At 41.2% G+C, this 72089-nt stretch overlaps 1 protein-coding gene across 2 annotated transcripts; it reads left to right on the top strand.

The window, feature by feature from the left end:
• Nucleotides 1–24175: 24175 nt before the first annotated feature.
• Nucleotides 24176–68823, top strand: plppr2a (phospholipid phosphatase related 2a). 2 transcript variants are annotated; one of them, XM_046039346.1, is made up of 7 exons: nt 24176–24310; nt 44943–45131; nt 61248–61368; nt 61933–62183; nt 63100–63276; nt 64100–64227; nt 65218–68823. In XM_046039346.1, exons 2-7 carry the CDS (start codon nt 44952–44954, stop codon nt 65324–65326), a joined length of 966 nt encoding a protein of 321 aa, XP_045895302.1. In that variant the 5' UTR covers nt 24176–24310; nt 44943–44951; the 3' UTR covers nt 65327–68823. The 2 variants fall into 2 exon arrangements, with proteins under 2 accessions (XP_045895302.1, XP_045895292.1); XM_046039336.1 differs by lacking the exon at nt 24176–24310 and having other exon boundaries at nt 44928–45131.
• The last annotated feature ends 3266 nt before the right edge of the window (nt 68824–72089 follow it).

The following is a 72089-nucleotide window of genomic DNA, read 5'->3' as shown; positions in this document are numbered from 1 at the left end:
GAGGCTTGATGCTGGTTTCATATAGACAAAAGTTAATATTTAGTCCACTTATTTGATGACCAGTTACTCATATTACATCATCATCAAGTTGCACTGCAGAGCGAGCAGAGCAGCTCCCCCTACTTTACTCTGTGATTAAGTCATAGAGCATTCCCTATGCAAACAATGTCAAGGTCAAAATGTTATTTATTTATTTATTTGCTATCTAGCATTGATATGTCAATGTTATGTTCACAGCGTGTTTCCAACAAGTAACTAAAAAAACAACAGGTAAAAAAAAACAAAAAAACTATGCAGACTAAGATGTTCCTATAAGCAAGTTTCTGTAGGTTTTCAGTCAATAAATTGTGACCTGAAACCAGATGAAATTATGGTTCTCTGAACATCATGGCTTTCCAAGACATCAGATATAGGAGGTTATGATGACAATGTTATGAATGTTAAATGTTTTGATGAATGAGGATTTATTTTGGAAAAATATTTCCTATGTGTAATACAAATATCAAATGAAATAAACTATAAGATTCGCCCTTTATGCCCAGTGATTATTAAAAGATCCACAGGAATTTGTCTTGGTGATTTATACAGTTTCACTGTACATGAGAAATATTTTACTAGCAGAGGCACATCATCTTCACGCTCCCACATCTGACTTTAGTCAAGGGCGAAAATGCACCAGAACTGTCTCTGCATAACTTAATCTTAAAGTGGGAAACAAGGCAACCAAATCATCAGGAAAAAAATGTCTTTAGCTCCTTCAGAAACAAAGTTCATGGCTAGTGAAACCATACCCTGCGCCAAACCTGTTTCCATGTTGTTACTGTACTTCAATGCTGAAACAGAATATAAAATCTCATCTAAATTTCCACAATTTCAGTGCCCATACATGGCCCATGTTTTCTAGTAAAGTATTATTATGCCTGCCACACAAACTAAAAAAATACTCTTGAAATATGATAAGCTCTCAAAATGTGTAGTCTTTCCTCTTTTGCATTGTTAGAAATGTGATCCTAGTGTTAGCTGGCAACAAAAGGATGGGGAAACTATTTTGGGCAATAGTAAAGATATTTTTGGCCTCTGCTGTTGCGCTCTCTTTAAATAGCCCTCTGTGTCCGTGTTTCTCAGATTGCTTCATTTTTCTTCTTCCTTTATATTTCCACTTCCAGTCTATCTTGCTTCCTGTTTTAAAATGAGCCTTAACTCCACTCATTAAGCAAAGTGCTCAGTCACACAGGCTCTTAACCTCGAGAAACCTGGGATCCATTTAAGAAAATCATCTCACTCAAAGGCCCTGAGCTCATTAAAACTTACAAATAGCTGGCAACTGTCCTGTGACCCATTTTTTTTGGATCCAGACTTGCTTTAAACAATGATCTAGAGAGTCACAAGGTGTTGCAGAGGGGTTACCCAGCTAAAGTTTGAATTAGGTTAATTAAATGTAGGAAGGAAGAACAAACTATAATAATCCAATCACTTTCAAATGGAAATGATCTCCAAGGCCATTATGTTTTTTTTATGAAAACACTTGGTGGTCGAGGGAGCTCAAGAGTAAATGAAGAGAAGGCGTGTCCAAGGATAACCAAGGGTTAAGAAGAAAATGGCTGGAGTGCACACATTTTTAAGAAGGGGGCTTTGTGTGAACTCATGGATATGTGACAGGCATTTTTCAAAGGACTCCTTTCTCAGTATTGCACATATCTGTACTGAAGGAGCAGCTAGTTACCTGACGCAGTCAGAAAATCCCTTCATTGTACACTGTTGTTTATGTTGTGCTTGTTCACCAGTTGTTTGATAAATTGCAAACAAACAAATTTGGAGAAAATGTGAATTGATATTTTATTATCAATTCTTATCATTTTGGCTCTGGTGATTTTCCTTTGGCACTGGCTAAAACTTATTCGGGGGCACCGAAATGTTGCAAATGTATGCAGGAAAAGCACTGATTAATAATACGTGGTGCACTAAACAAATCTTCCTCTATCTAATAGGAACCCCATTCCTATTCAGAGTATTTAGGGCTGGGCACTAAAACAAAAATAAATTATTGCAATATAATTTTCCTCAATATAATCATAACAAATCTTCAATAAATGTTCAATTTAATTCATTTGGATCACAAATAAATCAGCACTTAATTTTTCTATTAAGATATTTATTTTGTTGAGGAAAAATGACTATACTTATTTGAGTCATGCATATTTGTTGAAAAAATATTTGATCATATATCATTATAATTGTTTTAACTTTTCTACCTCAGATTTGTGAAGTGATCCACTGTTTGATGTTTGTCATGTTCTGACCATAAAGAATTGTTTAAAACTGCAATACACTGTCTGGTTTGTTAAACTTTCATTCAGGAGCAATGATCAGCCTTGAAACTTGAAAGGAAATAATGATTAAATTTTGATAGATATACAATTTTTGGCCATATCGTATATATTTTATTGGCCCAGCCCTAATTCATAGTCACTGAGAAGATTGTCAATAAGCAGTTAATTGATTACTGTACTATTAATTATATTCATGTCAATCAATTCAAATTGATTCTGTGCCAACCAAACTGAAACTGCTGTGAGTAAACTTTCTATTGTAGTATTACTGGATATCAGTACACAGTTGATCCCATCTTATTTAAAAAGAATAAATATGTTTGTCTGTGTCTCTTGCGAACTTTACGTCTAGGAAAGTTGACATTAGTGGTGCAACAAATTACAAAACTCATGGTTTGGATCTATATGTGGTTCTGGGGGGGGCTTGTACGGTCAACTACGATCCGTTGCACCACTATTCGACATCAAACTATTTGAGGAGTCCCTCAGAATTCAATACTAGGTCCACTGCTGTTCAGTTTGAACAACACCACAAAATACACAAATACAGCTTATTTTATCATTACACACTTGTCCCCTGAAGATCGTTAAATAATGGGTTGAATTAATAGAAGTAAATAATTGGATGTCGCGCAACTTCTTAGAGCCCAGCAAGGACAAAACCAAAATTCTTCTCAATAGTGCTAAAGGACTGTGGTGAGAAATATGTTCTCATTTAGCCTGTCCCTGGAAAGTACCAGAAATCTGGGTGTTATCCTTGGTTCTGACCAGGGTGCGAATTATACAGTGACAAGTGGGGGGGACTAAAATCTCACAAAGCTTACAATATCCTTGCTTATTTAACTAATGTCATCAGTCTGTAGATGATAAATCAAATTCATTACAGCAGTTCACCTGTGCCCCATACCACACGACAATATAAAAAATTCTAGAGCAAAACTACCAGCAAATCAGACACACAGCAGCAGACCATCATGACCGCTCAAAACACAGACCCACACAATGCTGAACCAGAACAAAAGACACTATCATAAAATACAGTCTACATTATCATCTTTAATTCCTAATTCTTATCATTCCCATCAAGTTTAAAGTTTCAGCTTACTCGTTTTTAGCAAATATCTCCTTTCCTCTTGCTCATGTTGGTTGTGAATGATGTAATCTGCGTCCAATAAGGCAGTAGTTATACACTGTTGTTGGGGAATTTTTTTGGGAATTCCAGAGTTAAAACAAATGGCATGTTTATTGTGAAAGGACTCATAAAAGACTTCAAATGAAATAATAAACTCTATATTAATGTAAACATGTATTTCTACAATAACTAATCCCCAATTTCACTGCTCATGCCTAAGCACTAGTGTTAGGTGACAATTACATAAAATTTGCGATTACATAGTGATAATGAGATGAAAGGGTGGGCTCTCAGCTAGCTAACATCAGATTACAGCTCATTTTAAGTGAAAGAAATGCTAATTATGAAACTCTGAAGAGGTAGGAAAGATAAGTGAATTAAAGCAGCTAGATAGCTAACTACGGACATTTTAAATTACAGTGTCTCCATTAGCATGTGATGTACCGGACTGGAGCAGCTGTCGCTGCGAGTGATGTGGGCAGAAAATGGAATGGTCCATTTTAGGGGTGTCTAAAATCGTATTTCAAGAATCTTAAATATAAGGCATGAGTATGGGAAATAAATTGTAATATTTACAATTACAAGTAAAAGACCCCCCAATCCCCCTCCCCCTGTAATTCGAACCATGGTTCTGACCTTAACTTCCAGAGCCACGTCACTAACATAACAGTACTGTACTACATCATCTTTAGCAGTGGGCTCTGATTGAACATTCAACATCTGAGTGAGTGGACAATGCTTTCATAAATGTTGATTTATGAGCCCCACACTGACCATATCTGCACTGCAGGCTTCCCCTCATAACTGGGTTACATGATGAGAGAGTAATGGGTCTCTGGGACAGCCTCTTAAATTATGCAGAGTAAGAGAGAGGTAAAAGACATAGATGTATGACTGTGACACACAGCTGGGAAAGTGTGAGAGATTAAGAGGGAGAAGAGAGAGAGAGCTCCAGTGTCCTTTGTTCTTTGTTCTGTAATGAGCCAAAAAAACGGTGGCTTTGTTATCTGCAAATAAACCAAACAACTAAATCAGGGCAGAGGGTTTTGTGTCCCAGTGGTGCCTATCCATCATGTCGCAGGACTGATTCACCGGTCAGAAACAGACAGCTCATTGTGTGCTCCAGGCCCTTTGAAGTAGTTGGGTCTTTTTTCCAGCTTGTTTTAAGCCACATGATGGACATCAACAGCCTGGGAGGTTTAACGGGGACAGAACAGATATAGGTGGGAAGGAGGGCGTTTAAAGTTAGTGCCAATGCAGAACTGAGTAGTCTGTCAAGTGTATTTGTGTGAGAAAATGTCACCTTCCTCAACCCAGGAAATAACACATCAGAGAAAAGCAGGGTGGAGAAGAGAATATCTAATAATTATCACCACCACAGACAGATTCTCACATCCACAAGTTCCAATTAAATTAGATCTGTTTCTAAGGCTTGTTGAGCGAGGCAAATTTAAGGAAGTGAATACAGTTAGAGCGAACTACACTGATCTGAACACACTTTGACCACAAATTTTGACAAGAACTCATATTTCCCAAATCAATAAAACTCAATATGATGTAGCTGCTATCTGACTTAATTGGAGCTAACCATCCATTAACATGTTAGCCACATGACTCTATAGATGGCAACGTTAGTCTGTCTATTGGTCCACCACTTTGATCCTGAAATATCTACTAAATGCATTGCCATGAAATTTTGTACAGACATTCATTGTGGCCAGAGGGTGAGTCCTACGTATTCTGGGACTTTTCTTCGGCGCCACCATGAGGTTGACATTTGTTGTTATAAGTGAAATGTCAATCATGTGTCGAACAACAGCATTGTTGTGCCTAAGCTTAGAAGTGGATATTCTGAATCACTCTGCTGATTCAAATAACTTTGTTCAGTTCAGGTTAAAGATTCTGAGTCAATGACATATAGGGATGGGTCATAATTTTTAATTTTTTAATAGTCATTAAATGATTTAAAAAAACCGAAAAGTTTATGTGACTGTCGTCTTCTCTTAAATATCATATTTTCCTTTGTTTATACTGTTTACTGGTAGTGACGTGTTAGCTTAAACATCTATGTGGCATGTTCAGTTGAGCAGTGTTGGGCTACAGCGAAGCAAAGTTCCATTCACCATCAACTAGTCCATAAAACACTGAACATATGTGAATAGCTCAGCAGCCTAAAACACAGTCCCAAATGCTCCCGTGTCGGTGAAACAGTCTGAAGGGGATCCTACCAGCAGAGCAATGAAGGAATGAACGGCAGTGTATAGGCCAGTTAGACTTTTAAAAAATATTATAAATTCAAATTAAATGATGACATTAGTCTAGTAATATTATGACTTTTTTCTAGACATGTCAGAGAACACAGATATGTGGGAGAGATTCTGAAAGTGCAGAACGTTTTGAACATGAGCCGAAAAGCTGCTAAAACACAGGAGCTATTAAAGTCCAGGAGGAGGGAAAACTAAATCATGCCTACATGTTTGTCAACTCAGCAGGGATGATATTAAATGAAAACAGGATCCTCAGGAGAAAACATATCTGAAAGCAACACAGAATGCCTGAGAAGCTCACGGCATTATAATCTATTATATTATTATATTTTCAATTGTCACCTGCCTGAATTTTGTGTATCCCTTCACACAAATAAAAACATTACAACCATGGATTCGTGTAGAAAAAATTACCAGAATGCAGGGAATACTGTTTAATGCTCAAAATCTTCATATAATTTGGCATTAAAGATTTCTTAAAAATAGTGTTAAAATCTGTATCGCCTAGTCTCGTGAGCTAAATGTATCATCACACCTCTATTATTTATTCCCATCTTTTGAACAACAAGAATTGTGTGATGTTTTATTGTGTTGAAATAAATTAACAAAATGTTCAGTCTCCTTGCTGGTTTCAGAATCACTACCTCTTGTCGTTAACAGGTGACTCAATGTGTGCTTACACATGTAAAATATATATTATTAAGGTTTTGTATTCCCCTGTAATGTAGCACAGTGTTTAGTTGGGGGCAGCTAGTCATTATACATTAAAGAGCTGTGGGCAGTTCAAGTCTGACAGTTCAGCTCCTGCTTCATTTTCAGAAAGATGTTCACAGGCTGTCATGGTGACCTACAACCCTCCACCGCTCCTCCGTGTCATCAACACTTTGAACTGCCTTCGTAAAGTCCCGACACCGAAGGAGCATTTTTAAAGATTCTGTCCAGATGGAGCGTGAAGAACTATTCTCTTCATCTCTCTCCTTCTCCCACCCATCCCCTCTTCATCCTCCGCCCCCACCGCTGCATGTCCTACCTAATGAGGCGCTCTGCTTCAGCATGTGGGTGTCTTATAGTGAGTCTCAGCAGCCTCGGGCGCCAATCTGGATGCTTGTAACACTGTCAGACCCTCAGCGTGCTGCAGATTTCAGTCTGCCTCTCTCTCAGATGCTTGCAGACAGCTCCAACTTGCAGACACGTATAAACACATACGGCCAAATGCATCAGCAAGCACGCTTACCTTGTCTAGCCTACAGCTTTTTAAGAAGATAGATATTTGCCTTGCATTGCATTATCTTGTAGGAACTCATCTTTGTGCAATTCATGATTAGACAATGACACTGTCATTCGTAGCTGGTGAGGTGTCTGCACTGACAACAACAAAGTGAAATTAGTCTTTAGTAAGCTAGTTTTGCTCTCGTTGTACTGATGTAGTTCTCTGATTCTCTGAGCCATGACATGGTATGGCACTCCCCTAACTTGTAGGTATCCGATAACCTGGTGGAAATCAGCATAATATTATTCATATTATGCACAGCAGTTCATTTTAAAGATGAAAAGTGTGACTGAAACATCCATTTAAAAAACAGTTCCTGTGTCTCAAACACATCTCTTTTCCTAATCCCAGTTTATTCTCTATTTTCACCCGAGACCACCGCTAACTGACACATCAGATGGACGATTACCGCAGACATCAGAGGAGAAAGCAGTTGGACAACAGACAGTGGCGGCTGGGAACAGCACATGTCTCATGTTCGAGAGAGCTGGGGCCAAAATTGTGGCAGAGATGAGGATGATGGTAGTTATGCTTATAGGTTGTGGTGGCGTGCCTGGACTGCAGCCACCACCTTTAATAAAAGCAACCTGAACAAATGGGCTTCTTGTGCCCTGAGAGACAAACAGCTATTTGTCTCTTTAACTGCTGGGTCATATTAACTCTGTCTGCTGCCATGGACTGAGGTATTTGCTGGTTGTAGGGTGTCCACTGGTGGAGATAAATTGTGTCATCCGACTTGTTGTTTACTGTGTGGTCTAAGCTGCATATAAAACAGCTATTTTGGATGCACACTGTAGTTTGATTTGCACTACTAGTGTTGAATATGAATATGAAGAAAATCCAGAAATATCCATGGGACATGACATTCTTGCTTCCCATCTCTAGCCCCAAAATTTGGACTAGTGCAAACATAGCTGCTTCCTCTATTCATTTACCTCAGGTACAGATTACTTAGAATAAATAGTCCAGAGGTGTGAATAGCGAGGTAGAGAGTTTTGCGTGCTTGTTTGTGAGAGTAGAGGAGATTTATTTTGTAAGGACAGATTGTAAGAAAGTTCACAAAATACTGATTGTTTTGCGGGAATTTGTTACCTTTCACAACATCCAGGCGGTGGAGTTCACACCAACTGAATATTAAATATTAAATTTTACCAAATGAACTGTGTTGCGAGTATGCACTCCATGCACGTAGTTGTCTTACGTGTTCCTGTTTCCTGTGGGACTCGGAGGCCGTCTACAGGGAGTTATGGGAGCCCGATCTGACCACAAGTTCACATACTGAGAGGTAGGAGTATGCAATTCTTTATTATCAGGCTGCTCGAAAAAGTCAATTAAGACTCTTCAGCTGATCCAGAATGCTGCAGCACGTGTTCTGACAGGAACCAGGAAAAGAGATCATATTTCTCCTGTTTTAGCTTCTCTGCATTGGTTTCCAGCAAAATCCAGAATAGAATTTAAAATCATTCTTCTCACCTACAAAGCTCTTAATGGTCAGGCACCATCTTATCTTAAAGAGCTCATAGTACCTTACTACCCCACCAGAGCACTGCGCTCCCAGAATGCAGGGTTACTTGTGGTTCCTAGAGTCTCCAAAAGTAGACTAGAAGCCAGAGCCTCTCCTGTGGAACCAGGTTCCAGTTTGGGTTCAGGAGGCAGACACCATCTCCACATTTAAGAGTAGGCTTAAGACTTTCCTCTTTGATAAAGCTTATAGTTAGGGCTGGCTCAGGTGAGTCCTTCTGCCTCTTAAAAGGAAGTTTTTCCTTGCCTCTGTCACCTAGTGCTTGCTCTTGGTGGGAACTGTTGGGTTTTTGTAAATATCATCACAGAGTATGGTCTAGAACTGCTCTTTTATGAAAAGTGCTCAGAGATAACTGTTGGTGCGCTATATAAATAAAATTGAACTGAATTGAATAGGAGTGACTTGTGAGTCTGGTATGTGTGTGTAACTGAAGCAGACCCGAGCGTGCCCCTGCAGACTTCTGTCATTATCAATGTGTCCCACAGTAAGAAGGCAATGACATGTTAGCTGGTTGGAGATGTAGCTAGCTCTAAAACAACAAAGCTGTTATCTTTAATGTTTGCTCTCTGGACTACAAATTCCAGCTCCTCAAATTGGCAGAAAGATACATCCCTCCCCAACCCGCTGCCAATCCCAGCTACGCTATTACATACAAATAACTAACATAGGTAGCTAAAAATGACTGACAGGCGTCACAGCTTCTAAGCTCAAAACATGTTCACTGACACCCTGGAAATCTCAGTAACTCCAATAAACAGTCTTTTTTTAGTCTTGGCGGAACTCCTCACTCTCTTAATAACACTCTTAACGCCACAGTTAAACTCTAACATGTCACCCAATCCCTTACAATAACATGAGAAACATTTTGAAATGGGACCTGCTCGACAACTTAAATAAAGGATAATAGCAAGTGAATGCTGCACCATAGACATCAGCTTGTGCACTCTACTTCCTTTTTTAGGCTACATGATAGGATTGCTCACCGCTAAGATCCTGTCAGTCAAATTAAAGACAACCGCTGCACAGCACCAAAAGCATCATTTTGTTGGCTTTAGGCAGCCATACCGCTTTATCAGAAGCTGTCACATTAAAAAAATCCTTCAATAATGTTTGTTTTTGACCACTTGAAGGCAGAGCGAACAAGCTAACGTTACCTGTAAGTTATATGACGTACTTGTTTGCAAACAGTTGCCTATTTACCTATTTACACATTCATTTTAAATCGTGTTTCTTGCCACCTGATGAATGTAATGTTTGCATGCATGTTTCATATTCACTCTCTCTTTAGCTTTGCAGTAGTGAAGTACCCTACTCACATCCTTTACACATAGTAACTACCTCAGTGTGAATTAAGTACATTTCAGATTCTTGTACTTTATTAAGTATTCATGCTAATTTCTCCTCTAAATTTGGGGAAACATTGAACTTTGCACTACACTACAATTATCTGACATCTTTAGTCACTAGTTACTTAAACACAAAACATAGAGAGCTTATAAAATGTGAAGTCTTGTTGTAAATTAAACCACCCAACAGTAGATGCAAGTTCAGTTGAAAGTCAATTAATCAATTAGTAGATTGACAGAAAGTGAATTGGTATTACAAATTGATTAATCAGATTTATAAACCAGCGGAGTGTTTACAGCTAACAGCTGATGGAGTTACGCTAAATACTGGGTCTGAAGTTGTTGTTTTAAGTTTTCATCAGTAAGGAAGTTTTTACACAGAGCCGAAGTCGGTCTCTTCCTCTCCAAAACAAGCAGACCAGCTGATTACAGCAGGTAATAAAGCTCGTTAAAATCCCGTTTCCTCTGCGCTCAGGCGACACAGACATGAGTCCTGCAGCTGATCTGCAGCTCTTGTCGGCTGGAAATGTTTTAATAACTTTCCAAACTGTTGTGATTTTATGTTTGTGTTTCTTTCTCTGTGCTGGAGTTATTTTAAGAACTTTATGGCCTTATCCAGTTTGTTATTAAATTTGTAACAAACTTTATTGTGTGTCTCTTTATTATGCTCCTACACAAAAAAGCTGCTTTAATGGTCAAGCATAGACTTTCATTACATTGTAATCAAATCAGATGTTCATTTCTATATTTTTCTCATGGGTAGTGGTTACTAAATAATGATGCCAGTCCAATGCCTTGTACGGCGTATAGGCCTACAGCCTACGTCACAACAATGGGCTGAAGGACTTTTTAGTCCCCAGATCTCTTTTCAAGGAACCAAAAGGTTCCTCTTACATGGTCGTCGCCATATTGCACCACCATGTTTCTACAGTAGCCCAAATGGATAAACTGCTCTACAGAGCATGTTTTGTCACTAGGTTTAATATTTACAAAGAAGAAGAAGAGAAGTGAATTTGGCCAAATAGAGGACCACGCGTATTATTTAGCACAAGAGTATTGAGACTGTAAAATGGCTGAAAAACCAAAATAATGAGCTTTAAAGTCATCTTATAGAGACGCTTAAAACACTGTAGAGCTGAGTAGAACTACAGAGTAACGTGATAATTTGTAGGTCATCAATAAGAGTGACCTCTTTCACATTACACATAATTTGATCTATTGTTATTGTAAAAATATTGATTTTAGACACTTTAATGTTGGCTGGTGGTTTTCTAATAATAGGTCCCAGTCTAAGAAGGGCTGAGCCTTCAGCCTAATTTGACAAATGTGCTTTATTTTCATGCAGGTTTGCTACCTGTCACTTACATGACTTTGCAGTGTCACCCATTGAAATGAGCCTCCCTGTCACACTCCCAGCCTGGAGTCGCCTCAATTTACATCTCATTATGAAAAAATTGCTGCTGTACCTCCTTGTTCTCTGCTTCAGGACCCCATCTGGTGTGTTCACAATAACATGCATCATTTCCCTCTGTGCCTGAGGGGTGTATTGCAAGCCTACATGACCAAGGGACCACTCCACTGGATCCTGTGTAAACGGGTGGGGGGTGATAATAGCCAACTGCAGCTCAGAAAATCACATCACATGAGATGCAATTTATTTTCCAATCACCGTGAAAGAGGGGAACACCTGCTGTAGCCCCCCTTTGGTATTTGGAGAACCTTGCCCTCATGGTGTTGTGTTCATGGTCTGTCGGTAATGGCATTTCCAGATACAGCAAGAAATTCCTTCTGGCTAACATGAGGCAGCGCAGCTCCACGATAGACCTGCGACAAGAGACTATGTCATGAAAGTAAATCCTGAAGAGAAGTAGGCTTGAATTAAATGACTTTTGACGGAGCCACTCAAGGTATTTTATGTGAGCTGCTAAAAAAGTCAGATAGCAAAATCTTATGTCAGGCGATATCAATAATTATCACGATAAATGTCAAATCAGTATTTCTTTAAAGTTTAAAGGCTGATTTTTGCACCTGAGTGAAAGGTGAAGAAACCGGACAGTTAATTGTGGTTTTAAACTAGTCTTTATGATCAGAACATGACAAATACTTGCCAAACAGTTGATCTTTTTTCAACATAAAAATATTTTTTCAGTCCTTTTTCCTCAACAAAATAAATATCTTACTAGAAAAATTAAGGGCTGATTCCATTGTGATTCAAATAAATTAAATTGAAAATCTATTAAACATTTGTTATATTTATGTTGAGGAAAATTATATCGCAATAACTTCTGTTGTCGTTTTATCGCCCAGCCCTATGCTGTATACACAAGAATAACTATTAATGCAGATAGACATGATGCGGTAGGGATGATCTAGTTTGAGACAAATCAAAAATAAGAGCTTTGTTGTGTAACTGGCAGAATTAGCCCTGGATCAAGTAGGAGGCACAGACAAAGGAGAAGCGAAAGTGTAGGAATGTTGTCCTTTGTTGTCAAGCTGATTAATGAATTGCCCCTGTAGACCACAGCTGGAGCTCTTGGCATAATGATACAGGAGCAAGTGTGTTTATGTGTACCTTGGGGGGCGGGATTGTGTTTCAAGAGTTGTGCAGGAATTGGTAATAGGGGGTAATGTGTGTATTTGAAATTGGATATTAAGGTTGTGTGCTTACGTGCTCCTTTTTGTCTCCTGCAGTCTGGACCGTTCATGTATTAACTGTTGCGTGTATTTTTGTTTTTTGTACAGATGAAACGATACAACGCGTCAATCAGTGAGATGGCGGTAGCTTCATATTTACTGTACAGACTCATCTAACCATCTGCACGAAAGTGAGAAAATGTTGAACTATTCGTTACTGCTGTGATTCCCCATTCTTTTTCTTTTTGATTAGAAAAAGCTGTAACACATAAATACCATGTGTTACGATCTAAACAGTTAGCTAGAAGTAATGAAAAATTTGAATACTTTAGCTATTTATCCATTCATTTAGCTATATATCCAACCCTCCATCCATTACTTTCAGCTTAGTCCGTAACAGATAAATTGTTTAAATATACCTAAATATATCAAATAGTTAGTGAGCTATAGTAATAAATACATGGTTGAAATGCCTAGCTTCTGCTAATAATAAGTGATAGTAGTGCAAATGTAAATGTGTCCAAACTGGCCTAAACATTAGTTCAATTGTATGAAAACATCACAACAGTTAGTATTGTTAAAGAACATCCAGTTTATTCTGATTAGCTTGTTTGGGGTCTCACCTTCAGAGACACTGGCCAAACTTCTTGCATGAATGCCCGCCTGATGTTTAACCCACACTGAATTGATCATGTTAATAATTTAAATACAGCACCTGCAGTGTGTGCAGTAAACGTAAAGGAAAGCATCTTACAGTAGAAAGTGTCCTGTGGGTGCTTGTATGCATGCATGCATGCAGTGCACAGTTTACAAGCATTACTGGATTATGGCTGTGCAATGTGCATAAATAAATAAACGTGTTATTGCATACAGTACACATAACTTCCGTTTGATTGGCTAAATGGGTTTTCAGTGCATGCTTCTGTATGCAAAGGCAAAGTTTCCCTGGTAACAACAAATTCACACATCACACACAGCTCAGCAAGATTTTCTTTAGATACAACCTCCTTCTTTTGCCCTACTATGTCCTTCTATGCCCCTCCATCAGTTAAGGACAGAGTTTGGAAGGTTTCCATTGTATACTCGATGGTGCTAGCAGCTATGGAGGGGGATGGACAGGGAGATGGAGAAGGGTATATGGCCGGGAGGAAAGCAGACCCAAGGGACAGGCATCCGATGTGTTGTAAACCATAATGGCCCCATAACAGGCAGATTTCTCATTTCCACGATGCTCAGGCCATATCTCTTCTATCACCATGACAATCCCACTGAGACCCATACGATGCGGGACAGCACAGTCAGCATTGGAGGAGGGGAAGTGGGACCTAGTGAGGTGGTGATTTGGAGGAATGATAGAGAATGGCGATGAATTTCACTGGCACATTATTCAGGGACAGGGACCCAAAAATTCTTTAAAGCTTTGATTTGATTCCTCCCCAACTCCGTGAAGACAAAGGGTCACGAATTAGTCCGGCTTTTAGGTAATTTTTACATTTCAGCCACGCGGATTTGTCCATGTCTTGTTTTGGTGTTTTTCCTTCTCGAGACCGCTTACTACATCAACCATTTCACCATTACAAGAAAATAAGTAACTAGCCGTTACTAATGTTTGTTGCCTCTTATTTGATGTATTATCATTCATAAAATATAGATCAGAAGGTGTGTACACATAAAAAGGCTAGTGGCTACTAATGTCTCTGAAGTCATGGTATATTAATGAAGAGTGGGCAAAGCAGAAGCCACCAGCAGCCTGGCTAACAGAAAAGCCTGAGGTTAACCTCTTGATTCATTTAGCACGTCTGGATGTCTCTGAGCTGCAGGAGACCACCTGACCTCCTGTTAATATGTGCATTATAGAAGAGTGTATTGCTGATGGGGTAGATCAAATAACTTGTTCTTGGAAAAGGTGATAAGATCTAACTTTGTATTTTAAATGAGAAACATTTTTTACACTAAATATGGCTAGCTTAGCTTAGCATAAACACTGGAAACAGGGAGAAACCTAGACTGCGTCTGTCCAAAGGTCCTGACTTTATCCAAAATTTGCCTACCATTTTCCTCTGTTATTTCTGGTTGTCCCCACCCCCCATTCCTGTTCTCTTGCAGGTGTTGTCCTTTCTCTGTAGTGTCTGTGCGGTGTTTGTGTACCCCCATCCCCGATTCTACCCCCCTGTCCGGCCCGGTGACAAATCAATACATATTTAAATAAATAATAAAACATTCAAAGGAGTATATTAATACTTTCTTGCTTAAGTAAAATCTGTCTGGCACAACATGGTATCCAGCTCCTCATACTCTATACCATGCTGTGTAGGACAGGTTTAAAAAAAAAGACAGAAAGAAAGACAGAAAGAAAGAAAGACAGAAGGAAAATTTTCCTACCAGCACCACTTAAGCTCACAATTTAACAAGTTACATCTAATTTGTTTATTCCAAAGCAAAACTTTGTTGTGGATTTACAGATAATTATGTGCTGTAACTATTTCTTGGCCAAGGTCAGTGATTAAGCTTGTTTCCCAATATGTCAAAGTATTCCTTTCGTGTTTCTATACGTCCCTGTTTTTAAAAAACACCAAGAGTCTGCAGCCACGTTAGCGACTCAGCTAGGCCTTACCTGGGCACAGCAGCGCTTTGAGCTTAACGCTAATGTCAGCATGCTTACATGTAGATGTTCAGCTGATATGTGGTTGTAGTTGTTGAGACTTAGCACTCAAAACCAAAACAGTCAACCACATGGTAGCACAAGAGGAAAGGTCATGGGATCAGCAAAGTTATTAGGATTCCTCCTGGGAACAATGAATGTCTGCACAAAATTTTGTGCCAAACCACTCAAAAGTGGTAAAGTGTCACGAGGCCCCGGCTGTGAGCTTGGTGTGAGTGTTGTGAATGTTGTCTGGAGTGCGTGGTGTGAGCTTGTTGTGTTTTTGTTTGTCTGTCTCTGCTTGGCTTTCTCTCTCCAGTCTGGGAGCTGGGGGCGTGTCTGCTGCGGGTTCTGCTCACACCTGAGACTCATCCTCATCCTGCAACCGCCAGCCAGGAAGCTCTCTGTTCTGCCCGCAGCCTGGACGTTGCCCCGCTCCCAGTCCGCCAGCAGCAACCTCGGATTTCCACCTACCCTGCATCTGGAAGGGAGCCTCTTCCTCCAACCTCTGACTTCCCCTGCTTATTCTCTTTGGATAAACTGTATTTTACTTAGATCTGCGTTTGGGTCTTCTCTGCCTGGAAAACCTGACATAAAGATTTGAAACTGGACATTAGTGGTGGATCAACCAACCGACACAAATGATACACCGATCGGCCAATTATCTTAAAGGGCAGTAAATCTGATTTAAAACCACAAACTTTACTCCGCTCTCCTCACGTTCTGAAATCTACAACAGAACCTAATCATTTTCTAATTTGTTAATTAATACAAATTAAGATAACCATGTATATTAGGTTAGTACTCTGCATGCCGTAATGGAATTATACATCACCCTTCTTTGTTTTTATATCACATTATATATCGGCCGTTGGCCACCGTGCCTAAATATCGGCATTGGCAATTGAAAAGCCCATATCGGTCGACCACTGACTGACACTGCCATCCCTTAGAGCCATGCCGCTATTTTGACTTAAAAGCATTCCTACAGTATAAATTCACTGCAACCTCCTGCTTTTTTTTTTTTTTTTTTTTTTTGTCATTGCTGCTGTAGGCCTTAGTCTCATCTCTGCAGCTGTCAGTACTGGATTGCCTCGACCTTCTACAGAGAAGTAGTGCGTCAGAAATGGCATAGTTTTAAAAAGCAGTTTTACAGCAGACAGTGATGTATTGTTTTAATAACATTCTGGCTCCTTTAAATCTCATCATGACCAGAGATGTAAATGGTCTGCAGCCCGTTTCCAGTCTTTCTGACCACTCAAAGCACTTTTACACTTCATCACGTTCACCCCAGTCAATGTGGTGTTCAGTATCTTGCCCAAGGGTACATGTAGACTGGGGGAGCAGGGGATCGAACCACTGACCCCTAAGTGGCTCTACCCCCCTGATCCACAGCCACACAGCCTGAGATGTTTTCAGCTCTCTTTTTCCTGCATAACTTTAAACTTTCATTCACCTTTAACACTGACATACACACACGTGCACCAGTAACCAGCTAACCGCTCTTTCTCTATTACCAGCTCTGACCTGCGATGTGCTCCAGGAGTGCTCGATCAATAGCCATATATCATTAACCCACATCCAGAGTGTGTTGAGCTGGAAGCAGGCAGCCGAGCATCCTTACACACTCACACACACAGCCTCCCTCCTTTTTCCTTCAATGTTTGGGTCAGGTTCATGTCCTCTACATCCATTCACAAAGAAGAGGAAAGGAAGGGAGGGGAAGGAGGAGAGAGGAGGGAGGAATGGATGGACAGAGGGAGAGAGAAGGGGAGGGATGGAGAGGGAAAACAAGCTTTGAATACAAATGAGCTGACACACATAATGCATGCCCTCCCTTCCTCCCTCTCACTCTCTCTCTCTCTCTCTCTCTCTCTCTCTCTCTCACACACACACACACGGATACACACTAACTCCCTCACACACATGTTCTTGCACTCCCTCCTTCTCCTCAGTGTCTCCTCATTGGACCGTACACTGCACAGGAGGTAATTTCAGCCACTTATTTTATTAGTCATCGCTGGTTGCTGGAACCAAGCTAATTAAAAGTGTGTGCGTGTATGTGTGGAAGATTTGGAGACACGGACGCTGCCGCTGCCGCCGCCGTCTCTCACGTTTCGCTGTGGACCAGGAGGGAGCCGGGGAGAGCAGAGGGAAGGGAAGACGAAGGGGAGAAAGAGAGGAGAGACAGACAGCTGGGTGGAAGGAGATTTTCACACCACTTTACCATCATCTGATCTGACATGGCCACCGCATAGGAATCCGGTGCCACGGCAACCGTCAAGGGTGTCCGAGGTAAGGGGCTAAGGAATGCCGAGGTGATGTGAGCAGCCGGGTCTGCCTGGGGGGCCAATGCAGAACAGGCTGTTTGTGGAAGTCACTGTTTTGCATTTTCTGCACATTAAGTAGATCTGTGGTTACGTGTTTCTTCCCCGGGTCTTTGAGTGTGCCTGTGGGTGTGTGTGTTGTGGTGGGGGGAGTGTCTCTCTGTGGTATTCTTTGTTTTGCACTGGTATTCCCCAAACACAAGCCCTAATTACCCAGCACAGGGTAAATCCTTTCATGGTTTTACTATCCTTCTTGACTTTGCTCGATTAATGGCAGGGATTGCCATACAGTCAGAGGAGTGAGATGTTTGTTGTTTGTTTGTGACTCAACTTAGGTGTCAGGACAAGTGCATTGTTTGTGGTTGTATCCTGTGTGTTTATCTCCCTGTTTGCACAAGAAGTATGGTTTCTTGTACTGCATTTAGAATATATGTGTGAGTCTAATGATGCATGGGGTCTGGGTTAAAAGAAATTGGTGTGACAATGACAGGGCAAGAATGACCACACAGCACACACACACAACAAAAAATCCAAAGCAACATGAGAGCTGATGGATGCGAGCCTTTGCTCAGATCAACAGTGACAGCACTGGGCTGCAGGTAAATGGTCAAAGAAAGAGAGCCTATTTCCATCGCCGCTCCACACTGGAAAATTTCCTGCAGTCAAAGTCTTGGATATTTAGGTTATGGCAGAATTATCTCTCTGGATGTAGCACACAGAAATACAAGAATGGCTGACTGACAGTTGGCATTTTAACGCTGCATTGCTGCTGCACCTTCTCTTCTGTTGCTGCTGCACAAATCTGGATTTATGCATAAAAGTATACGGTGAGGTGATATTGTACTCTTCAAGAGCAATGTTTGGCAAGGCAGAAATAACTAAAAACAAGCATGATCCAGATTGTTGTGCCCAATTAGCCTTTGTGTGTGTGTGTGTGTGTGTGTGTCTGTGTGTCTGTGTCTGTGCACATGAACAGGCCTGTGTACTGTATGTCCTGGGGCAGGGTGGTGGACTGCAGAGGCACGAGAGAGGACATATGGCTGCCTGGGTCTCTACCCCTTCACTGGAATCGTCAGAGAAGCAGGGGATTCAAATACCCTGCTGTTTGTGTGTGTGTTTGTGTGTGTGTGTGTGTGACATTGCTAACTCAACTTTCCCCTCTGCAGCTTGCTTTGCTCCCCATCTCCACCATTTTGCTTTCAGTTCCCTCATGTTTTTAATCTGATTGGTTTGCTGTGGGTGTGTGTCTCAACTGTCTCATTGGCTCTAATCTATTTGTCTTTGTTTCCCCCCTCATACAACACATGCCCGTCTATCCACCCATCTGTGACAGATTGGTTTGATTTTCTCTGATTGATAGATGGACTATCAGATTAGGCCCGTTTTCACTTGGCCCCCTCTAATCAGATCAAAACCAGCTGGACTGCCTCCTCCTTCCACAAATACACACACATGAACACAAATCAGTGCATTTTAACCAGCGTTTGGCAGTAACATGGTACTTATTAATGTAAAATTTAAGCTATGTAAAGGTGATTACTTTTTTCAGTAGTCAGTATCACCTGAAGTCTGTTTCTCTCTTTGTGTTTAGTGGAAAGACTGTACTGGGACATGTTAGCTTAGCGTAGGGGCTGGGGATGTGGTTAGGACATTTAGCCTCTATCCAAAATTGTCTGATTTGTTTTTACCTAGCAACTTCCTAACATTAGCCACTAGTAAGGACTCACCTGGGTTTTGTTCAGAGGTGGAGGGTGTGTGAACCCCTCTAGCTTCAGCTATGTGGATGTGACTACTTGAGTGATGCATGGAGTGGCTCTACTGGCAATAACTGATTTTTTTTTTTTGGACTACTTGGAGCTGAAACAAGTCTTGAACATGACATTGACATATCACCTACAGTCCAATATTCACTCTTTTTCTATTAACAGCAGTGACAGAGAACCAAAACAGTAAAGTTGTGGGCCGGAGAGGGAAACAATGTGTTGAAACTCTGTAAAGCCGAGGGGCTTCAGGTGATAATTCTCTGTAGGTTCATCACTATGAGAGACCCCTTTGACATTGACAGCATCGTTTTCACATTGTCATTGGCTACATTGTTATTATAAAATATTTTTGATTATGTACTGCATCACTGACAGAGCTTTGCTGAGTAACAAAACCAAAGGGGGACAGTAACATTAAGAAGATCTGTGTAAGCCTCAAGCTCATTTTCCAAGTCTGCACATGGAGCAGTGGCCAGATCTTCTCATACTAATTAAGCTGAAAACTTGTCACCGAAATCAGCACTCAGAGGACGCTTCAGAGAAATATTCACCTACACTAAATGTGCGTGGGACAGCTCAGAAGTCTACATACACCAATTGGGAATGTAACAAGCTTTATAATTCCCCTTATTTTGGTGAGAGCATCCCTTGCTTGGTGTCCTACTTATCATTATCTTTATTAATCATCAAACTCTTCACCGCCTCATTTCTGGCCACCCGAGTGGTTTCTCCCAAAACATAGTTTGGTCTTCAGGAGATCTGCCACCACCAACTCACAGCCCATGCGTGTACTTTCTCAGCCGGTGGCCCAAACTGTGGGAGCCTCTTTGTACTGCCTCCCGCTGAGGGAATGAAACACAAGTAACACTTCCCATTAGCCTCTACGGAGAAGAAACAGGAATGATTCCTCCCTCTGTCTCTATTTCTCTTACTCTCACTGTTGGTTTCCATTACCTTGGGCTTCTGCTTGTTCATCCTGACAGCTACTTTTTTTTGACAGGTCTCACACACACACACACACACATTGTGCACACGCACAAAGCCCAACCAACCTTCTCTAAAAGCAGTCTTGGTTAGCACATCGTGTTGTTCTGAGGGCTGCTAAGAGCTTGGCTTCATGCCTTATTCATCCCTCAGGCCTATACTTTCCACCAGCGTACAAGGAATTAGGAGGAAGAAAGCTCTCTGGCACATAACACACAACTCACCAGCAGAATAGAGGTCAACCTGACAACTTCTCAGAAACAAATTTTTTTTTTCTACCTGTCCTCTCTGTCTATATATTGTATGTTTGTTTAACTGTGTCCAACTTGATAACAGATGATTCAGGGTCCATGTGAAGCCTCTGAAAAAAGAAGTTTGTGTTCAGCAGTGTGATGGATAAAAACCTGAAGACCAACACTAAATCTGGCTAACTCCTACTCTCTGGGATCACACTGTACATATTGCTTGCAGTTCTTCCCTTTTATACAATGTTGAAACCCTTGTCCTTTGTGCGTCTTTGTCCATGTGTTTTATGTGTTTATTTTCTCTTGTCTTCAAATTTTACTTTCAATGTAAGTGGAAAAAACACTGAGTTATATTTGTCTCTTGTCAAATGAGGTATGTTGCAGCTTAAAAGTATTTTTTGACATTAAGTGAAATACCTTTTTGGTTTTCTGACGCAGGTAGCTCAGTTGGTAGAGTGCACAGCAAATGAAAAAGGGTTAGTCCCTACTGCAGTGGCCCAGGATCAAATCTGGCCTGTGGACCTTTGCTCCATGTAGCCCCCATCTCTCTCTCCCTCATTTCCTCGCTGTTCACTGTCCTATCAGTAAAGGCTATAAAAAAGGGCCAAAAACCTATCTTAAAAAAAGGTAACAAACTCCAGCTATCAAAAGGAAGCTATCATATTTTTGTGTTGCATGATCCAATTTAATGTTCTGGAGTATAAACTGCTTCACCAAACAGAAATGGCATGCAGTTAATCAGGAGTCAGTAGCCATGTTTCCGTGGACTTGTCAAGCAAATTTTAAGCAACTGTTTTGAAATGACGCAAAAAAGAGAAAAGGATACGATAATTAGGTGCATTTCCATCTACTGTTTTGGAGTGAATAAACTAGGCTACAGCATAGTTTTGTCAGAAGGTATTATAGGCTATGTTACACATGGGTGTAATAAACAGAAGATGTAGAAATAAAACCAACTATTTTCCAACCCCAATAAACCTCAAAGAGAATCATCATTTAAAATACGAAACATGGCTAATGGTACACTGTATAAATGCTAATGGTCTAAACTGTGTATGTATTGTTCAGTTAGCGACTGAGCCAGTCAGCTTGTAGTGACGGAGGTAGTCGAGCTACTACAATGATATTACAGTGTTATTTAATACCCCATAGTTGCTGTTTGAGTTTTTATTTAAAAATTACTCGCTTGATGGGGCGAGGGACAGTCCAGCAGGTGGCAGTAAAGCAGCACTTATGGATGCCAACTTCAAAGTAAAGCAATTTCAGTGACTGCAATAATTAACTGTTGAAAGCAAATGGCCCACAGTGATAAGCTCAAGTTTTATGCATGTATTAAATATTCATGGTGTTGTAGCTTATAAATAAACAATTTTAAAAAAGCGGTTGTGTGTTGTGTGATCGTGCGAAAGAAAGATAAGACAGTAAGGAATGCCCCAAATCTATCCAAAGCTCATTTGTCCTGATTGGATTCCACTTAATCTCACACTTTGCACTTCACATCAGGTTGGCCAGTGTGGACTAACCTGACTAACTCTCTTTCCTTCAGGAGACAGAGAGCTGGACAGAGGGACGTTCAGAGAAACACAGAGAGGGATGGCAGTGGAGGAGAAGCCGGGTGTGAAGAGCAGCAGCTCCATCGTCCCCTGCTTCCTGTTTGTGGAGGTAAGAAACATGAACGAGCTCTCTGTGATTAAAAAAAAAAATGACACTCAACACTTGAAGGAGTTAAAAATTTTCCCAGGTGATTTTTCAAATACAAGATTGATGGACAAATATGAGGGGACACAACATCTCCACACCAAGTACCTTTATCCTGTTGGTGTAAAATAATAGTGAATGATAAGCCCGGAGGTATTTCTGGACAGGACCTTGCAGTTCCCTCAAGTCTTGATCATATCTTTGTTCGTGTTTCTCTGGAATTCGTCTTGTGATTTATCTCAGCGATTGCCTGTCCTGTCAGCAAGGAGAAACCTTTGTGTCTCTGAGATTTGACTCACTATCCAATCCCCCCAACTTGATGCACTTTCCTCTCCTCACATCTCTGCAATCTAAGCCTCAGCGGTAAATATTTCAGGCTGAACAGTAGAGTTTGGGACAGCTCAGCAAACACGCGCTCTGCAACTGACATTCCCACTCGGTGTCACACATCCTGCCCTATTCAAGCACCAGGGGCAGCCGGGGCTTTGCAAAGTGGTTACAGTTGTTCTGTGGGGTGTGGAGAGTTTTCCAGCATATTTGTGAACTGCATGATTCATTGAGGTGGTTGCGGATGTCACAGCAGAGACAGAGTGGATTTTCAGCAGCTGTACTTTGAGCTTTGGAGCTGTGTTGTACAGATCATGCCAAAGGTCATTGTCTGTGGCAGACAGAGAATGCTCAGAGAAACACACCAACATGGTGCGGACACACACCACTGTATCCCCTGTGGAAAAAAATGCTCCACATTTTCTTTGTGAGAGCAGTCAGACAGATGACTCAGAGGGCAACGGAAGCCCCATGGCCTTCATCAAATTGTAACTGAGGTGGAGAAAAGCACGTGGTAGTTAGACTATTTGTAATGTAATTCGACAAACCAAGCAGTCCAGAAGCTCAGTGGCTTCAAGTAAGCCAACCATCAGCTTTTCAGCTGCAGTAGCCCATGCATTCAGAGCATTGTTCTGTAACAGATGCATTGCAGGTGCGTTGTGATGTGATGTGATGCAGATGTTACATCATGTTGGATTTACATGTTTGGATTCACTTTTATACTGACAATGGATGTGCATAGGAAACTGTATCTGACCGTATCTGATATATCTTTGCATTGTCATCCCTTTACATGAATGAAGTATTTTAGCATGCTGGTGTTCTAAAAAAACAACAGGAGGTCAGTTTGGCTGCCGATTTTGGCACACCTTAGCTGACGACTGCTGCCATTTGCACCAAAATTTAACTCATTCAAATCTGACCACACAGACACCATACACAAATTTTTAGACTCAATGTGACATTTCTCGTGGATGTCATTATCTCAAACATCCATAAATCCACTCAGAAATATTTGAAGAAAACTATGCAGTGATAGTTATCTGTATGTCTATCGGTACACTGCGAATAAGAAGTGCTAAAAGTTAATTTGGCATAGTTTTAATAGTGTCTGTTTACACCCTCAAAGCCACCAAATTATTAGAACTGTACATCCACAATTTAGAGCATTAATATCAGTAAAGAGTAGTAATAGGACTTCAATCCATCGATATTAACTCTTTTCATGTTGCACTCTAAATATCTTTTGGGGAAAAACACATTTGATGAACAAGACTTCTTGAAATTCATTCGTTCCAGCACCCACTGTTTTATAGTTGGCTGCAAGTAAACTTATCATGAACTCAGAGGGATGTTGATGTATTTTATGCTACCCTTTACCTGAACACCTCAGCAAATCTTCGCTGTCAACCTACTGCACTGTATCTCAGTGTGTGCCTGGCCCCAAAGGACGGCCCCGGATACAATAGTCAGACTAACCTGCCCCGCCCATGTGAGCCTGTCTGTGAAACACTGGTCTCTGTGGTTATAATACACTGTAAAAGCTCTCCATTAGGCCACTCCGCCATATGCCTCCCACACATAAGCTCTCAGCCCTCAGGTCTCAGTCAATTCCCTCGCTAACTCTACATCTATGCGTGTGCGTGTCTGTGTGTGTATGACAGAGGGGGAGAGAGTATTTTTTATCTGTTTGTACTGGGATGGAGAACCCTAGCAAGCAATCAGGGCCAGGGAAAAGAGGCCAGCAGCTGTTACCTGTAATGGAGAGCAGTGAACAAGGTTTTCGTCTGCTTCTAGAGATGACAGCAGCCGGAGAAGGAGCAGGTAACAGTTTATTGTCCCTGCATATATTATATGCATATATTGATTTAAATAATTGATTACAAGTCAATGATTTAAACAATCACCTATATAATAGAGTAGAGAAAGTATAATATTATGAGGCGTCATCAAGGTTCCTTACTGTTTTCCAAATTGGCTGAAATGACACCTGCCGCTGGCAAATTGTATCAGCTGTGGCTAGCAAGCTAATTAAGCTAACGTTAGCTTCATGAGTTAAAAAATCTGTCAATGGCTGACTTTTTAATAGTTATACCAGAATTGTTTAACTGAGATCCCTGTAACATGGTCTTGAAAAAGCACTTGATGGTTACTATACTTGATAATGTGCTAAAAGTCTGACACTAAAGCTATGTCCCACTCGTGTTGGAAATCAGGCGGCTGAGTCAGAGTATGAACTGGTTTTGAAGGAGTTCATATCATTACTAATGCCGTTGCCAAGCAGGCAGCAACATCACAGAGTTTTCGCTCTTTCATGTTCCTTTGTAAGGGTCCAATTACCATTCAGGCATCAGTTTTAGCAGAACAATGGCTTTCTACTGCTTAAATCTGGAATATGATATTAGAAGATGCCTTCATATTAGAATGATATGACCCGTCTTTTAACCAGTATTATTTCCAAGAGTTGTCTTGTATATCATGACCCAGCCTGAAGTATAGTTTTGCAGACACATTTGAAAGTAGGATCTTATGTATTAGGAGAGGTAGGAGATGGTTTGATATATCTGAAGCAATGATGTGTTACTGGGAGAGAAGATCATGACAAACTGAAGAGGTGAAAATGCAAATGGTAGATTTTGGCATCTGAGGTGAGAACACAGTGTGAGGTACAGGCAGGCATTCAAACAGCAGATATGATTTATTTTGCACCGTTAATCTCCATTAAGCTACTTCTCAGTATTTTTGAATACTTAGTTGGCCTACTGCTTCTGCTGCTGCCACCCAGAAATATAAAGTGGACTGTTTTCTCTGCTTTATAAGGTTTCCTGAGCATGCATACACGCTGTTAAACACACACACTTTCCCATTCATCCAACCATCCAATGAAAACAATGGATAGGTTGCAAGGCTGTTGCAAGCCCACAAACACGTCCACAACCGCACCCCCAGTGACAGTTCAGAGAATACCAATCACATGCATAATGTTGCCTACATGTCTACCATGCATCCAAGCATCCTCCTATGAATCACTGAGCCACTCTGCTACCTTAAACCACATTACATTGATTATTGACTGTGAGGTGCTTCAGTGGTTAGTGCTGTCAACACTGTAGCAAGAAGGATTGAGGTGTGAGTCCTGGGCCTTTCGGCATGTTCTGTGATATCCAGGATTTTACGCATCCAAGTTTCTGGATACTGCAAGCTGCCCATAACTGTGAATGTGAGTGAGAAAGATGGACAGTCTATAGCCCTGCAATGGGTACATTAGCGTACCCCCTGTTCTTATGTATGCTAGATCAGTTTGAGTTCTATATGACTCAGGTAACGGAAAACTACATTAAAAATGAATCAATTATTCTCAACTCTCATATGTATTGCAATGTCAGTGAACTATTACTAAGTTAATATTTGAGAAATGGGCTTTTGGCCACAAGGCCTTCTGGAGAGGACTGACAAATCTGTGTGAGGAAAGTTGGTGAGTAGCTGCTCACGACCACCATTAGAAGTGAATGTAAAAACACAAGGATACACACCAGGACAGTTTCAGGAATAAGCTTCTTTGCATTCTTGCCAAGAGGTACATGAGAATATTATCACCACTCGCATGTCTGTATGGTAGGGGAAACAGTGAGCCTGGCTCTGTCCAAAGGTAACAAAATTTGCCTATCAGCACCTCTAAAGCTCACTAATTAATACACTATATCTCAACAAGTTGTGCTTTAACAGGGGATTATGTGTTGGCCTATTTCATGGCTGGACTTTCCCCTGTTTCCAATCTTTATGCTTAGCTAGGTTACCGCTTGCTGGCTCCAATGGACAAATATGAGTGTGGTAGAGCGGAAGATTGGCGGTTTGATCCCCGGCTCCTCTAGTCTGCATGTCGAAGTGTCATTGGGCAAGATACTGAACCCCAAATTGCTCTGGATGGCTGTTCCACCATTGATCTTCTTCTAACTCTCTGCAAAAAAAGCAGCTATGTCTAATAGGTTAATATGTCAAAACCTTTAAATCATGGTGAATGAAAAGTGGAGCTAAATCATCTCACCCTGTGATGAGGAAAGCTGTGGTACTTCCTATCAGCCATGTCCCTCCACGCCTTCAGCATGTGTGTGTGTGTGTGTGTGAGAGAGAGAGAGAGAGATGTGATCCATACCAAGCCAGAAGGACCTGCTCTTTTATTTAGCCCCACACCTCATCAGCAGTTACCATGGAAACCAATCAGCTAGACTCATTCTCCATCTCTGCTTTCTTTCTTCTGACTCCTTTCATCCTCCCTGCCCTAATCACAAGTCACAACCTTTCTGTCAGTGCTACCCACTCAGCCATCTTGTTCTGCGTGTCTCCTCCATTTTGCTCTATCATTCCTCAATTTTCAGTGCGATGTCCCACCAGCGCTCATCTTTTTTTCTCTGATTTTGTGCAGATTTCTGCAAATATCGACATCACCTTTCATTAATCCTGTTTAATGTGTAAACATCTATGTCATCAATTCCCCTCGACCCCATTCCGTAAAGGCTGATGATACAATAAGATGAATTCTTTAACCTTTTCACCTGGGGATCAAAAATGAATCATTTAATTTTATTTACATTGTAGTTTTCTACAATATTAATTTGCTGTTTGAACAGATCAAACTCTTCACCCTTAAAAAAGTATTAAAGAATAGAAAGTAGTAAAGATTATTCTCTGCCATCTGGGGACACATAAGCAAATTTTAGGTTAAAAAGTAATTTCTGTTTAAAGCTATTCTACTGCGTGCTTTAGTGTAGAGGTGTAATGGAGAAAGCAGCTTTCTATTGTGAAGAGCCTCTGATCCAGACCAGCGAACATAAAGCCCCTATCCACCACTGTAAATACTTTTTACAGCCCTTCTCTCCGTTCTGCACCTTTTGACTTCTTTTTTAAATTTTGTTGCAATAGCTTTACCCCTCTGCCTTACCAGCTTTAGGACATTTGTGATTTTGCAATATGGCCTTTACAATGTCATAATATTAGGGACTGCACAAAAATTATTATGGGGTGAGGAAGTTTATTGTTAAATACATAATAATACCGTTAAACTCTCCATTTCTGAAAGACCAATAAACATTTTCAAGCCAAATAAAAGTCCTTATTTATCAGTTCTTAAATGATGATAATGTAGTGAAATCAAAGTCAAGTGGAGGATCTATATAAAATATTGATAACGCTGGAGAGGGACTTGCTTTTCTTTTTTATAAAGTAAAATGTAAGATTGAATCACTCCCCAGTAATTTCCATACTGTCCCATTAAATTAGGATGTTAGCCTGCTATTTAAAGGGTACATTATTCATTTAGTAAGATGCTGCCCATTAAGAAAGTGCTCATATGGTAGAGGAGCATAACTTCATTGATTATTTAAATCTCACGACACATCGACAGGATCGGTCAGGATGCACTGACAGCAGCCTCTCTAATCATTAAAGTAAATTGTTGAAGAAAACACTCATACATCAATTCAACACACAATGAAGAAATCACCTGGACGACAGAGATGTCACTTGTGTGAAACGACCAGTTCATCCTAGTTTATAAAAATGCAGTGCAGTAAGGATTTAGACTTTTCATAGAGGAGACGAGCCTTCTGTCCGTCACTGTTAAAGACTCCAGTCTGCTGTGTAGTAACACTTCATTGTTAAACCACAGAACTGTGGAGTAACATAAGGCTTCGCGATCAAACAAAGTTTTTACATCACAACGACCCTTCAGTCACACCCACACACTCACTCTCTCACTCGACCATGTGAGCTCTCTCTCTCTCTGCTGTGAGTCTGCCTTACACTTTTTTATTTTATTTTTTATTATGGTTTTTATAGCACACCATTAATTCCCATTTGAAATAGCAACGCTACTATTTTAAAGGGAATAGGAGAAAACACTCTGATTGGTTTAATTCATCTTACACCCAAAAACACAATCATGAAGCATTAAGAGACTAAGTACAACCCTTTTGAACCATGCGTTAGCCACGCTGATCATTTATGCATGCATATCATTTATTCATGAGGATTTAGACACGCCTTAAATGCACCTGCCATGCGCTTAGATCATTTAAATAGTGTCCAGAGTGTTTAAAAGCTTGACCATGAGGTGGCTGAATGGATGTACACTGCTCAAAAAAATAAAGCGGACACTAAAATAACGCATCCTAGATCTGAATGAATGAATTAATGTCATTAAATACTCCTTTCTTTACATAGTTGAATGTGCTGACAACAAAATCACACAAAAATTATCAACGGAAATCAAATTTATCAACCCATGGAAGTCTGGATTTGGAGTCACACTCAAAATCAAAGTAGAAAACCACACTACAGGCCGATCCAACTTTGATGTAATGTCCTTAAAACAAGTCAAAATGAGGCTCAGTAGTGTGTGTGGCCTCCACGTGCCTGTATAACCTCCCTACAATGCCTGGGCAACCGCACCAGCATATGGTCTCACAAGGGGTCTGAGGATCTCATCTCGGTACCTAATGGCAGTCAGGCTACCTCTGGCGAGCACATGGAGGGCTGTGCGGCCCCCCAAAGAATCGCCACCCCACATCATTACTGACCCACCGCCAAACCGGTCACGTCTGTCACATGTGCTCAGTGTGAACCTGCTTTCATCTGTGAAGAGCACAGGGCGCCAGTGGCGAATTTGCCAATCTTGGTGTTCTCTGGTAAATGCCAAACGTCCTGCACGGTGTTGGGCTGTAAGCACAACCCCCACCTGTGGACGTCGGGCCCTCATACCACCCTCATGGAGTCTTACTTTGTTTGAGCAGACACATGCACATTTGTGGCCTGCTGGAGGTCATTTTGCAGGGCTCTGGCAGTGCTCCTCCTGCTCCTCCTTGCACAAAGGCGGAGGTAGCGGTCCTGCTGCTGGGTTGTTGCCCTCCTACGGCCTCCTCCACGTCTCCTGATGTACTGGCCTGTCTCCTGGTAGCGCCTCCATGCTCTGGACACTACACTGACTGACACAGCAAACCTTCTTGCCACAGCTCGCATTGATGTGCCATCCTGGATGAGCTGCACTACCTGAGCCACTTGTGTGGGTTTTAGACTCCGTCTCATGCTACCACTAGAGTGAAAGCACCGCCAGCATTCAAAAGTGACCAAAACATCAGCCAGGAAGCAAAGGAACTGAGAAGTGGTCTGTGGTCACCACCTGCAGAACCACTCCTTTAGTGGGGGTGTCTTGCTAATTGCCTATAATTTCCACCTGTTGTCTATTCCATTTGCACAACAGCATGTGAAATTGATTGTCAATCAGTGTTGCTTCCTAAGTGGACAGTTTGATTTCACAGGAGTGTGATTGACTTGGAGTTACATTGTGTTGTTTAAGTGTTCCCTTTATTTTTTTGAGCAGTGTATAAAGCGAACATGATACAGTGTTTGAGGAGGGGCTCCATTTATTCCAATGAAAGCTGCTCAGTGGCGCATGAAGCCAAGCCCTACAGGAAGACAATGTGAAATAGTGGCCAAACCTTGGAACTACAACTCAAGTGTTGCACCCACATAGCCTTACATTCTTTCACTATGTAAGTATTGTGTTGTATTGTAAGTACAGTATGTAAGAAAGTATTTTTGGGCCAGGTGCCCCAGCTGCTCTCCACTGAAAAACCATGATGGGAAATACCTGGCTGTTGTCTGATCAGAGAGCTGATTGGCAGTTAGTTTAGACCACAAACCACACCACAAGTAATTGTCATATTTAGTGCTAGATTTTAGGCTGTTAGTCTCATGGTGTTTAAAGAAGGTTTAATCTGACATACATAACAACAACAAACATATATTGTGTGGTTGATATATAATTTAGCACTGATGATTTCAAAGCACGGTGCACTTTCTCTGGGATTGGGTGGCTCAGAGCTGTGTTATCATGAAAACACAAAATGTGTGGATGGATGTCTTGATGATCTTATAGATAGGAACTGTATACATATGGTGAAATCTGTGGCCTGGTGCCATATTTAAATGATTTTGCACAGCATGAATATATATTCTTTGATATAATTTAGGAAAGCATAGTGATGGAGAAAAGTCAGATCAGTTTCTCCACCAGAGGGCACTGCTGTAACACAGCTGAAGCTCCCTTACAAGACGCACTGTTTGCAGCTTGCTCTGAGCTTTTGAGTGTTTCACATAGTTTTGAACCTGATGTATTGACAGGAATTTTGACATAACTGTAACTATGTTTTTTGCATTGCTTATTTTCTTCACTTAATTCACTTTGACACAAAAAGTAGAAATTCTCTCACGAATGTCCCCCCCCCCCACCACACACACACACAGACTCAAAGTCTCACAAGCCTCATTAACACCTGAGCGACATGCAGAGATTAGAAAGAGAACACATCAGCATGTCTTTGGCTGCCTCCTCCGTCTTTATAAATAGGCCAGCATGTGTAATGGTGGGTAACACTCTAATAGCTTCACACCTGTCACTGGAAGTCTACCCAGTCTAGCCAACAAAGACCCCTCATCACACAAACACTCACACATAGGCAGAACATACGGAGATATGGGGTAGACGCACAAACATCTTCAAAATGATAATTATAATTATTAAATATGTATATTTCCAGCTGGTACGCTTGATAAGCAGGACCTGACTGTATGATGCTGTGTGGCAGCTTTGAACTGATGCTGTGATACAAAACAAGCCTAACAGACACACTGACGAATACTGAGCAGAGTGAATTTGTATTTTATAAATGTAGCTTTTTGTCTTTCACCTCGCCCTTTGTAAATATTTTTCCTGTCTTAACTCAGCTGAGTTTGGTGGTTTAGCTGCAGTTGGATGACAAAATGTAGACCTGTACTACATGATGAGAGCTGAATAACCTTTGGGTTTAAGAAATCTTTTCAACCAGTAAGAGAAAAATAAAATAACACGACATACAAGTTGTTAAAATTCTGACAAAGGGACACTGTGGAAATAGTTGGTAGCATTATAACCCATTAGAACTGCATTGTTAAGAAAATGATTTTGACTTATTTATATGCTAGTTCCTGTATTTAGTTATTTAAAGGGCACCTTATCATTTTCATAAAATATTTAGGATCATCATAGGTTGCAAATTAGTCATGGCTAGAAACCTGTATGCATGGCATCTACTTTGTATTCTTTATAAAGCAATGTTCTATGCATTTGTCCCTGTCAAATAAACATTAAATGAAAAAAAAAATTAAATAAATAATTTTAACCTTCCTTGGATAACTGGGCATTTAATGCCTCCCATTAAAAAAGCCATGTGCTATAATCTAATTTTCGTACATTGATAGAGTGGAAAGACTTGTTTTTTGACTTGCAGGCCATGTCTCAAAGTCTTGGGCTGTGACATGGACTAGCTCTACATTCCCAACCCTTGCTGTTTTACCTGCTGTCCTGTACTCTACTACTTCCCTGCCATTACTCATTAATGAGGAGTGAATAAGACACAGATTGCAAACTGTGTGCCTTGGCAGACAAAGGGATTTGGAGCTTGGGGCAGGTAGTGGGCCAGTAATAGCTGTTTTTCTGCAGTGTGATCTCTGTAATGTGCATGCACAGGGTTTTCCCGTGGTGCTCTGTGCACTGCAAGGGTGTGTATCTGCGCTGAAGACACGCAGAGAGGTGAATCCCCAACAGTGTGTGCAGTTATATTATTATATTGTGTCAACTGTTACAAAAACCATTGTAAGGCAGCGTACATGATGGCTGGTAGGAAATGAAAGGACAGCAACGAGAGAGGTGCTTTTAAAATGGGGAAAAGAGAATTTGACTGGAGGATGATTAAAGTGATCCTCCACCCATCTCCTTTCTCTTGTTCCCATTGGACTCTCCTTTCCCTTCAGCCCTTCTTTCCCACATAAATGCAGCACAAAAGCTCAAAAGCTTCCACTCTCTTTTTCTCTTCTGCTCTATCCATGTCTGTTCTCACCTCACCTGCCCAGAAACACACACACACACACCTACACACACCTACACACACACACACACACACACACACACACACACACACACACACACACACACACGTGGTCACAGAAATGCTGCTGAAAGCATGCAAGCCGAAACTCTCCAGGCAACCCTCTCCATCGCCAGCTCTCCTCTCCTCCCTTCCTTTTCATTCACTCAACCCATCTCACCCCACTCTCATCATCCTCCCACCCTCTCTCGCTCCCTGTACACCTCCTCTTCTCCCTCTGCAGCTTTCTTATTCCATCCCCCATTCCTCATTTTTCACTCTCCATCCTAACTTTTATGGACCATAAAATAATCCTCTCACTCTTTCTCATTCTCATTCATTTAAAAACAACTGGCGAACCTGTCATGGTAATTTTCTCGCATAAACCATCTATTCAGCCTACAAAGCCCATTCATCATGTTCTCCTCTGTCAAAGTACGACTATAGATTGGGTCCACAAGCCAGCTCCAAACATTACTGTTTTAATGTAGCTGTCACAATTTGAGCAAGATGTCAATAGAGAGAGAGAGAGAGACAGACAATAAATGCATAAAAAAAAGCCAGTATGTGAGTTTCACACATCATGACTGTACAAATGCAATCAAAAACCCCATTACAGGTCGTTATGTATGGTGAGCCAAAATTAATATTTTTTTAATCAGTTAGTTAAAAAATAATTCTATAAATATATGCACAATTATAATCTCTTTTAGTAATACAAAAGTAGAAAGGGGGCGGGGGTTACTCCAATATCAGACATCAGGTCTCTAACAACTAAATTTCATTACATCAACATAAATCCGAAACTTGTAGGGAGCCACAGAGGGCAAATTATGTTAAGACAAAATCGATGGTGTCTACAAATCAATGAATAGCTACTGAATCATTAGCTGTTACTCACTTGAATACTTACTTGTAGGGAAACCGGTATGAAAATTTCATTTCACAATTATAGTGACCAAAATTATCACGGTTATCAGTATTATCACGGTATTGTAAAATGTGCCAAAAATATATTAAAATGTGCTGATACACATACTGAAACCATTTCAACAAGTTTTATATTAAAAATTACAAATACAATTGCCATTTTGTTTGCACAAAAAATAAAATAACAGCAAATACCTTTTGTAAACATATGTAAATCATCTAAGTGTGCATTATCAAGATTTTATATTTTATATTATATAGGTAAAACAATGACCCCATGGACAATTACATGAAAACAAATAAGTCTTTAGAAGACTTGTGATAGTAACTGCAATGAGCCCAAAAACTATAAACACAGAGGAGTCTGTAGCGTTTCTAGATATGCTGGTTGGTTAACTAAACTGTGTAACTTGTTATCATGTGCAGTGGACGAACAGACTCTGCCGACACACAATGCACACAGCAGCAGAACAACGTGTAGCGTTTTTACAAGAGCAGCAACACAGAGCTTCAGTTTACACGCTGTTAGCAAGTCTGACAGACAACCCAAAGCTAAAAGTTAACTCACCCTGCGTTCACTATAAGGTTATTTTCTTCAATCAAGTTTCCCTCAGCGCTCTCATAAAAACTAAAATACGACCAGACTTCAGAGTGACAAATCTCAGCGGCGCGTCTTCCGCCGTGTTGTCATTGACCCAAACAAACCCACGTTGCATTCTGCGCATGCACGCTTGTGTCTGGCAGTTTTTTTGGGAGAATTTTACCATGGTTTACCGTTAAACCGGCAATCGTTTCATCCCTACTTACTTGAACTTTACTACAACAACTGCACGAATATGAAACATTGATTTGAGCAAAGCTGTCAATAACTGCAGAGGATTTGCAACTCAAAATCTTTAACATGCATCTAAGCATAAATAAAAGTGCCAGTTCAATTTAAAATTTTAAATCCTTTTTTTTAAGTCCTTTTCACTTTAAACAGCTCCCTCCTTCATCTGGAAACTAATGAAAGCTATGGAACGGAACCAGTACAGTAAAGCTGTGGGCCATAAAACCAAAACAACGAGCTAAAAGATGCTAACAAGCTCAGTGGAACTTAGGGGAACTGCAAAATCAGGTGATAATCCTCCCTCAATTAAAGTGACCTCTTTCACATTATGGTCTGTTAATAGAAAATATGAATTATAGTAGCCAAACGATGAGAGCGAAGGGATATTCCTTTTTTTTATAATTACATTTTTCAGTGTAAACAAGCTTTTAGAAAATGAAATGAAAGCACTACTATGGCTGAAATGGTTTGACACATCATTTTGGGGGTTAATTCACACAGAGATGAGTCTGCTTCAAGAACTGGGTTTTTGAGGGTTCCTTTTGTTTCTGTCTCCCAGTCCTTTCAGTCCCAGTCTCAGCAGGGAGCCTCTTTTGTGTTTAGAATGACAGATTAGAGATCAGCACAGACCACTGAGCTATTCCAACTCCTGCTGCGAAGCTGTAATTAGCACTGACCGCCTGTCAGTTTCCAGTTCACACAAAAGAACTCACATGGATAACAGAAATGTTCCTGTTTGTAGAATTGTGTCAGGGCATTTACTTTTGTTTAACGAAAGGTAGAGAAGAGACTCAAAGGAGTGGAAGTGTGGGAGTGGGAGTGGGAGTGCGGTGTGTGGGTGTGTGGGGTTGGTGGTTGGTGGTTGGGCTGTGAGTGTTGTTTGGTAGGAGGTTTTTGGCTTTAAACCTATGAGGAAACAGACTCCAACTCACTATAAAACAATACAAGGTCATAGTCTTCTAATATCAAATATGTTTTCTGGAACATGTAGCAGAGGAATCCTGATTCACCAGTTGTTCAATAATCGTGTTTTTGTGGTGTGCAATTTGTCAGATTGTGTAGTGTCTCTGTGCTTTTACACTGAGCTGACACTGACACTTTATTGTGGAGTGTTACTGTCATGTTTAATAAAGACCCATAAGCACATGTGTATGCAAACATGCACAAACTAATATTTTGGCTCGTAACCTTCCATAAACCCACAACATGTAATTTCTACATTAGAGTTTTAGGATATTATAATGAACCGGAAAGAACATTTAAAATGAGCAAAAATAACTGTTTAAGTGCCCCAACTGGCGCAACGCAGCCAAATATGTGGAATCGGATCAAGTTATGTCAAAGCCTTTGGGATGTAGAGTAGAAATAACAGTCAAGAAAAGAGGACATGAGACAAGAAAATGGAACAGAGGAGCAGGTGGTAAAGTTTTCAGCCACTGCTGAGCTTTGCACCTGTTCTCTTCTTTTATCTATACTACACAATTACACTCCACACTGATATTTCTGTCTTCCACCCCATCCTCTTTCTTTGTAGTGCCTCTTCACTCTCGCCTCTTTCCGTCCATCCTCTGACTCTGATTTTCTCTCGTTTTAGCCTTTCTCATTACTTCTTCCCTCCCTCCTTCCCCCCTTGTGAACTACCTTCCTTCTTCCATTCTTTTCCATTCCCCTCCATCCTCTGGGCTTCCTCCTCCTCCCCCAGGACTCCTGTCATGCTGGCCAGGTGCAGTGTAGCGTGTGTTGATGGCAGGCTTCTTAATGGACAGCATGTGTCTGACAATGGACCCCTGTGCCTCGCCGTCCTTCTGCTCTAAACCCTCTGCCGGTAAAACACAAAACTGCTCTTTCAGGCAACATGGCTTCAACAGCATCCAGGGACACGGCCGGACCTCCAGAGATGGAGAACAACACAGATGGACCCTTGTCTGAGTTTTGTGGCTGTTTCATATCTTGTGGAGATCTGTCTTGTAAAGGTGCAAAACATTTTAACTTTATCTTTACTATGTTATCTGAAAGGCTCACTTTAACTGTTATCAAACTAGATTACTGTTGAGAAAGCTGGTTGTGTTGTGCAGTGGTGAGTATGATTTTTTAATGGAGTTATGTAAATTGAGGTTCAGGAACAGGACCACGCCTCTCACACTTATTCCACCACCTGCGCTTCATTCAATTCCTCCAATCAACCACCCGTGCTTCACTCATTTCATCCACCTGTGCCTCTCAAATCCAATCACATGCACTCACGTATATAAGCTGTCTAACCCGTTTTCTCTCCCGTTTCTCACTTCTCATGACCGTCAGTTCAGACACACACTGAAGTTTCTCGAAAGTACTTGCTTACCTTAACACATATCACGAGCTGATTCTGTTCAATCCCAGCTCCCCCAGGCGGCATGTTGAAAGCGCTTTGAGTGGTCGAAAAAAGATTAGAAATGCGCTATACAAGTACAGAGCATTTACATTCTCAGCCCCTCTACCCAGGATCCATACGATAATCAGCCCGCAGTCTCTAATCTCCTCTGTCCATAGTTAATTCCACTCCCACGTGGCCGTCCACTGTGACAGCGCTCTATTTTCCAAGTTCTCAACACCGCATCGTCCAATATTCTTCATCTAGCAGCTGTCCGAACGAACACACACACAGGCCACAGCAGCCACAGCCGACTTCGGGAGAAGTTTGCTCTTCCAGACGCCAACTTCCGACCAGCCGCACCACCGACCCGCGGCCGCACACTGGTCAACCTGATTACGGCTCCGTCCGACGGCAGATCCATTTTTGACCAGACAGTGCCTCCACCACGAACTCAAGGAAAGCTATCCACCAAAAGGTTTTCCAGTTTACCCAGCCACCTCCAGCAGGCCTGCTCCAGCCCTCACACAGGGCCAGGTCATATAACCCCCTGTGCCTGCTCCCCTGTCGTCTGATGTTTCTAATTTGTTTTCCCTCTTCCTCTCATCCATGTCTCAGCAGGCTGCACGCACATCCCCGCATCCCAACATCCTTTCCTCTTCCTCAGTCCCATAATCCAAGCACCATGCAACTCACCCACATGACACCAACCTCAGCCTTCTTGCCGGCCAACGTACGTTTGGCCCAATCTGTCATTACCAGCACTTTCCAGGCGTTGCCCATATTTCCTTCTTTGAGTAAAATAGACCATTCTGAGAAATGCTCAGTCAGCCCAACGATGGGCGCTAGAGCAGCCCCAGGTATATAATCCACTCTCTTTCAAGCCTCCTTCCCAAGCTCACGTTCTCCGTACATCCCAAACTATCTCCCCTATGGTCGCACTGTTGGACCAAGCACCTATTTCTCTCTCCGCCGATCCGTTCTTTCCCACTTACTGCTACTACCCGCCGCAGTGCAGTCCGTCCACGATCACATGGTACCCAACGGCACTAGTTAAACATTGAGATCGTGACTCGACTTCCTTTCTTCTTGGAAAGGCATAGCTTTTTCTACGAAAACCACTTAGCCCAACCCGAAGACATCACATTACACTGAGGCACAACCCTCACCAGTTTAGCTGCCTCAAAGGTGACGCTCGCATCTGAGCAGCCGCCAGAACAGTCCTCACCCTCCTCCTTCCTCCGCCCTTTCGAACCGCCCTCAGATTACCACCGCTGCCAGATCAGGCAGAGCCGTCTCACGCTCCTGGTCGCCATCTCTGCCTGTCCCATATAATTCAAGATTCTTCGGACGCGTACTCCGGCCACTCATTCCTCATCAGGCACTAGACCACATTGCCGAATTCTCAGCCGTCGCTCTTCCCATGCCTACCATAGCTACGTCTGCAACAACTACACCAACGTTTTTCGAACCAGCTTCAGTTCAATCCGTAATTCTTTTGGGGGTTCATAAGACCAAGCTGCTTATCGAGACGAGCCCCCACCATGAATCTTCCTGTTCCTAGCCACTCCGGCCAACAAACCCTAAACAACATCCGCAACCCCTTCATCCCTCTTCTCTCGACCCCCTTCATCCCTCTATCCTCAACCCCTTTTCATCCCTCTTCTCTCGACCCCCTTCATCCCTCCATCCTCAACCCCTTTTCATCCCTCCTTGTTAGTGAACGAAGCATAACGTTTCTCAACGCCTGAGATAAAATAAATCAAGCAACTGTCTCGACTTTTGAACTAACGTTACTGTTTTGCACATGCATTTTTAAGAGAAGTATTTAGTGCTTTTATAAAACACAAAATGTTGATTAACGCCACTCTCTCCTGCCGAGTGGATGCTTCACTGCCAGTAATGTTAGCTTCCGGAGTTTCTTTCTACAGGCTAAGATTCACGTTGCTGTGCTGCTTTAGCAGATGCTTCAATACCAAATTGAAACGCATAACGTTTACAATGGAAGACAATGTTCTTTGCATCTCTGAGTGTGACACAGCCAGGCTTAATGGCAGGACTTACAGCTGTGGAAAGAACACCTCTCTCCCTCGTTCTCCATTCTTCCGTTGGCTTTTTGGCTAGCAGCTGACTTGAACAACGTGGTCGTGCATGCTATATTAATATGCGAAATGAAAAACTCTGAAACTCTGAAATGACAGTTTATTATTGTGTCAACAAGAATTTACAAACAATTCATAATCTACCTTGATTACAGCAGTTGACTACAGTCTTCTGACTGGCTACCAAAGTGGTTTTGCCCCCTGGCTACGTGCGTGCATTCAGTAGTGTTTGCATACAAGAAACCGTATATAAAAGTCAGGATATTTTTATTTTTGAGAAATTCTGATTCTGATATTTTGGCCTCTGCTGCATTGAATTTGACTGTTGATCGTCACATACTCTATGGGCCCAGAAATGTGGAACAAACTTTTTGCCATATTTACCTGGTGAGCAGCGTTCATAGGAATGAATTGGGCTGTTCTTATGAAACATCAATGAGCTAGACAGACAAGCTGTTAGCCCTGCTGTGGCTACTCTGCCTCTGTTTAACCTGTAGAAAGATACAGCTCTGTGGCTAATCAATATGAAACTACTAACGAAGGTAGGAGCACTGTGGAGTGCTTCACACTGCTGTCTGTACTGTGCTTGCAAGATTTGAAATATGCATTTTGGTAAAACTAACAGAACAGTAAATGTGGAATTCATAAATCTCGTCAAAACCTCTAAATCAAGTCACTGACATTACCACAGGGATGATCAAGGTGCTATCACACCTTGACATTTTCTGTATATGAGGCATGCATAACTTATATGTAGATTTAAAGCAGAATCATAAGGTGCTGAGAAAGTACACCCAGGTAATAGTCACAGGACTATATTTAGATACACATTCATCATCACAGAAACTTCCCTTCATATTAATAAAGTATTAATACAGTTCATCAACTATGGCTAACCTTGTAAAGCTGTCTAACCCTGTTTGTGAAGAAAAGGGTTATGATTTGGATGTGTGCAACGGTGGCATGTTTTTTATCCAGGTTAAGGGAGTGATCATAACTTAGGAGCTGCACTGAGCTCACTGTGGTAGGTCCTTCACATGCACGTTGACTGTTGCTGTTCCCTGGACTAATTCCTACAGTGTTTCCAAATGCTTTCCATCTATCTGTGTAATGTCTTGGGCTGATCACGATTTGTCAGTCCAGCAGTTGAAATTCAGAAATACAGATTAGAGTGTGACATGGGAGTGGTTTTTCACTGCGGTCCCATTCACACAAATCTACCATTTAAAAAAAAATAATCTGTCCAGTCCCAATATTGGAAGAATGACTCTGTCCCATCCCATTCGTGTGTTCACTGTTAATTCATTCATTATGGTCGGGTGGCTGCAACCGACCAGCAACCAGTCAGAGCAGACAGGAAAGAATAAGAAAAAAATTTGAAAAGATAAATAGCATTTATTCATATTAGAATTGCTTATTGTATATATAAAAACCTATTGTCATTATGAGCCTCATACTGCCTACATCTCCTGTCTCCTTTCCCATCCCTGTCACGTGATGAATAGTGAAATTCCCACAGGAATTCCAAAACAATGTAAGCCTCTAATACAGATATGAAATATTTAGCAAAGTAAATAAAAAGCAGTGTATGTTGGAGGGCAGGGAGAGAAGTGGAGGAAGTGTTAGTGGTATGAGTGAGAAATGCCGAATGACAGAAACAACCCAGGGGGGACTTTTTGGGAGGTAAAATCATAATGGAGGGACAGGAGAACGAGGAGAGGCTGGAAGGTAGTGTTTTTAAAGGTAAGACGAAGCATGGATCAGATGAAAGAGAAAAACTTAGTGACATTTCTATTGTCATACGTGTAGATATCAGGTAGAGCAGGATAGTCATCTGAGAAAAGGGCAGAACCTCATGTGGCGCCATTGGGAATGTGATGCTGCTCCAGTGGTGCCTGCCCGCTGAATACTGTGTGTGCCCTTCAGAGAAAGATAATGTGCAAATTGAGGTCAATTTATTTTTTTACTTGTTTTGTCTGTTGTGAGATTTTAAGACTTGTGTTTCTTAGCTTACAGAATTCTTCATATTTTCAAACAGTATGTTTTTAATTTTAACCTCAAGGTTTGACAAACCCATTTGTTTGGAAAATGTAACGCTACCTCTGATAACATTGACTGCGGTTGCAGGAGTGTAAACTTCCCCAAATCCAATAAAGAGCAAGACAGAGCTGCTAATGTTAGCTTAAAGTCTGATAGCATCCACGGCTTCCACACATTGAGGAAATAGTACATAGTGGGTGTCGTAGTGATTATAACCTAACCTCTAACCTCACAAACTAATGCAATTTGCTGATGATGTTCTCCTTTTTTTTCTCCTTTTTTTTTACTACTGTAGGTAGAAAGCTAGTTCACTGGACATGCTAATTATTGCAGTTTGCGTTTGACCAGATAAACACACACACACACACACACAACACATCAACTCTGTGGACAGTAACATCAAGTTCACACGAGAAGATATCCCCAACAACAGTTTGGCCTTCCTGGACTGCGCTGTACACATTGAAGAGGATGGGAGCCTGCAAATTGGGGTTTACAGGAAACTCACACACACAGACCAATACTTACTAGGAGTCATCAGAACCCTACACCACACAGCGGACCGCATACCAACAAGTGCGCAAGCCAGAGAGAAGGAACAGAACCACCTGAAGGGGGCACTTACAGCCTGTGGATACCCTAAATGGACCTTTGTGAAAACAGCCACAAAATCCAGGAAGAAGACTAACACTACAGGGGAAGGTCAAACACAACATCATTGTGATTCCGTATGTGTCTGGAGTATCAGAGAAACTCAGAAGGATTTTCAGCAAACCCAAACACAAGAAAAACAATCTAGCATATGCAATCCAATGCAGTGAGGAATGCACTGAACTGTACATTGGGGAAACTAAAGAACCACTACACAAACGAATGGTTCAACACAGAAGGGCCAACTCCTCAGGTCAAGACTCAGCAGTTTATTTACATCTGAAGGATAAAGGACACTTGTTTGAGGATCTCCAGGTGCACATTTTAGACAAAGGGGATAGATGGTTTGAAAAAGGTGTCAAGGAAGCCATCTACACCCGGGTTGAGAAGACGTCGCTGAACAGAGAAGGGGGTCTACACCACCACTTATCCCCCACTTACAATGCTGTCCTTTCATCACTTCCCAGGAAACTGAGCATTTCCTCTTGGCCTCAGGTGAAGACTCCAACGATGGTCGTTTAGACTTGGCCACTGTGTAGGTGTGACTGATTAAAATCTGATCTACAGTAAATCAGATGTAGACCCACTTCCAACACCCAAGTAAATGCATATTTATCTTTTGGGGGTGCTTTGGAAAGCATCACATTTTCTGCGCATTTAATATTCTAAATCATAATTTATAAGTAATTGGAACTTGTCATAGATGCATACCTGTAGTGGAATAAAAAGTGTAACGAGTCTCTCTCCAATACTGTGGGCTAACATAAAATTTTTAAAATTAAAAATAAATGTGCCTCAATTTCAAGTACATGCACTTAATTACTGAGCGTTGTCTTTTCATTCATAATAGATCGGTCATGAAGACCAGATAAGCCCACTTCTTATCTCTGATGAACACTTCTCATACTGCCTCACAGAAATCAATAAAAAACTAATTTCCTGTAGGACTTGTTGCACATATCCGCAGCATGTGGAAGGAACCGAAGCTTGTTCAAAGTATCCTGACACCTGAAATAATTGAGTCGGTTTTATATCTGCACGTAATGAGGTGAAGTGCGGTAATGCCTTGATAAGCTGACAGGTATTAAGTATGTTTTCAAAGCGGGGATATAAAGGCAGGCTCGGAGGGAGATCATGACATCTTTAGAAGGATAGACAATCTTCAGTCTCTTCACACACTCTTTACGCTCATAATAGGCAGCCTCGTGTCTCTCTGTGACAGCACCCTACTTGAACTGTCTTAATGTGACCTTTCATCTTGACAAGCCGCAGCTCTTTTTTGCGATTGATCTGCCTTTCCATTTCTGCGCGAAAATAGGTCAGGGAAGGATGGGTTCTTTACTCTGAAGCCTGTCCCCTTTTCTATTAACGGCAGCTCCTTTTTGATAAGAGGTCAAAAGAGAAAAAAGAGGAAAGGGAAGAAGATGCTGGAGTCTCTAGGTGATAGTGGGAAGATGAGTGTAGCACAGTGAGATCTGGGAGGATGATTAGAATCGCAGAAGATGACTCGCCAAAAGCTGGACATGCGGATTTGCAGGTTAAAGTTCAATAAGATGAACTCTGACTTGCAAATTTGCAGGCACTCGAGGCAAAATGGCATCTCCACCATTCTTGAATTTTTGCCCTTTTCATGGTTTGCAGAGGAAATTTAGGAGGCATGTTTATGTTAACAGCTGAACTGTAAGTACACTGATGATTTTAAGGCGGCACTGTGAATTACTGGTGTTCCTTTGGTTTAGCAATCCCAAGCATGAGTCAGAGCCAGCCACAATGTGCTGGGTAAATGCAGGGGAGGAGCACTATGGTATCAAACAGGAAAACAAGGTAAGGCTTCATGAGTCACACATATTAAACACCCCCTCTCGCCCAAAGCAAACCCACCAAAGAGCTCACACCAGGTGTGTACACAGCCCCTCACCTCACACACATACACAAAAAAATGCAACCGCAAAGAGAGTACCAAGCAATAATTGCTACTCAAGATTTATTCTCTACTTTTGGTCTGAAAGTGTAATATTGAGAATGACCTAACAATAAGACTGAGCTCTACAAACACATTTTTGATGCTGAAGCGCTAAAAATACAGAATATTATAAACCTGATTCCTCAGTCATTTCTTCACCATGACAACCGCAGATAGCAAAACACATCTCTCTCAAGGGAGGCACAGATGAAGGCTGATTTGATGCAAATAAAGAAACAGAGAAAATACAAAAAAACACCCATTGTTTATAAATAAATACACCAGTGTGTGTGTGTGTGCGTGTGCGCGCCCATGTGATATGTAAAGATGTGCATGTTTTTCTATGTCTGTGAATGTGCATGTCTGTGTATGTTTCTCGATGTATGGATTGGTGGGTGTCTGGTTACCCTTATACATATATGTACAGTACATGTACTGTATGCTTGTGTACATGCCATATGTGAGTGTTGGGTGGAGCTATATCTCTGTTCAGAGTGATGTGACTTTGAGCTGAACAACCCAGAGCAACCTCAGAGGGCTTCAAACTGCCACTCTCAGCCTCTCCTCTCTGTCCTCATGTGCAACACTATTTTATTCCATCCCATTCTTACAATTTTCCCATTTGTTTGCTGAGTTCTGTTGTCTCAAACACCATTCAAAAGAACACTGGAACAAAAGGGGAATCTGATCCATAAAATCATGACTCCAAATGTATGCTAATGTTGCAAAGTGTACTGTTGTAAAGTTTCTGTTCACTTGGGAATTGTAGGCCCAATATTCACAAGTCTCCATCAGCTCATTAGAAACATTGCCGGTTCATCAGCTGCTAAATGCTCCACTGTGTTCACCGGCTAGTTGCTAATATTGTGTAGTTAACATTTGGTGCTGAGCAGGTAGTATACAGTGGACCACACTCCACCCTCCACATTTAACACCGCCTTCTTTAGTGTTATCTACTCACTTGGGTGGACTTATAACAAACTGGAATGTGAAAATATTTCACTGAATTTGAGCTCATGCAGAAAACATGTCAGATGTTGGAAGTAGTTTTTGTTTTAGCAAAGACGTCAAAACCCCATGTCTGCAAAAACACACTTCAGTCTCCTGTGCACATGCTCTTACCACACACATTCATGTAGTGTACACACACACACACACACACACACACACACACACAGCTCAACTGTAGTAGATTTCATGAGTGCTGGCAGCATAAAGGCTGCTCCCCCTTTTCTCTCCCTCCCACCTCCTTTCCTGTCTCTCTATCCCGCTCACTCTATTGCTCTCTCATTCGCTCGCTCGCTCCCTATGCAATTCTTTGTTTTTGCTGCTTGTGCTGCCGCGGAACCCTCTTTTATTCTGTTTTTTTGTTCTCATCTTCTGAAGAGAGAAGCTTCCTCCTGCAGATATTCTTTTCTTCTTTGTTTTTGTCTGTCTTTCTCTCTCTCTCTCGGATCCATCTCTTTCGGAACGTATTTCCTATGAATCTCCCTGTGACTGAGGGGAACAGGGACTTGACTCTCCCCTCTCCCTCTCCTCCTCATCGTCCTCTTCCACCTCCTCCGCCTCTCCCCCTTGTCTTCACCTCTCGTCCTCTCACTTCCTAACAAAGGGATAATGTTCTATTTCCAGCTGGTGATCATGGCTGGGACGGTGCTGTTGGCTTACTACTTTGAGTACACAGACACCTTCCCCGTGCACATCCAGGGCTTCTTCTGCTACGACAAGACCTTCTCCAAGCCCTATCCCGGTCCGGACGACACCAGCAAGATCCCCCCCGTGCTCATCTACTCACTCGTCACAGCCATCCCCACCCTCACGGTAAGAGTGAAGTGTACTTATAAGTGTGGAAGCAAAGGTCAAGAGATAGAGGGAGGTGTGTTTGAGGTGACTGTGTATGTGAAAGTGGGTGTGCGTCTACTGGATGTTGAAAAAGGAGAAAAAGGAAAGCTTTATTAGAAAGTACGAAGTTGTCAAAGTTGAGGTGGTGTGTTTGATTTGTTTCCTCAGTTTATGAGAGAGTTTTGTTCGCCTTCTGCTTTATATGATATGTGAGTTTTTTCAGTCTTGTGATGAATCATCTCTGGTGTGTGCGCTGCACCCCTGATATAGTGAGCAGATTGGCAACCTGCATGGAGGTAACCCCCGACCATCCTCGAGAGGCAAGTGTATGTGTGTGCGGAGAGACAAAAACAGAGGCAAAAATCAAATCGGACAACACAGAGATGCGATGGGAATGGGCAGACAGGTCATTAGAGGAAGAAAGAGTCAGAAGCAGGGAAAGAGAGGCAGATAGAGTAACGGCCAAAGAAACTAACAATAGAGAAAGCAACAGAAAGAAACAGTGCGAAAGTTGGAGTGGAGACAGAGCGATAATGACAGGCAGCAGATGTTGTCTGAAAAGAAAAACTGGAGATGATAGGTGGAAAAAAGAGACAATGAGCACAAAGGCAGGCAATTTAGAGGGGGGCATGTACTGTTTTTTTTGTGTGTGAGAGAGAGAGAGAGAGAGAGAGAGAGAGAGAGAGAGAGAGAGAGAGAGAAAGAGAGAGAGAGCACTTGAGCCCCAAGTGAGACGGAAGGCAGTGAGCGTGAAATGCATAACACCTGGCCCTGACTCTGAGCGCAGACACAAACCTTAACAGCTCACATCCCCAACAGACCAAAAAAAAAAACGCAGAGAACACCACAGACAGAACCAGCCTACAGCCACAACACAAAGTAGACAAATAACCTGACCGGATGACAGGCAGAGACAAAACCACAGTCCGCGCCTACTGCAAAGACAACACTATTTTGCAATTACAGCACAAAACAGACACAGGTTCTGTTTGTCTGCAGCAGTAGATGTTATGGAGAAGGGTTGTGGGTTATTATAAAGTGGGACCCCTGTGTACAGTTTGCCTCACAGCCACAATACACCCTGGAACAATTTTACATAAAGTTATGTTAGGACTTGCCTGTGTTGACACTCATAGCAGACCAAAACACTGTGCATGATAGGATTCTAACTGCTTCACATCTCTAATAAAGATGATATATTTTGGTCTGTGCAAGTGCAGTACTGATTTAGGGACTGTAGGAAAATTAGACAGGGGAGGAGAGTCAAAAGGGGGAGGATTCATATTTCTTCTTTGAGTTGAAGGTATTTTTTTTCAGAGAGTGGGGGAGTTTAAAAAAAACTTTCTCATCCCAGATTAAACTTTATTTCATTCTTCCCTTGTGAGATTGTTAACTGTAATAGTTTATTTTATTACTGGGGAGAGGGGTTTTTCAATTCAAGGAGAAGGTTCAAAGATATTAATAATGCAGACATGGCCTTAGATTAGCCCCAGCTAGGGCTTGATCTGGGTCAGAGCACATTATTTTCACCAGCTAGTCTGCCCTAACCTGTGCTGACAGAGGCTGTGGTGTGTGTAACAAGTAGAAAAGTAAATCACAGCAGTAACCCCGTAAAATAGCACCTGGTGTAAATGTGCGTTGCCATTTGCCTCTGGTTCCTGAGAAGCCTAATGTGTTGTTGTCCAGTGCAGCAGAAAGTCAGAGCCTGGTGTTTGGTGATAAAGTGGCTTTATGGCAGAGATGCACAGTAATAAAAGAGCACCATGTTACTGCTGGTACAAGTTCAGCCCCTGGCCCTTTACTGCCATATTTCCTATCTCTCTTAACTGCCCTACCTTAAATGAAGGTGAAAAAATGCCAGTAAAATACTTTAAAAAAGAAGTTGAACTTGATTATTAGAAACTGACATTATAAATAGGGAGACATTTCCTGGCTGAATCGCTATAGGTAATCTGCCACTGGTGTGTTTGGGTCAGAGCCAGGGTCTTTCAAGTCCAAAAGAGGGCAATCTAGCTCTCTCTCAGCTCCCAGTAGGGTCCCAAACATCTAATTAAAACCATCAATCACCTTTTGAAGCTTCAGCACAGGAAGTCAATCCAATGCTTGGACTTCAACATATTCCCACCTAGAATAGGTGCCTTTTTATAACTTGTGTTTATTCTTCCTTGTTAGTACATTTTTGTTTTGCCCAATATCTCACTGGGTGTGTGCCTACAGTTGGTTTTTAAACTATCTACAAAGCCAAAGGGTTTATTAGGTACACCTAGAAGCTACTGCAGTCTACTGCAATATGCCTGCAATAAATCCTTCATGAAGGTTATAATGTTTAGTTTTTGTGAAATCTGTTACACAGGTGGCTCATCTTTCTGTTAATGTTGCCAGCTGTAGTTTGTTGTGCTGCTGAATTGTATTGCGTTTTGCGGAGAGATGTTTGTAATATTTTGTTGACTCCATTTATATTAGTGAGGGTAGGATTTAGTGCTCTGCTGTTGTATTAGACTGCATAAGTGTCAGACAGTTTCACCTAATAGAGTGCCAATGATTGTAATCCTTCGGCTTATGTTAAAGAGTAATTTAACACCCCTGAAAATCTTCTCGTTGCTGAGCTCCGCTGGTTTACCCTCTCACCTTGCTGCAGTGAAGAACAGGTGGACTCCAAAACCCAGTGACATCACTGTAATTAAGCTAACATTAGCGTCATGAGTTGGTTGAAAACACTGTCCCTAACTGATTTTTTATTGTTTCCAGCTGACTCGTTGTCAAAGGAGAATCTTGAAAAATAGTCTTTTACAGGGTGGGGGTGAGAAACAAAAAGAAGAAATTTGTAAAAAAAAATGTTTGTTCATTATGTGATTATTTTATATAAGTGATCAAATTTACAGGCATCCTTTGGATTTGATTATTTGCGGAAATATAGGCTTACAAGGACTGGAAAAAATTTCAAGCTTTTGCAAACACTGATTTTGTGCTGAATCTCAATTCATTCTTGCCATCATATATAGAAAGTCACACATTTGCGTGTTTGCTTTCAAATAACTATAAATTCATATGTTTATTTAGAGAAGAAAACCAGTGAACTTCCTGTTAATAGATTAATGCTCATAGAATACTGCGTTATTTTACCCCAAGGCAACTGCTGTATCTGCAATGACACTGAAAATTCTCTGTTCAACCACACACTTGAGTTCATTTTAAGGGCATCTTGAAAGTTTGCCTAATAGAGTTTATAAGCCATTTAAGTCTAGGATGAATAAACTTATCTACTGCAGATTCAATCTGACAGTGTGCACGCAAATGTGTGTTCATCTTCTCTGTAAATCCTTTCTTTGATCAGTTTTGTTTTTTGTCTTTCTCTCTCTTTTAACCTCTGTTGCTTCTCTTTTTTCCACGACCTTCTGCATTCCTCTCATCCATACTGACCTTTTCGTCTGCATGTTCTGTTCATCACAATTCCTCTCAAATCTGCTGGATTCACCCAAATTTTAGTCTAAGTAGTGCAGTACCCGTTCACAGGGAACTTTTTGTTCAAAATGTGCGTCTCACGTTAGTTTCACCGACAGCAGTGGCTGGCAATAGGCAGCCTGCAGGCCAGATTAAATACATAAATAGATAAATACACAATTACTTTGATAGCAGCTGGTGCTGAAATAGATCTAAGTCATGACAGTGGCAGGTACTCACATAATAACTTCCTCTTGTGACCGTGCTTACAAAATAAAAGTGCTAGAAATTTTTTGCAGCAATGCTTTATTTCGAGTTGAATTGAGACGTTTCATTTTGAAAAGTACAAGCTCTGTGCTGACACGGTTCTCTGTCATATTTATTAATTCTGAATGTGTTGGGTGTTCAAATTGCACCACACTCCCTTGGGTCTGCAGCAACACACCCGCCACATTTGAAGTCTATTGGATGGAACGGTTCCTGACATAATCGAAACACAAATACACAGACATACATACAGATTTCTTCTTATTATTACTTACTATTTTATCATCATGTTTATCTCTTCCAACATATTCTGAGATTGTCTCCGCTCTCATCAACACCTCCTCTGCCTTTTCAAACTCTTTATGCCTTGTCCTTTCTGAAATCTCCTCACACCTGTTGTTTGTCTCACCTTCCAATTAACACATGTCATCTGTGAACTGATGGAACTTTTCAGCTTGTCTGCTCCACAATCCTTGACTGGAGTGAATCAAACAGTTTGCAACTGCAGAGGAAGACATCAAAGTTCTGTTTCTATGCCCCACTTCCTGCTCTTTTCCTTAGATGAAGAGAAGACCTCTTGTATATGACTGGAGTCAAACTGAGGAAGTCAATACTATTTCTATAGCCCAATATCAAAATCACAAAATGTATCTATCTAATGTATCCGTACATCATACAACACCCTCTGTCCTTCCCCTGACCCTCATTAAAAGGCACACACACTGTCTTAAAAAATCTTAAAAAATAGGAAAAATGTCAGCTTTCAGCTTTGGTCTGACTCATCTAGTTGAAAACCAGGTGAAGCCCATACTACATTCAAGGGCAGATTAGATCCATGTGTAATTGAAGGGGCTGTATGTATTTTTGAAATTTATTTATAACCTCACATAAAAATGAACCATTCGCCGGCTTCTCTGTCATCCATTGGTTTACGTAGGCTGTGTCGTTCATGCGCACTCCGAGACTCTTGCCTACTGATTCTGAACTGGACAGCGAGCGACTACACTGCAGCACCAAAAAACAACCGGCTCCCAGCACAATACAGACTCCAACACAAACTCCACGTGAGGATAAAAACCAATAAAAGGTTTTATGTGCTGAAGCCCATCAGGCAAGTCGGGAAACAGATTGACGTCGGGTGAAAACACAGTCAACATCGGAAAGGAGTTTGAGTCATGGAGAGAACAATGCTTTACTTTGGATATAAAAACCGACACAGCTTCCATCCTATTGGACAGGTAAACTAACATTACTGTTAAGCATGTGAGATGCATTGTGATTTTGTGTTTTAGTTGGCTCAAGTTAGATAATGTTAGCTTGCCGGCTAACGCCAACTAGTGTTGTAGTCAAGGCCGCCCAAACCAAGACCAAGTCAAGACCAAGACCAGAGTTTATCGAGACCAAGGCAAGACCAAGATCCATATTCCCATTAAAACACCCACATACAAACACTAAGAGCTGAAATCAACGTAAGCATCGCCATCGCCGGGAAGGGTGACACTTGACGGTAACAACGCATTTTAATTAGGGTTATTGGTTGCATTTGTAGCAATACCTTTTACATCCAGTCAAAGTTAGGATGTTAACAAATAAATCAGACAATGCAAAAACAATTTACTGATATTCCCAAAGTTATGGTCCTGACTGTTCTTGAAATAGAATCCAGAGTCCTCAATGTCCAAGGCCGTCAAGTCCGAGACGAAACCAAGACCATGAAAAAGTGGTCTTGAGACCGGTCTCGAGTACTACAATACTAACACCAACCAGTTGCTAACATTGTTGGTTGCAAAATACTATAGCAGTATGTCTTGCCACATTACTTCACCAGCTAACGTGATCTATATTACTGTCCTGTGTATTATGTGAAATTTTGATGTTAGCCTGCAAGAAATAATGCAACGGTACAAAACGAAATGATTTCGTTTTTTTTTTTGTGAAATGATTTGTTAAGCTGAAATAAATATTACTGTAACGTTGCAGAGGGAGTTTAACTGAGTTTCCTGCTGTCTCTGGTGTGTCTGCCTCTGTTTTGGCTCACTCATTAGTGTGAGCACGCACACGAGCACACAGAAGGAAGTAGTTACCACTAAAGGCCATTGAAAACCACACCCCTTTAAGACAACACTGCAAAAAAAAAGACTAGGCGATTAATTTAGCCGGAAACAATATCACAAATTATACCTCTACTGATGCTTAAAGAGGTGGTATTATGCTTTTTGGCTTTTCCCCTCTCCTTTATTGAGTTATATCTTTTTTGTGCATGTAAAAGGTTTGCAAAGTGAAAAAGCCCAAAGTCCAGCCCAAAGGGAGTTCCTATCTCCCAAAGAAAACTCTGCTCTGAACTGCTTGAAAGCTCGTTTGTAGTCCAGCATTCACTTCCTTTACTTGTGACGTCACAATGAAAACGCGCCATAAAGCTTGCCAAGCAGCTAGCGGGGGTCAGACAAAATTGAGTTGAAATATGGTGATTTTTGAAGTGGTTTATGGTAAGATGTGGAACAATGATGTTGTGTGGTTTTGGACTTGTGGACTTGTGAGTAACTTATACCATCTGCTAGGTTACGGTCGCAGTCTGAAGCGGCTTTGTTTTGGATCACACTACCTTGTTTCTTACGAACCACCCTTCTCTGCTTCTGATTGGCTAGTAGTCCTTACCTGGGAACTGCACATAAGCAACTCCCAACAAAGATTTTGTACAAGTAAGATGCATCACTCTGTAGCTCAAGAGCAGAGCGTACAACACAGAGGAGTTGTAGAGGAGGAAAAGAGGAGTTGCAGCAATGTGCAGTATGAGAAAAATATGGTGTATTTTGAAAATTAAACCATGTAAACCTGTTCTGGTACAACCCCTAATTAATATTTTGAACCTGAAAATGAGCATAATACCACTTCTTTAATAAATGTAAATTCAATTATGATCAATAAGATCAACTTATTAATTATCTTAATTACAGTAATGACTTCGGTATTACTGATTCAACAAGATTTTCTTTATTTTTTCATGACCCAGCAACCTAAAAGTTGTTGTCATCAATGACTTATAACTGATTTATAAACCATTAGCAATTTTTTTACTATCATTGATAAAACCAATAGTTTTTACTTAAGTAAGTAATAGGCCGTTTAAAAACGTATAGTGTAACATGTTAATTAGTGAGCTTAAGAAGAACTGGTAGGCAGATTTTGTTGCCTTTGGACAGAGTCAGGCTAGTTGTTTTCCTGTTTTCAGTATTTTTGCTAAGCTAAGCTAGCCGGCTGCTGGCTGTATCTTAATATTCACTGCACAGACACAAGAGTGGTATTGAACTTCTCATCTGACTCTCAGCAAGTATTTCGTATTTCCCTAGATGTCGAATAATTCCTTTTAACACTAGTCATATTGCTCAGCCTTGGTATATGTGAGTTGATATAGGGTGCAATATTACCACGGTAACATTGCAATAGACAGTGACAGTGACCCTTAGAAAAAAATTTTGTTTTTCTTTATCACAGTTCATCAGTACACCCTATGCATTTCATGCATTGCTTATTTTATATTTTATTGTAAAGCACTTTGCATTACCACTGTGTATCAAATGTGCTACAGTATATATCTAAAATGATATTGCCCTGTTGATCATCCCCAACGTTTGCTATGTTGTAACTCCAGTGTAAAAATAACATTGTATAAACACTGATAAAGGCCAGCTATATTTGTTTACCAGCTAGCCCTGCGAGTAGTCCTCACGTCGCCAAGCTTCTAGAACCAAATATTTTTTGCTCTTCTTTCAGGCTTTACGCTGTTTACCACCTTGAATCATACCGTATGACTTCTGTTGTGTTTATGGTTAAGTATGTAAGGCAATACAAACACAGACCTACACACACGTCAATCCAGGCCATTATGCTGCTAACCCAGGTTAATGAGACAGATGGCGGGGGGGGCTCCATGGTGAGAGAGGGCGGCATTGGTTGCTGTGACACTGGCTGCCATGGGAGCATATGTGCTTGGGTGATGGCTTTCTCGCCTCGGCCCCATGACTTCTGTTCTTCATTCTGCGATGGAAAGGGAAATGAGGAAAACACGCGATAAGAGGGGAGATGATGCTGATGCAGGGTTAAAGTTGTTATTAGAGGAGAAAGAGAGATAATATATGTGCTTGCAGCCCATCATTAAAAAAAAAAGAAGAGAAAAGATGTAATCACAGCCCAAACCCAAAGAGAAACTGATAGGGATTCTATTCATGGAAGGAAGAGGTATGTGTTGTTTTCTTCACTGCACATTAAAAGTGCCTCTATCTGCTCTAACTATCGGTGCTGCTGATACCCATACACAGTCTGCACAGCTCCCACTCTGCCTGGAACACGATTACCTCTCTGATCTAACTGCTCATGATAATATTACCCAAGCCAGCATTGGATTGCATCAACAGACCCTCTGCCACATTTTAATTTTCATGTCACCTTAACCAGTTCCTATCCTTCACTCTCTCTGTGGTTTTGTTCAGTGCTCCATGTACCATTTTGCTGTCGGGCCGCGAGGCAGTTGTTGCATCACCCTGACTGACTATACAGTGAACAGAGCGAGAGAGATAGACAGAGAGAGAGAGAGTTTTTGCCTTCCTCTCTGGTTTGGGCAGAAGTCACCCATTCCTGTGAAATGAGATTAGACCGAACAGTAGTCATTTCTGCTTCTTAGCTTTGATCCATTTTTCAGTCGGGCAGAGTGGAGAGGCACCCCAGGGGTCCTGCTTGGCTGGTGGACCGCCATGCTTCACTCAACACCTCGGACATCTCTGACGAACGCCAGTGCCCAATCTGCATTCACAACAGGGGTGCATCCCAGCTCGCCACCCTCTATTCTTACATCTTTGCTTTGGACCAAATCTGTGTTTTTCTGTGTGTAGCTGTCACACACGCTCTCTACAGAAAATGATTAAGCGTTTATTAAGCCTAGGTGATAAAACAGATTTATGAATGAGTGGGAAGTGGAAAATTTCTCCATGTTTTTAAATGTTTTAAATTAAATTAAAGTTTAATTTTACACACAGAGCTGCAGATGATTAATCATAAAATTTTTATTGTAGTTTTCTGATGATATTCCTTCATATTCACTGAATATTTTGAGTAGAATAAAAATTACTTTTACAATTATAGTAATTTTTTAACAGTTTTGATATGACTATAATTATACCCGAGTATGTAGCCATCTTCGTTGTGCTGACCTGAGGTTTTTACAGTAGCAGTGAAGGAAAAGCTGTCGAACGCAACCGTTTTGGTATGTTGTTTGCCGCCTTTTGATTTGGGGATGGAGGCCTGAAAGTCTGATTAAGCCACTTGTTCAACATCCTGCATTCATTGATTCACTCAAGGTACTTCAAGGTCAGAGTTTGTATTTGGCTACAACTGTTGCATGGTGTTAAAGTTATAATATAAGATGTATAAGATTTCAGTCCTGGCTGATTTGGCAACACTTGCTGTCGCTGGTGATAACAGCAAGTGCGCTTTGATACTACAGCAATCAGCTCAGAAATACAACAGAAGAGCAACTGGTGTGTCTGTTTATAGTGCGGCTAAACGCACGTCATGTTGTTTCAATGAAGAAGTCAGTCAAAAATTGTCATGCTGCGCAGGGAGAGTGGTTTTCCACACAACATCAGGGAACTGTAAAGTTGGTTACCTTGCTGCAGAGTTTGAGGTGTGCAGCCTGTCGCCTAAAGCTCTTCATCTTCTACAGCTCAGTGTCGCTGCTGCTTGTTCCAGTGCTACCTGCAATATTTAAACATTTTTTTTATTTCAGAGACACACATTGTTGATTGTTGACAATTTCAGTCAGTGCTAGCCTCAGTGAGAAATACATTGCATTTCCTTTAACTACTTTACAACAAGAGCGAACTAATGTTACATGGTTTTAACATGATGTGTGTGTGTGTGAGGGCAGCGTGGAAATCTGCCACTAACAATACATAAACAATAAAATCGATGATATAGAGAGGTGATTACAGAATGTAAATACACCGAATAGCTGTTGCTGAAAGAATAGTGACCAAAAACTAGACTGAACTGATTTCATGAGAATCGTAAGAATTATAACTTTGGAATTTGGGGAGGGTCTCTTTGATCGAATTGAATTTCGAGGAAGTTCATGATATTTATCCCAGGTCCTGTCACTGAAGGTACATTCAGGTACATCTGTCAGAATACCGTGTGGTTAGTGGCATGGGTCTGACCTCCACTCCACTGATTTTAAGATGTAAAAGGACAATGATGCAGGGAAAGAAGATAAACAGAAAGATAGCTACATAATGGTGATTGTGAACATAAAACAGCTTGCAGTCCCATTGACGCAGATTTTTAGGCAATGTAACAGAGCAGATTTGGAAAAGTGGAGCATGCAATTGAACTGGATAAAAATGGAAGGGGAAAGACAAAGAACACATAACCTACTTTTCCTTCCAGTGGGAAAAAAACATTAAAAGGTGAAAGAGAAAAGGGGGATCGGGAGAAAGAGAGTGATTAGTGATGCTGCAACACAATGATGAAAAGGTTTTGCTTCTGTAAGATGGAACAAACCTATACTACATCAGCATAATACTACAAACAAGTGTTTGGGCGACGGGACAGATTTCTCAGCAGGCTAACAGTGGTTACGATGAGCAATCACAGTTTGCTCAGCGGAAGGAACAGCATCGCTCTGGGTCTATGATTTAGTGATCTGTGTGCATGAATGGGTGTGCTTTCGCACATGCCTCCGTTTGTGTAGATGCGGAGAGCTTTGTGTTAAGTGCTATTTGCGAATGTCTTTGCGAATGCATTTATGTGTTGTGTGTGTGTGTGTGTGTGTCCGTCCATCCATGAATGAGATCATGTTCTTTTTCTCAGCCATCGTTCTCCATCATGTCAGTGGATCGGTGTACATGTATATGTATATATACGGTGTATATGTACATATTTTCAGTCAGCACCCAATCCACGTGGTCAGAATCCTGGTGAGAACCACATTTGAGTAAAGGTGATGTTGATCCTGATGTACTCAGACAAGTGCAGTGTCTTTCCTATCATCTATTAGCCCAAATCTCACATGTACACTGCATTGCAGAGAGCAGTGAGGTCACTGTAGATGATGACAGATAATGGGATGCTAGTGACAGCTAGGCATCTCTTTGTACTTCACACATGAATAACCTTCCTAATCTTGTCAGAAGTATTTGGTCTTATGGCTGCAGAGCTGTGTGAATCAGAAATGGGTCTTTTGGTTGGTCTGTACAATACAAGAGTTGCAGCATGCTTTCATTACATTAGATGCCAAAGAAAGTTTAAATGTCTTATGGCAATGAGTTTCTGCTAAATTCTTTCAGTGTGGCTGTTTGAGCTATAAACACTTTTCAGATATGGACGGATGACACTTTGTACATTTTCAAACAAACCGCAAGCTGTCTTGCAACATTATGAATTATTAGCCTCACATTACAAAGTACACCAAGACCATTGAAGAAATAATCAAGGTTATTTTAAGCTATCAAAAGATGTAAAAACAAAAGTGGAGTAGTAGACCTCAGAGCTTTTTGCGGCATTGCTCCAATTTATGTAATGGCTCAGTATCAAGCATACATTATATTTCCATCCGCTGTCTTTTATTTGTTGTTTTTGCCACCTTATTTAATCAGTAACACAGGCTTAACGCGGTTAGTTGCTATTTGCAGAAGGGAATACTAATGGAAGCAATCTGCATCTCGCTGCTCCGCTGCAGTGCCATCATTCAGGCTTATTCCTAGATGCTTGATTTGTCCTTGCGGCTTTATTGACATCATTACCACACGGGGATAGGCTGTTTGTCTCTTTGCATTCACACCTGTCCTGTGCCTAACTCGCAGCTTCAAACAGTCTTTAAAATACAGGAAACAAGCTAGTAAAGCTGGTTTTACACCGCAATTAGATCTTCCTGATTCATCACTATCTTTAAAAAAGCTCATTGAGATAATATTCTTTATGTACAGAATGAGCATATCCTTTTTTCCGCCAGCTTCTGAAATGACATATCTACTTAATAATTGTTTGTTAAAATTAAATGTAAAATAATTATATAAACACAAAATATATTCATCTATCCCTGTTCTCGTCTTGCTCTCTTCATTCCCATACTCTGACTGCTCCTCCGTCATCTCCATAATGCTCTTCATTCATCTCATCGCTCCGAGTAAAACATCCCTGGTTATTGTCTTCTAATAGACACGTATTCATAAACAGGGCCTGTCTGAATGCACTCGCACATTTGACAAATACCCACTGACACAAATGGAGATCTGATTACTTACACACACAGAGCAGAATCCTCCAGCTTCCTTGTGTGGACAAAAATGGGTTCTGTACTCATGATGTTGTGCACGCACACAGAATTAATCTCGTCTCATGTGTGTATTAATGTTTCATTCCGTCACTCCTTTCTCTTGTTCTGCACATAAATGATGCACGTGACTATGCATGTAAAATATGTCCTTGTGTACACTCAGCTGAGTCCTCATCCTGCTATTTCTGGAAATCCTGGAAAGGTCCTGGAACGGCACGTTTTTGGCCACATCACCACACTACTGCAGTGTGTAGACTGGATGAGCAGTTTAATTTCAAGGAATTATAATCCGCTCGTCCTTAAACTGCAGCGACAACCTCGTCATATTTAACTACGAATCCTTGGCCGAGTCAGGGAGCTGGAGCGAGTCCCACTGCAGTGGAGAGAGATAATTTAGAGACGTTGGTTGAAATAACTCGTTGCATGACTCACATGGATGCCATTCACGCATGAATAATTAATTCCTGCAGTATTAACCTCTAACCCCATCACTGTTCTACCTTTCCCATACTGTCCTGTATGACTTTTCTTACTCTTCAACTTGCATCCTCTTGTGTTCTCATACTCTCACTCTTTCACTTAATCTCTCACGCACTCTCCTACTTTTATTCTGAAGGGCATAGGTTTGGCTACAGAAGTGTTGGACGGCAATGTAGTTGTGAGTTTAAATCTTTAGCTGTGATTCATAGTGATACTATTTACTGTTGTTGTGAAATGTGGGAGTTTACACTGTAAAATCTCATCATCGATTATCAATCACTATTTATCATTACATCAGGGTAATTAGCTACAATGGTCAAAATCAGGTGCAACTGAATAACCCAATCACATCCACAACTCATAATCATGAGTTCAGTCTCAGTTGTTTAGAAACATTTTTAGCTTATTGGTTTAACAGCATTCATTGCATTTGTGTTAAAATTCTCCTCCCATTACTGGACAAAAAGACTGTAGTAGTACTACTATATGCTTCCAAAAAGGCCAACCACCCACTGTTTGACAGCTTCAAGAGCACTTGTCCATGAGCGACAGCACACTCCCATTATCTCCCATTTTGTGGTATACTCATGCTCAAACCCTCCGCGGTCCGACAGTCCCCATGGAAACAACCGCCATGCTGTCTTTTAATTGCCCCATAAATGTTTGTCCATAGTGTGACGGTGCCCCTAACATCTCTGATTTGAAGCCGCAGATTAAACCCACTCAGCTTTGATTTCATGGTCCTATTAGTGTTTAGAGGGTTGCCATGGAACACCCAGTAGGGTTGTATTTCACTAATGGAAGAAAGCAGTCGGCTGGGCACGCACTTCACAGTAGTGCTGCTCAGACTGGGCTCCTGCATGCTATTAACTAATTTGACTCAGCTGGACTCACTTGGAAATGCCCAGAAGCATGAGACTTCACTGAAACATGATCATTTTATCTCTTTTGTCTTAGTCGTGCAATGCCTTTCCTTCTCTTTTTTTCTCTCTGATTACCTCTATAGTTCGTTTGTTTCCTCCTGCTTTCTCTCCTCACACAGCAGTGCTTCAGACATTGTCACTGTGGGGGATGAATGGGAGATTATGTCAAATATGGCAGACATAAGAACCAGGTTGATGGTTTGGGGAACACGGCGTTAACGTGGGTCCCACTGTTGTCACAGCAGAGCATGGAAATTGTCAGGATGATTTAGGATTAAGTGTATCTCTGTCATAGATAGTTATTCATTGAGGGAGCAAAGTTTTAGTCTGTGCTTGTGTCTTTGAGTGCTGAAAGCTCTCATACAGATGAGTCTCGCGCCGCAGTCCATTAAAGGATCATCAGTCTGGAGTGGCACCGCTGTTCAGACTCACAGGGAGTGAATCGAACACAATCACCTGACCAAAACCTCAGAGCAGTAAAACTGCAAGCAACCAGCAACAATGGCTGCTTTTTTTTATCATCACAGAAATGTCCAGACTGTAGTGAGTTTACATCTCTAGCCGACCACAGCCAACCAGATCATCAGCGCAGGGTAGGTCATACTAGAGTTTTCTCATTGTTGTCAAGGGATTCCTCTATGTAGAGCTGTTAACCACAGACAGTGAGAAATATCAAGCAATAAAGCAGAAAGTTAGACTACTCTCCACAAATGAACGATAAAACCGTACTTCCAAACTGTTGAAGCTCACGGATGAAGTATAATTGTTGTAATCCTTTCCTTTAAATGACACTTGTGTTTGTGAGTTTTACATAAATTACGGTCCCTAGATATTAATATTAATGTGCAATGTTAATACAGTCACCATTAATAGCTACTTGTTGGTCTGTCCTTCTGCTTGCTCTGAAATCAAAGAAAATTTCTTGGTGTTTCTTGGTGAAGAAAACTGACCTGACAACAATCAACTCATCCACGATATTTTCTTTCACCTTCAGTGATCAAACCAACAATCCAAATGATCCTGTAGTGGAGGGGCTTACATCCATAATGTTAAGATTATGGACAGGATCAGAGTCTCCCTAATTTCGAATGGAAATCCTCTAGTGTGAGAGGAACAGCAACTAAATATTTAGCAGAAACCCGCTGTAGCCAATGAGAGTGAGCTGTACTCGGTGAAGTTACTCGAGCTATAAAATGTGTGAGCCATGCTGAAAATCCTCTAGTGTGCACCAGACATAATGTTTTAATGTAACTGGAGCGATAGCACTTGCTTGCGAGGGCCCCAGTGTTGGTAAAAAAAAAAAAAGGGGGGGGGGGGGGGGGGGGGGGCACTGCAGCATTTACTCGTAACACACTACACTGATACACTCTCAGTTAAAAACGACTCCTCCTGTCTGATGATTCTACTGTTCACCTTGAGCTGTAACAGCCTGTCCATTAAAATATATGGTCTAATAGTTTTAAATGCAGATAAAAAGACATTAAAGTCTATGCAGCACATCGTCTGTGCTCCTCTGCCTTCTATATGCAAAGGCACTATAAGTGAAGATTCCCAGGCCCTGGGAACATGGTGTTTATCAGTTGACATTTGAAACAAGTGACAGTAAACAAAACTAAGCTCTTCCCTACACTCCTCTAGTACCCTACCAGTTAATCTATCAGGACCAGCTGCCTTTCTTATAGTAATCCTTTTAGAAGTTCGACAAACTTCCTCAGCAGCCAAGTTGTTGTTTAATCAAATTCCATGCAGCATTGCAGTATGATGTATCAAACCTGCCTTTGAATGTCTTTAATTAATTTGCAAAGATCATCTGCAATGGTTATTTCCCTTCCGTTCCTGTCTTATCACTGTGTCTGCTCTGTGCCATTTAAATTCTATGAAGATGTCCCATGATGTTCCCCTATTATGTATCCTTTATGCTGCCAAAGCACAGGTCAAGTGTTCTTCCTCCTCTATTGGAACAGATAATGGCAAAAGTATAAGAAATACATGTGTTATGGAAAAGCCATATAAATTCCCCCAGTCCAAATTAACAGCATTAGGAGCGGTGTTTTCTCACTTAGCCACAGTGTCTTATATCATGCTAGCAGCAGCCGGGCGTTCGCCTTCAGATAAATCTATACAGCAGTAATGAATAACCATCCAAACTCCCCAGGAACGACAGAAGCTCAACATCCTCAGAACAATATGACTCTCAAAGTGTGTAGTTTTTCCACCCTGTCTCGTTTACATAGATACCCACACTTCCACCGGCTTTTTTCCTCATTATCAGTGGATCACAATCCATTTTCACGGGATCAATAAAACCCTGCGACAAAAAGCAGGGAATTGTCAGTTATCATGTTTCAGTAAAACACAGCGGGCAGCTGCACCCTGTGAAATACCTCACAGCCGACTGAAGATCCGTTAGTTGCTTGAGGAGGGAGCATGTGTTTGCAATGATCATTCCCCTGGGCCCGGACTCTCCGTCAAGACCTTCGCACGCCAACCTCTGTGCCTTCTTCTTGTCAATGCGTTCGCTCATCTCATACATTCCCTCAGCAGTTCCAGTCAAAAATGCCGCTGCTGCTGCACTCAGCTGTGGGGGGGGGGGGGGAAAGACACTAAAAGGACACTGAACATTTTCAACCACTTGTTCTGTTTTCTTTTTGTGGACAGATTCTCATTGGAGAGCTGTGTGCCTTCTTCACCAAGGCAGAGGGAACCCAGGAGAAGACCATTGTCACTGCAGACTGCTGCTACTTCAACCCCCTACTGAGACGCATAGTACGCTTCCTAGGTGAACATGCTGTTTTGTATTACACAGCCCCTCTGCAGGCCTAAGAAAGGAAAGGGCCTGAGAAAGGGCATTTTTGTGTCTGGGTGTGTTTTTGACGAGGAGACGGAGAAACAGAACAACAACAAAAAATTTAAATCACAAGAAAGAACGTGACTTGTAAGAACGTGACCTGCTGCACTTCAGAGCTTGTACATGTGGCTGTTAATTAGATGATAAACTGCGATCTAATCTCTGTGGTAACATATTGAGGATCATGGCAGGAAGACACTTGTGCATATTAAGTAGCCTGCAAATTTGCATCTTGAGCTGAATCAGCTGAGGTGGAGGCTTCCTGTTGCAATTTCACACGTCAGCTGATAACAATGTGTTGGAGCTATTTTAGGGAGAAACAACTTATTATCACCCGTTTTATCTTGTAGTGCTTTTACGAGTTTTAATATGGCTCTCTCTCAAACATCTAATGGGATTTTCTCCATATCTTTGAACTTTTTTTATCCTTTCTGTCTTGCTCGCCTTTTCCACGATACCTAACACCCCCCTCCCCAATACTCGTCTCCTTCCCAGGTGTCTATGCCTTCGGCCTGTTCACCACCACCATCTTTGCCAATGCTGGCCAGGTGGTGACAGGAAACCAGACGCCTCACTTCCTGTCTGCCTGCCGACCAAACTACACAGCGTTGGGCTGCCAGTCCACCATGCAGTACATCGCAGAGCGCCGTGCCTGCACAGGCAACCCACTGATTGTCATGTCTGCACGTAAATCCTTCCCGTCCAAGGACGCAGCGCTCAGCGTCTACTCTGCAGTGTACACAGTGGTAGGTCAGAGTATGCTGGATTTCAATTTAAAACTTTTCTTTTAAAGCAAACAAAAGAGTTTTTGTCAAAGGGGAGTGAGTGGGTAATCGAAAAGCCTTGATTTTCACTTTAAACTGAAAATTGACAAGAAGAAACTTTTGTACAAATCCTCCGATAAAGATCACAGATTGGGGCTGCATCAGAGAAGAGTGTTGTACACCCAATAATTGAGCCCTGCTCATAACTTTTCTTTAATCCAGTAGCATGGATTGGTCACTAATGGGGAATATTCTCAGTGCACAGGAAGTGATAAATCATCTTTTAAGGCGAACACAAAGCCAGACAATGTACCAAGACGTTAGCTGTAGCCAGCTAGCAACCTATGAATTGACTGTTCGTGTGCTTCTCCTGTTTGTGTGTGACAAATCAGACTCAAAACTGATTGCAAAACTTGCTATAAACATTATTTTATATCACTCCAGAAGCCTCTCCTTTTCTCATAGTCTCACTGCAAGTAGGCCTACCACTAAGTACCCAGTGTATGTATATTTTCAAGTCATGCTGACATTTCGTCACCTTAATTCTTGCCTACTAGATCAAAAAAATGTCCACATCCACCCTAACTTTTGCATTGACTGTATATTATTCAATTTCTCTAAAATTCCATTTGAGTCCACAATGAACAGACCTTAAAACAACGATGCAGTTTCTCCTGAGCTCATAGTGGCTGTAAACCTACTTTGTTGAGATCATTTTCAACCTTGTTAACCTTTAACCTGCCTGTTAGTGGAAGAAATTCTGTTTTCTACACCTCATTGCCTGGTCTCTGAAAAGCCTAGTCAGGTTGTAATGATGCATACATGCTTGTGTGTCTTGTGATGCGTCCTGTGTTTGTTGTACCCTACTGTGCTCGCCCTCCTGTACGCCTCTCTGCAGATGTACGTGACACTAGTGTTCAAGACCAAAGGCACGCGGCTGACCAAGCCCACCATCAGCCTCACCCTGCTCTGTCTGGCCATGCTAGTAGGTGTGGTCAGGGTGGCGGAGTACCGCAACCACTGGGCTGACATCCTGGCGGGATTCTTCACTGGGGGAGCAATTGCAGTTTTTTTGGTGAGAAGAGACAGCTGTATAACGTCTTATGGACGGAGCTAATGTCTGGGAAAATAACCCCTGTCATCAGGTTTATTTGAGACTTCACATACAGAGAACCTGTTTTATGAAAGTTGGGCTCAGAGTTTGAAAGATGTGCATTTACCATGCAGGCAATGTCTAACAGATGCAGTACTAAACCCCTGGATTGTTCCTTTAAAACTTTTAGGAGGAAAAGAGAGATAACTGGTGGATAATTGTCCATTTTCCTAATTAGCCGATTGATCCAATTGACCATTGCTACTCTAGTCAGTCTTTCCATTCTCACATGACACGTGTGGTTTATAATAAAAGTGGCAGATGACGGTGAAATTATGGGCTGAAATGACACGTGTACCTAACAAATTTCATCAGCGGTGGTTTGCTAGTGGAAGCTAATGCTAATGCTGAAGCTCTAGTATTTGAATTGGCCGAATAGTCCACCTCCAGCTGACTTTTTAAATGCGTCCAGCTGGTCTATTTTAAAATGAGAAACCTGTAAAAGGGTCTAATAGATGAACTCGATGGCTGCATACAACGCTGAGGCTACACATCTCAGGCATATCCTCACCAGTTGATCCATAATGAATATATGTATAACATTTGCAGGTAACGGTGCAGCAGATGAAATCCATTGCTTGCATATTTTGTAAGGAATGGACTTTTTGTTTTGAAAAGGCTAAAAGAGCAGACACCTCCTTCCAAACTCTTGAGATAATATAAGAGCTCTATGCATTTGACATTAGCAGGGTCAATTCTTTCTCTCTGCTCCTCTCTAACTCTTTCTCCTGGTCTCTATCTCCAGGTGACTTGCGTGATTAACAACTTCCAGCAGATGCTGCACAGTCTTCCTCCACCACGACCCCAACGCCCCGAGTCTGTGCTAGGCATGCCAATGGTGACGCTGCCCTGTGTGGAGAGTCCACTCGAAAAGTTAAGTGGCCCTCAGGTAAGAGGCGGGGGTGGGTGTGAGGCACGGCTGCGCTCACAAAAGAGGGGCTGAGATACGCACCCCTTGTCTCTTACCTGAATCTGTTGTCCTCCTTTTTCCCAAAGAGAACAAATCCTCAAACATGCATGCTTCAAACCCCACTTGCACCCCAAGTCTCAACAAGCACACCCAAGTGAATCCTTTGAATCTCCAAGCCTTGATGTAGGCTGATAAGAACACAGTGAACTCAGAGATTTGTTCTACTGATTTCAACCAGAGGATGGAACGAATTCTAGTGTGTGCTTTGCAAAGAGGCGCTACTTTAGTCCTAAACTACAGCTTTACACATTTGCTTGTTATTGGGGACTTAGAGGGTAACTTTTTTTTAAACTCTTTGAGGTGAGTCAGCAGTTTGGCTGACACACTTGAGGTGCCTTTTATCATTCGGATATAATGCAAAGCAGTTGGCTGGAGAAAAACTATGAATTCAGAAGTTGTAGCGATTTCAGAGGTCCCCTCAGGTTGTGTCTTCTCTCCAACAGTGCTGCATTTTCTAAAGATATTCTCTCAGGGGTGGAGCAGCACGAGACCACGTCCAAGTATTTTAGGAAAATGTCTTGCATCCTCTGTGGTCTGTCACCGTCACTAACCCTCACTGACTCTTTTCCTCTGTCTCCCACCTCTCCTCTCAATCTCCCTTGTCCCTCACTCTCCTCCAGCATCCTGCACTCTCCTCCTCCTGCCCACCTTACAACACCTACGTCCAACCATTCTAACCAACTTTAAATCTTTTCTGCCTGTCATTGTCTCTCCTCACTATCCCCGTCATCTGTTGCCTTATTTCTGTTTTGGCTCTATGCATCTGTTTTCTCCTCCTTCCCGCCCCTCATCCCTCGCATTGCTCTTGATTATTCTTTTCTTCACTTTTCTCTCTCCTCCGCCTTCTCTCTGCCCCATCCTCTCTCTTTATCACTCCTCTCTTTCCCCTGCAGACTCCGCGGGGATCTCCGTTCACCGAGATCACATGACCATCAGCCCTATCGGTTCCCCGCCACCCCCGATGTCCTCATACCGTCTCGCTCCATTTCCAGCGAAGTCTAGACCAGTCGGAGGAGCACTCGCCGCACTGCGCCGCCCATCCGGCTGGGCGGTACGCAACGCTGCACCGCTCTTATTCCACGCAGGTCTAGACATCCCGTAATACAGCTCACGCACATTCACACACACCTCTGTTGCCCTCTCAACCCCCGGGGAACCGATAGGCAAACTCTTCAAAGACTTTCTCTTTTCTGGACACACAGTAGAGTGAAAAACTGAACATTCAGAGTCAGGTACATGTCTTTCTTTTTTTTTTTCATTTTGAATATTCTAATTAAAGACTTTTGTTGTTACTTTTTTTATATAAACTCAGTCATGTGAAGCTCGCATTCATCTTCAGTGGTATGCCCTGTAAGGAAAAATATATCAAACTGACCACTGAGAATGTCCACAGCTTTTTTTCCTTCTTTTTTGCTTTGTTTTCCACAACGGTATGAGTTTTCACACGTTTGAAGGAGGCATGTGCTGAAAGCTAAACATGGTGGTGAACTCCCTGTATAACTCCCAGGACACAACTTTGACGTCTGCTGTCAGGAGGTTGCCATGTTGGACCAAAGAAACCCGCTGAAGGAGGCGTGTGCTGCTGAGATTTACCCATAAAAACATCCTTTTAGCAAGCCACACACAAACACACATTTTCCTCACTTGGTCTTTCCGTCTCACCCTCACTCCTTATCTTATCCCATTCACACATACACATGCACTATAGTCTGAGTAGTCAGCTCCCCATGAAGTTTACTGAGATCAAAGAATCCATTTCATATCTCTCGGCAGAAGCACCACGCAAAAGCAAACAGGCTGGAAGTAACAACATCTTGTTGGCTATCTTCTTCATGTTTTTTTTTGCTCTCAGATGGTTGCAACGTCTCAGAAACTGATGTGACATACAAACATATTTTATAAGACAAAGCCAAGCTCCCCGACTGCAGGTGGCACAACAGTGAGCCAAATAAAGTGCATCGCATCCAGGAGCAAACATTTGTTTTTTGTATTCTTTTGAGACAAGGAGCCTTCATACAAAACTCTTTCTGTGATGCCAACAGACTTTTTTGTTATGTTTTATTCCACACTGGAACAGCATCACTCACCCTGAGCTGGAGTCATGTATTTGTTGCGATTACATTCTCAGATTTTATTAATAGATTTATTTATTGACGTGTGTATATATAGTCTGGTTACCATAAGCACACCATGTGGCGTGACAGTTTTGCTGATTTTGATTTGCACACTCCCTCAAATCCACGTTTTTTTATTCTCCCTTCTCTTCCTCTCCCAACACATTTATTTTATTTACAACCTCTGTTTAGTTCTCTTCCCTGTGGCGTTGGTATCTTGGCTATATTACCATCAGTGTGCTGTAAAATGTTTCCCTCTGCTGGACAACACACAAACACACACACAGACACAAGAATAAAGACCTATTTTACAGAGCACACAAATATTCAGACATATTTTAAAGCACACACATGCACATCACACTTATATCCCCTAACCTAGTTGTTATGTATGTCTGTTCCCCTTAATCCACTTTCTATCCCTGAAACCTGTTTGTATGATATTGTACATAGCTCTTTTTTGTATTGAGTGTGTGATTTTTACACACACGTATCACCAACACTCAGTGTAGAGATAAGTGGGAATCTTGTATTTATTATGATGACAGTGTGTATGAAGATGCTGAACCACTCTGAACCAACACTGGATCGGCTGGAAAACACCCAGATGGCTCTTTGAATCAAACTACATGTGCCCACTGGACCATTATTAGATTATGAACTTGAAGCAATTTCTCTTTTGAATTCTCATATGAGCATAAATGGTTGAACCGTTTTTCCCTCTTTTATTGTCGAGTCTTCAGACATGTTCGTGGTCTTTATGTTAGCTCATGCTGCCAAATGCAAAGGTCAAGAAAGCTAGCATAGGGCAAGCTAGCAAAAATGCAACATGTTAAAGCAGCATGAAGTGATTCTTTTGTTGATAACTTGGGGCCAGTAGAACTAGCTGTGAACATAACATTGACATATTTTCACCATATAATGATGTGGCTAACTTGTTAGCATAATGCCCCTTATTTGTAGAAATGGAGCAACATTAGCTCTCATTTGGAGCTGTGTTTCTGGCCACCCGCTGAATGTAAATCCAGTTTTCACTCATGTGTTAACTGTGTTTCTGTTTCCACCAAGTTCTGAAAAAAATATCTGGCTTTTTTGCTGCTAAATGCTCTACCACCAAATATTAGCTAACCTTGTCTGTCTGCTGGCTGATGCTGGGCAGCTAACATACAGTTTGTTTATATATATATATATATATATATACATAAAATCTTGTTAGCACAATATAGTTTAAATTGGGTACTTAAATATGTCAGTGTCATGTGTACAGCTTGTTCCGCTGACCCCAAGTGACCAAAAGAATTTCAAACTGCTGTTTAATATCCATTTTGTATTTTTGTTAGCTTACGTTATGTTAGCTTTATTGACTTTTACATTTGGCTCTGTGCGCTAATAAGATCAGGCAAAAAATAAGAGAAAAATTGTATTCACGTCCACTATTTCTTTAAAAACTTTTGCGAAAACTATCATCTTTTGGGACTTTGGGTGCTCCACAGAAATCTATGAGCAATGAAGTTCTTTGTTGTTGTTGTTTGATTATTTCTACCTGAGCCACAACCATGTGGTTAAATGTGCAGTATAGCCATCAAGGGTGTGCTGAATTACCCTTACATATTACCCAGTGGATGTTAACCTCTGTTATGTGAGAAAGATGAAGTAGAGATTTAGTGAACATCTTTGATTTAACTGTTTATAAAAACAAATCGTAAGAACTGTGACATTTTGGTGGCTCACAAAGCCAAGGCACATATACCATGTATCTATAAAGTTGTGAATCTGAGTCCGCCTCATGACTTTTGCTGCATGACATCCCTTTGTTTCATATTTTTTCTCATTGCTTTCTATTATTTAATGTCCCGATGAAGCAAAAATGCCTTAAATAATGTAAATGGAAAAAATAGGTCTAGTACTTTCAAACCAGTGACAAACTAAAACAAGTGTAAGCTTCTCATTTGTGCAAACTCGCAGTAATTCATCACAGATGCAGTGAGTCAGTATCTGAATCACTGTGTGAGCTCTGCTTTTGAACAAGAAATGCATGAATGAGATACAACTGAATAAACACTAAAAGAAAAACACCCTGCAGAAAGAGCCAGATACTCTTCAGGTCCGAATATGTTCTCCTCTGGTTCAACCGTCGACAGCTTTACTTTTCCTGTAAAGACTGTAGTTACTTTAGTCTTTAGTTAAATCAGACAACAAACACGTCGCAGTTGACTGGCATGTGAATAAAAAGCACCAGTCTCCTTCAGATCTCTAACTCTGAGGGAGAACACACATTTCCTTTGATCCTGTTGCAGTAAACCCTCTGTTTTGTAAAGATTTGTGTGATGAGAACAATAAATGGATGCTGCAATAAGATGAGCTGTCTGTGTCAGTGTGCAATGTGTTTGTTTTGTTACAGTATTCACACAGTGGTTTGGTGTGATTCCCTGTGCATGTGCGCTGGTGTTTCTGTGGGCAGGCGTGTTTATCTTCTGTATGTACACACAGGTGTACAGTATGAGTGTGTGTAGGTTTGTTTGTATCTGTGTTCTTTCTGTTAAGAGGAGAGGAGATTTTACACTGACCACTGAATTTTCTGTCCAATCAGAACACATGTGAGTTCATCAAGCCTAAAGCATCAGAGTACTTGTTAATAGCAATTGCTTTTTTGCTTTTTTACTTTAGTACCTTGGCGAATCTACACAATGGAAAGATGCTCTTGGTTGCATTATGGGAATTGTAGGATTCAGTGTTTTTTAAGTTGACCCATACTAGGGACTAAAAGTCACGATATGTTAGCCTCAGTAGAGCTAGTTGTAACTACTTTATATACATGTAAAAGTACTTTACCAGGGGGTTAAGCCATCCCTAAGGGTCACAAAATAAGTGTGAGGGGTAATGATTGATGTCAGATGATTAATGGGAGAGGAAATAAGTAAAAACAAAGTTCTGCTACACAAATCTGTATTCATTTTTTGGGACTTTTCTCTAAAATACCTTTTTTTTGTGAAATGTATAATTTGGCCTCTTTGACCCTTACTATGTAAATGAAACCATTTGAGTTAAGGTTAGAGAGGAAATATATTGCTGTTGGAACTATTAACAACTCATAGACATCTGAAATGTGACATGGGTCCCCAACTAGACACTGTCCTTTTTTAATGGGGCGCAAGCCAAAACGTCTGGGAAGCACTGGTTTAAGCTTAACAAGTGTAGAGGCATGCACATTTCAATGTAAAATAACTTGTAACCAAAGCTGTCATATAATTGATGTATGTAAGTAAAAAGAACAATGCTTCTCTCTGAAATGAGTAGTGAAGCACAAGTAAAAAAGCATATACTACTTAAAATATATTCAGTTTCCAAATACTCACTGTCGTGACCCACCACGAGTGGCCCAGTTTATTGGCAAATATTGGCACATACTCAAGTACTGCCATCATGTGGTTCAATGTGTTCTTACCCACCACACACCATAGATGGATCTCAATCTTCATAATGATGCAATTGCAAGAATCTAAAGAGAAGTTTAAACATCTTAGCGTATTTATTTTTTGATCCTTTTAATGAATTTGCAACTTTGTAACCCTCCCATGTGGATTATAAGGAAGTTTAATTGAAACTCATGCAGGTCAGGGAGTAACAAGATGAAACTACATCACTTGAGATTTAAAGATAAAACCAACAGTCATTCTCACTTTCTGTCTTATGACACATGACTGTTAGGAATATCTATGACTGCTGTCACTCTCAAGAGGTTATGCATTTGCAGGTTAAATCCACAAGATGGCAATGCACATCACAGACATGTACTTGTATATGTTTTGAAGGGGCTACAGAGAGACAATTCCAACCCAGCATTCATCTTTTCAGACATCTTACATGAGGCGATTTCTCAAGCTGTGTCACGAAATGAAAGAAGCGATCACAGCGAGACGATCTGCACCTGTGTACGCTAATGAGACATAATGAGATCCATTTTCTTAATGTCACAGATAATGGAAAGAATTACTTATACATCAGCATCTCTTCAACCTTCACTCTGCATCCTTGATTTCCACAGCGAGTGTCTTTTTGTCTCATTTTAGGAATTCACACTCATAAAACACAGCGAACACTATCCATGGATTACAGTGAAAAGCTGATCAAAGAAACCTTACAGTACAGCTGACACTAATTGCAGCCAGCTCAATTCCCCAGACTTTAGAGAGATGCACCTGCAATTCCTAAAAAAACCTTTGCTTGACTGAATTTAAACGACCACCAAACATCCTAGTCAGAGAGGTTCAAAGGATGACGCTGTTTCCTTGGTGAAATCCCACCTGCAGTGTCTTTCTGCCTCTTCTTTTTTGTCCATACAGGCCTCATTAGCGTGGGCAGCACAACTCCCTGTGTTAGTTTGCTGGGAATTTTAATTGCATGGTGTTCTTCTCCGCATTCCAATAGCAGGAGTTTTCTGGTAATTTTAGGTAATTTTAATTTCAACCGGCATGCTCATTTGGTTTTAAAGGCAAACGTGATCAGTGTGACCAAATGATCACGTTTGACTTTAAAACACAGTGCTGAGTGGTGTATAGTCTGTGGACGAAGGTGCATGTAACAGGATAAAGCCACAGAGAAAAGTGAAGAGAGAATAAGAAGTAAGTGACATTTCTTTTTTCAGAAGAGGATCACAAAGACAAGCTTCATTAAATGAAGATGATATCTTTAAATTTGACTGTTTAAGGGGAATCTTAATCTATATATAGACATGCTCATGGAAAAAACTAACTGAACAGTTAAACAGATTAAATGTGGAAATGATCAGAAAGGATGTACAGCAGTTGCACTGGGAGAATTTGGACCTCTGTATGATCTCCAAAATGTGGACACTGCAGATGAAGTAGAGGATAATCATTTACATTCATAAATAGGCTAATTAACAGTTCGCTAAATGCTTCCCACCAACAGTGACTGTCCAATTATAGCTTTAGCAACCTGAACTGCACATAGCAGTCCTGTCAAGCAATCGCACAAGTGGAATTGGTGAGCATGGGGCTGTAGTAGTGTTACATTTTTGTTAATCATACATGGATCACTTACTGATGAGGATGCTAACTTTTTGCCTGGGACATGTAGAATTAGCCACAGATTTTTATCGTGTATACTACTTATGCATACTACTTATAGGATTCTTCTTTTAAAAAGGGTAAGGTAAGCTGGAAAAATGTAAAAGTTAGCTAGAGACAGCATTTTCAGCACATGTAGCTAACATTAGCTTAATTAGCTATCTAGCTATAGATCTGCAATCGTCAGTTGACATTTCAGCAGTAAAATTGAGGGTCTATCGTTTGACGGCGTACAGCAGGTCATCTTTTCACAATTAGTACTATGAGTCGTTTTCAGTAGTGGACAAAGAAGAGATAAACCCAACATAGAATGATTAATGGATCACATCACGTTGTTAAAAATCATTTACAGTTTTTTCCAATTGCTAACCTGTGTTGGTCAAATCTGAAGTCACATTTTCAAAACTCTTCACACAGTCAGCAAAACATAGGTATATGTGGACCAAACTGTGAATCATTTTTCATTGCTTTCACACAAAATGTATTCCATGACCACTTTCTCCAAAATCCATGAACTCTTTTCTCATTATTACTTCACCACCTGCAAAAAAATATATCTGC

The sequence above is a fragment of the Micropterus dolomieu genome, linkage group LG02 (genome assembly GCF_021292245.1).
Source record: "Micropterus dolomieu isolate WLL.071019.BEF.003 ecotype Adirondacks linkage group LG02, ASM2129224v1, whole genome shotgun sequence".
Taxonomy (NCBI): Eukaryota; Metazoa; Chordata; class Actinopteri; order Centrarchiformes; family Centrarchidae; genus Micropterus; species Micropterus dolomieu.
Note: the sequence above shows the minus strand (reverse complement) of the source record. Positions and strands in the feature narration are given on the sequence as shown.

Coding starts and splice junctions, on each gene's coding strand:
- plppr2a (XM_046039336.1), top strand. CDS start 44,928: ATGTTCTATTTCCAGCTGGTGATCATGGCTGGGACGGTGCTGTTGGCT. Junction 45,132..61,247: donor CAGCCATCCCCACCCTCACG/GTAAGAGTGAAG, acceptor TTTTGTGGACAG/ATTCTCATTGGAGAGCTGTG. Junction 62,184..63,099: donor ACTCTGCAGTGTACACAGTG/GTAGGTCAGAGT, acceptor GCCTCTCTGCAG/ATGTACGTGACACTAGTGTT.